The sequence below is a fragment of the Gymnoscopelus microlampas genome, assembly GCF_963454915.1.
Source record: "Gymnoscopelus microlampas genome assembly, chromosome: 9".
NCBI classification, from domain to species: Eukaryota; Metazoa; Chordata; class Actinopteri; order Myctophiformes; family Myctophidae; genus Gymnoscopelus; species Gymnoscopelus microlampas.
In genome coordinates, this window is record NC_139946.1 from 49784569 (window position 1) to 49856657 (window position 72089).

A 72089-nucleotide genomic window follows, 5' to 3' on the forward strand; every position below is an offset into this window, starting at 1 on the left:
GCAGAAACATGAATTCATTTCCTGCGTAGCAGTGACACAACCCAAACCAATAGAGCACCGAAGTATGACGTAATTCACACATCTTACCTAGGTCACGTTTTTCACCCCCCATTCTGAATTCCCATGTGTCTAATATCGCGTCAAATAAGAACTGTGTTCCAAAAATAAACATGACTCATATGGCTTGACTCATATGGATATGAAGCATCAACTGAATGTGAGAAAACGCTAATGTTACTTCCGCCGAATTAGTTACATTTTCGCCAGAAACAGACTGTATCAAATATGAGTGACTGATAAACGATACAGAGCCACCTCCCTGACAATATCGGTGAGACAGTTTGTTTATTTTTTGGAACCACAATTCTTATATGAGACGATTCTAAGATGACCCAATGTTATTCTCCATAGAGAAATTACTTCTAGGACCCAGGGGATGAACGAGTGACGTCAAGACTTCTGTGCTCTATGTCCATTAAATACAGTGGTGTAAAGTAACTAAGTATATTTACTGTACTTATACACTTTTGAGGAATCTTTACTTTGCTGGAGTCTTTCCAATTTTCAGTACTTTTACTTCTACTCCACTACATCTCAGAGGCACATAGTATGTTTTTTCTCCACTACAATTATTTGAAAACTTGAGTTACTAGTTACAGTACTTTGCAGATATACATTATTATGTAATAAAACATACATTAACCACTTCAGCCCTATGTTACACATGGGCAATTTGAAGATAGCCGATCTACAAGCTCACAACGCAAGCAATGCGACGCGTTATGAGCTTGTGCAGATCGGCTATTTTCAAACATTTTACTTTTGGTACTTGATGCCAATACTTTTGTAGGCTACTTTTACTCAAATAACATTTTGAACACAGGCCTTTTAATTTTTATATTGTGGTATTGCTACTTTTACTAATGTAAAATATCTGAGTCCTTCTTCCACCACTGATTAAATAAACCATATAAACAATAAATAATGACATTACAACTGAAGTGTGCTAGTTCAGATTGTGTTAAAATGTATGACCCTTGATTCCCATTCCATCCCATTTTCGTCAAAAATGTAGGCAAGTACAAAATAATGTATAATACATAGGCCTAAATGATGTTGACACTAGACAAGAGAAAGGTTTCACTGCATTGCTGACAACACGTTATACATGAAGTAAGATTAGATACGATACAATAAGATAATTTAAATGTTTGACCGTACGCGCGTGCGTGTGTTACACACTTGGATAGGAATGATCATTTTCCAATGTGCAGGGATTTAAAGGTGGTTTATTTCTCTCTGTAAGGTAAACATACAGACAAAGACACATTATAGCAACACTTCCACTCGCTGCCAACTCTGGTCCTAATCTGAACACACTATACTATCACAATATCAATAAGGCGCATCTTCTTATTAGCATAAGATAGCAATAATACTCTCACTTGTAAACAGTATAAGTATACAGAAATCACAATTACTAAATACATCAAATCTCACATTAACAGTATAAAGTCTTTCCCCTTGTAAACAAAAATCTTTAGCATTACTCTCACATTACAAAAATAATACTTGTGTTCCCCAAAACGAAATATATTAGCTGCATTACATTACTCTGGTTGCTAGAACCATAATGAAAACGTTTTACACAACACACCATTCACATCCCATTCATTCCAGGCTACAGATGAGCTTCTTAGCCCAACTGCAGGTCACAGTAGGTATATTAACAGGTAAGCATTTCTAATGACATCTAATGTGCATTCCACACATACATTTGCTTCAGATACTCTTCTCTGTTTATACCTTCATCTAACATGTTCACTATCACTTTTATACACTTTATCTCATCGTTTCTCACCTGTAAACATACAGACAAATGCACATTAGAGCAACACTTCCACTTGTTGCCAACTCTGGTCCTAATCTGAACACAGGACCCCTGCTGTCCAACATGTGCCTTGCACAGTGAGTGTTTAGCTGCCCAAAGATTGCCTGTCCCAAATGCAATACCCAGAATGATAAGACTGTTTCACAGCTTTAGTAAATGTATATTATGTGCCAGGCTTCAACCACAGTTCACAGAATAATATAAATAACATCCTAATGAAATGATATGAAATACAATAATGTATCAAATGGAATAAATGCATATGGGGGTATGCCTGTTTTAGTAGTAAATAATGTAATCATGCATATCAATTCCCAATATAATCATGTATCTCACACGTACACACACACACACACACACACACACACACACACACACACACACACACACACACACACACACACACACACACACACACAGAGACCAGCAACATGCACCACATACATTTGTACATTAATACACAAACAAAAATAGAAGATGAAAACAAAACAATTGTTGTCTTTGTTGTTGTTGTTATGTTTTTGTGTCCACTACTGCCCTGATCAGAAGAACTGATGCTGACTCCATAGATAGATAATAAACACACACCAAAAAAGTTTACTCCTAATATTGCTTTCGGGCAGAAACCTCTAATCTCCATTCTAACTTTTTGTGTGTGTGTTTTTTTTTAAATGAATGCTCTGCTTGATCATACCACACTTGATCACACAAAACGCATCAAAAGTAGCAGATCTACAAGCTACAAACGCAGCGCGAAGCGAGACGTTTTCAGCTTGTAGATCTGCTACTTTTGCTATTACATTGAGGTGCCCACTCTTCTTGTATCCAACAGTAACAGTAAACTTTACTATTCACCATTAAAAGGAACTCAACCACAGCTGTCACTGTAAGTTCTACACCCGCATGCGTTGATGTGGATGATAAGTGGGACTTTGTATGCTGACTTCTTTAAAACATTGGCAACATTCATGCTCACAGGTTTTGTATTGTCCCTGGGATTTGCAGGTGCTGTGGCCTGTTGTGGTGCTCCTGCCCTGGGCTGGTTCACCTGTCCCTTCCCCTCAGGTAAGCCTCAGCACAGCACGGGTCCTCCTGGGTATACAATGTAATGTTGTTGAGCAGCAGTATTTTAAACTCTTAGATACATCCTTTAATCTTTCATTTTGATGGGTGAAACATGTTTATATAATTATATTTGACACACGTTTCTGCTTTACTCATTTAAACATACATCGAACGGCATGTGAGGATCACATTGTGTAATTATAGGGGCCCATCGTGGTTTAACCAAATTAATTGTACATTAACTATTCCCTATATGCAGTCCCTAGGAGTATTATGCAGTTGCCCATTGTCTCTGTTACTCATGCCTCAATGTAAGACCCTGGAGATAACATATCATAATGCACCTCACTTTGTTGCAGGGGATGGTTTTCAAAGTCATCATTGTACATCATTGTACAGTGCACTTATCCTTTATAATTCAGTATTCACTTGCTCTTTAGAATAATAATAATAATACATCAGACGTATATAGCGCTTTTCTTAGTACCCAATGTCGCTTTACAAAACAGCTTAAAAACAATTGTATTGGAGCAAAAGAAAAGAAAAACGTTAAAAGGCTAAAAACAATAAGCTAAGACTAAGAGGAAGAAAGGGAGATTTGGTTTGGGTTAGGCAGGGAAAGCAAGTCTAAAAAGTTGGGTTTTGAGGTAGGCTTTGAACACGGCAAGAGTAGGATATCACACTGCTGTTTGTTTATAAAGCACTACTTTCTAAACTACCCTTGTAACAGCTTCTCTATGTCAGGAGCTCAATCATGTTACCAGATCACAGGATTAGGTTTATGTTGGAGGTTCCTCCAACCAGAACAAAGCCTTCAGCACGTGAGCACCTTATATGGAACACATTTGAAGTTTTAAGTTGGATTTCTTTGTCCCCTTTCATACTTTTAAGAGATTAGTATTAGATTTGATGCTGGAAGAAGCCATATGCACCTGCCTGGCATTAAACATGTTTCTAAATGAATGTATTTTAACTATTTATTGGTAGGCCTATCTCTGTACCTCAATGTATGTAAAATCTTGTAGATCTCATATTTTGGGGAAATATTCCTCCCATGCTGTGATTGCAAAAGATGGGTCTCAAAGGATTTCCCTGAAATAAAGGTTCAGATGAGGTGTTCCTTGGCCTACTGGCAATCTGAGAATCCTGAACATAATGGTGGTAATAGCAAGAGAGCTGCAGCAGGGGGCGCGTTTTGCACAGGATAAGCTGTTTCAACATTAAATGCTGATGAGTTCACTCAGGTTCACTCAGCAAGCTGACCGGAGAATATGCAACAGATGTATAGATAATATACTGAGGTATACAACAATGTACTGATAAATACTGGGTCAAACGAGAATGATTTTACACTTCCTTTATGATTTCAATGTTTTGTTCATTTTATTTTATTTGGTGATTCAGTCTGCACATTCAGAAATTGACATTGAGAAATTCCATTAATCATTTTGGATTAAAGATTGTGGTAGTATATTAATACAGAATATCTGTACTGACACAAGAATAATGTTAAAGAAAGAAGAAACATGAAATACAGTTACGTGTGTATGTCATAACGATGCTGATAAACAGCTCTTTATTAAGGAAATATTTACACATCGTCACCTTGCTAAACTATTGGCCTAAGTCATTTTTTTTTTTCAGAAAATATAAAAAACTGATCCAAAACAAAACTATATGCTACTTCTTAATCATTTCACCCAAAATGTTTATAACAAATTATGACTATTAAATTAAAAATAACACTGTCTGTCAGTTATGTAACATAAGACATTTAAATAGGATTAAATCTGATTTAGGCCAAAAGAAATGCCCCAAAAAATGCCTAAATCAGTAAATAATTTGGCCTAGGTCACAAAACCATGTGACTTAGGACAGAAAAATTGCATATTTTGGCCTAAAAGGGGAGGGCACAGCATGATCCTTTTCAATTAAGATAGGCCAGAGGTGGCCAGTGTCATGAGGAGCTGACTTAGGCAAAAATATTATTTTCCTCAAATAATCAGTTAGGCCATTAGTTTAGCAAGGTGACGAAATGGAATGTACAGTTAATTGTATTCAATGTCATATGTACAATGATATAACTATTATTAACGTACTTCATGCAGTAAGGACATGCATGTATGCATGAAGCCGAACACTAAACACAAGTTGTGACCCCTGAACTCTGACTTGGCTGCAGACACCTGGCTGTTGCTTGTTTGTAATGGTGTAAACATAGTTAACCCTTATCATCTGTGACCCCAGTAACAGCATCAATAACACTTTTGTGGACTCAAGTCATGGTTATGATGACAGTCTGAAGAACACACCTTCAAATAAAAATGTTAATATTTGAATAGACAATAATAACGTTGGGTCACAGCTATGAGGAAAGGATCGATCCACATTTAGCCTGAGGTGAGGTTTACACACAATATCTGACTTTGGACAAAGACCCAGCTCACAATCAATAACAGAACTCTAGAAGTCCCACTGAAAATCCGAAAGGAATAGGCTCTATGCATAGCAGCCATATTAGAAAGAAATCGGCCTTTTCCTTACTAATTAAGACTCTGTTCCATTTAGTAAAGCACAGTGGTTGTCAAACTTTTTTAATTTCAAGGTCCCCCTTGAGAGTGTGCAAATGGAACCAAATGGACCCTTACGGGTCCATTTGGTTCCATTTGCACACTCTCTGCCTCAGGGACCAGGCGGCTTTCCATATGCATGGCCTCACCCTACCCCACACCACACCGCCCACTTGTGCCTTGGTTTCCACTACAATGAATGAAGTGGGTAGAGTGGTGTGTAAGTGGTACTAAACTGGTGCCTAAAAAGTACCCAGTCCTGGGTAGGTCTGAGCTAGGCCAAGCTGGGCCACGTGCACAGGTGATTTGCATTTGTATACAGGACAGTTGGCCACTCACCTACATTCCATTGTTAGGCAAAACATTACATTACAAATGAGTGTGAATGACCGGAGTCTGCTACTCATACCTGTGGATTTGAGCAGGGGTACTTTTGTGTAATGGAAACGGTAGATATTTTGATGCGGTGTGGTGTGGTGTAGTGTAGTGTGGTGTGGTGCTTAAGCTGCAATGGAAAGGGGGGCTTCAGAGTAACACCCCCTTAAGGGGCCATTTGGAACCCCCTCAAGGAACCATGAGGGTCCCTGGACCACACTTTGAGACCCACTGGTGTTTCCAGTGAGCATAATATCAGCACCCTGACTCTGTTTGACCAGAATGGAACTAAGTAGGAAGAGACACAATGTATTTCCATTATGGCTGCTGTGCATAGAGCCTATTGCCTAAACATTCACTTTGAAGGCATAAAGATCACTTTTTTTTTTCTTTTTTTTCTTTTTTTACTTTTTAAGACTTTAGAGGGGCCGAGTGCGCCATGCAATACATGCCCTTTAACTCTATGGGGAGAAATCTGAAAAGCAAGTTCCCTGTTCATGGAAGACCCTATCATCCCTATTAATGACAGATGACAGATGTAATTAATGACAGATGTCAAGTCATGGTTATGACAGTATTAAGAGCACACCTTAGCATTTATTTAATATTAATAGACAATAGAAAAGTTTGGTTTCCATAGGGTATTTCAATACATTGTTTCCTGTATACTATGCACTCATTGACATCTAACAGTGGTTCACTGAGGACTGGAGCAGGGGGCACACGTTTGTGGTTTTTCACACTTTAAAAACCACAGCACATATTTTCCATTGATGCAGGATGCAACAGCTACATCTATAGCAGTGAGCTCCTATGGGTTAACTGACTTTGTTGCCATATAAAGTGCTGTTAACAGAGATGTTTTGATACCTTCCACTGAGCCTGTTTGTTTGTTACAAAATGACAAAGATGCATGATACTAATGTCTCTAAATATCATGTACTATATATATATATATACACGCTTTCACATACTCTATCTGTATCTGGGGTGCACACAAAAACCAGAGTAGACGTTAAAATAACCCCAGAAGTGTTTTAAATTGAAATACCCCTTTAATGACAATAGATGTCGAATCACGGATATGACAGAGTTATGTCAGTCTTATGAACACACCTTCAAATAAAGTGTAAATGTTCATTTAAATAATTATAATTACATGTATAATTATGCACTTAAAAAGCATCACTGTACTCACTATCATCAAAACGTTCACACTTAGTACTGAAGCAGAGCGATTCTAGGGAAGTATTTGTGGATTTTTGGGGCGGTGTAGCCGCCCCCTATAAGTGAGTTTTGGACACCGACCAAAAAATTTGTGTACCCCCTAACCCTTCCATTGTTAATGCAAATCGATACTTTTTTCATATCAGCCAATCACATTACAGCTAGTGTCATCACCACTAACTGTAATGTGATTGGCTGACTTTGCAAATTCAGGACTGTGATTGGCTAGCGAAACACTTGACACATGTGCAGCCCTATGAATAGCAGTATGGACTTTAAAAAAAGTCATTTATCCTTTTTTTAAAGTGAGTCATGTTGTGATGACCACACACCGCCCACTTCACACTGGGTGTGATTTTTTCTAGGCTACTGATGCAGAATGCATCAGTAGATGAGCTCATAGGATAACATCCTTGTTGTCATATAAATGTTTAAGTTCTGTGGTTAACAGAGATGTTTGGATACCACTAACAAAAATACACTTTGTTTGTTCCAAACTGGCAAAGGGTGAGAAGATGGGCGGTGGTGGTTGAGGGGGTGGTATGTGTGTGTACTGTCATGTGAGCTATGTGTGTGTGTGTGTGTGTGTGTGTGTGTGTGTGTGTGTGTGTGTGTGTGTGTGTGTGTGTGTGTGTGTGTGTGTGTGTGTGTGTACATGTGTGTACATGTGATCAGTGACATACGCAGGGTGTACACCCTGCGTATGTCACTGAGGTGTGACGGTGTAAGGTGTATTAATGACATAGTTCAATGTTGAAAATGAGTGGTCTTCCCCTTTAAAGGGTTGTTTCACTTTAAAACACTTCTCTCCGGGGTCATTTTAACTTCAGGCTTTTGTGTGCACGCCAGACGGTTTTAAGTTGCTTGATTCAATATTTTTTTATCTTGTATTGTATCTTCATTTTGATCAGATAACTTTAGGCATTTTTAAAAATTAAGTTATCGAAACTTTAAGGCCTCCTTGTGCATTAGAAGGACAATATCAGTCACCGGAACCAGGGGACGTGTGTTTTAAATGAGTCTGAAGTTGAATGGGCTTATCAACAAGTCAGGTATAGAGGCGTGTCTGATCAAATCTAAACATTGAATCAAGCAACTTAAAAACTGTCTGGGGGTACGTTTCTGCTATTTTTGGCAAAGAGGTTTGGTGTAGAGGGGAAAAAAAGAGCAGACTAAGTATTGACGGTTCAAATGGTTAAATGTCTGAACACACATTAATCCAACATACACTGGTGATAGTGCTGTCAAAGTCTATGAAGCTGTCCAAGTAATCTATGAAATGTTTTAATCTGCAACACAATTTTATACAATATGTAGTGGGGGTCCCTGCTTCTCAGCTAAGGGGTCCTTGGCCTGAAAACGTTGAAGACCCCAGGAACGGGTGCTAAAATATCCCCAGAAGTGTTTTAAAGTGAAATACCAAACAGTTCATTTTAATCTACAATATTTAAGATATTTAATGTATACTATGCACTTACAAAGCATCACTGTCCTCACTATCGTCAAACAGTTTAAACACAAGGTGGGAGTTAATTTTTTTTTTCCCCTCATGGAAGCTCATACAAAGGGGTTAAGTGTTGTGGTTACAGAGATGTTTCGATGTACACTTCCAGAGAACCACTTTGTTTTTTGTTTGTTCCAAAACTCACAAAGGTGAGAAGATGGGGGCGGTGAAGGGGGGGATATGCGTATGTCCTGTGGTTGTGTGAGCTAGTGTGTGTGTGTGTGTGTGTGTGTGTGTGTGTGTGTGTGTGTGTGTGTGTGTGTGTGTGTGTGTGTGTGTGTGTGTGTGTGTGTGTGTGTGTGTGTGTGTGTGTGTGTGTGTGTGTGTGTTAAAGAAGCAGTAACCGTGCACGTTGAACTCTTCCTCTCTCCCTCACTCAAGCATGTCCATCTGTAACACAATAAAACAATACATAACCCTATTTACCATTTATACAATATCATTCATCAACACCAGGGACGTGTTTTCCGAAGTGCTTTAAAGTGAAATACGCCTTTAATGACAATAGTTCATGACAGATGTCGACACATCTTCAAATAAAATGCTAACATTGATCTTAAAAAGCATCAGTGTCCTCAGTAACATCAAACCGTTAACATGGTGGGTGTTCTCGCTGAGGACAGTTTGTGGTTTTTCACACTCATGCAGGATGCAACATCTGTAGCAGTGATCTCATAGGTTAACAGATTTTGTTCTCATACTGTTTTAGTGCTGTGGTTAACAGAGATGTTTTTCAATACCATTACAGATAAACACTTCCACTGAGCATGTTTGTTTGTTCCAACTTGACAAAGGTGAGAATGGAATGAGTGAATGGAATGTACATTAAGTGTAATAGTATATAACTGTGTACATTGGGACTGACCTGTATTTATATATTCACCGTGGAGTAGATGTCCTGCTACAGTCTGGCCTGGAAGGAACAAAAAAAGCAAAAACAAAAGAAGGATCAAGGGTTAAAAGAACTGACATAGAATAATGAACATTATTTTGTGTAGTTGAATACATGACTCTTTTTTCTTCATCTTGTATTTTTTGACCCATTAAGACCTGGAACGCATCTGTGTCACTTTAGATCTATTTGGCTATTCAAAAATAGCAGATATACAAGCTCATAGCACGGCACCGAGTGCCGCGCTATGAGCTTGTAGATCTGCTATTTTTGAAAAACCGTGAAAAAAACATTTTTGTAATTTTTTTCAAAAAACTGTTTGGATTTAGAAAACATTTGTAGAATCGGCTTCAGGTCTTAATAGGTAAAAACCAAATGACTGTCACCCTCTCAGCTTGACTACTGTCTCTCCTAGTCCTACTACACTGTCTCTATGATGTAGCTCATATTCTCGAGTGCTTTGACCATGTCTACCCTGCTTGTATGAAATGTCAACAGGAAATTGCCTGGTGGTGTACCGTTCTCTAGGGGCCGGGTAGGAACGTGTCTTTCACACTAGTGCCAACTGGTTAAGCAAAATACCGATAGCAGCACTGTTTGTCCAGAAGCTTTTCTGTATTTTGGTCCTCAACAATCAGTACCGATACTAAATAGCATCGGTTCCTGGTTGTTTTCCCTTCATAATACCTAAAGCCTGAACACAGCATAATGTACTGTGTACATTGTGACTGACCTGTATTTATCTTCACGGTGGAATAGATGTCTTGGCCTGCAGAGGTCTGGTCTGGGAAAAAAAAAAAAAAAAAGCAATTATTAAAACATTTGTGTTCATAGTATTATTGTTTATTTTAGATCCCCATAAGTCACTGCCTCAGCGTGACTATTCATCCTGGCCCTGGGGTCAAACAGTACAAAATTGCAATGAAAAATATTTTTTTACAGTATGTGAGTGATGTCATTGTGTAGTAGAGTGACTCTACCTGTCATCTTGTCTTGAGCTGGCTGCTTCACTCTCACATCAGCATACGTCACATCTTCACTCTGTCTGTCTGTCCTACAGCCTGCAGCACACACACACAAACGCACGCACGCACGCACGCACGCACGCACGCACGCACGCACGCACGCACGCACGCACGCACGCACGCACGCACGCACGCACGCACGCGCACGCACACACACACACACACACACACACACACACACACACACACACACTCTACATCAACTCATAATAATTGACATGACAATACATGTTTAGATCAATCACAGTTATGCAAAGTTCCTGCCCAGTGTGGGCGGGATTGTACAATATTGCAGTATACCGATTACCCTGGTCATTTACTCTTATGCTTTTGTTATGTGCTATTATGACTGACCTGTGTCTATATTCACAGTGGAGTAGATGACTTGCCCTGCAGAGGTCTGGTCTGGAAAGGGAGCAAAAGAAAGAAAAAGTGGTAAAACATTTTACACTTGTGTGAAACAATGTAAACAGAGGGAAAGAAAAAAAACACAGAAAAGAGAAACAACTAAACAACATAATAAAGTGTGTGGTCAGCATAGTATTGTTTATGTGTGTAGTAGAGTGACCTCTCTTCTTGTGGTTAGTTGGCTGCATCACTCTCACATCAGCATACGTCACGTCTTCACTCTGTCTGTCTGTCCTACAGCCTGCAGCTATAGAGAACACTCATCATCAGCTCTTATTGTCTCCGCCAGGCCGAAAGGCATGGCGAGAGAGTATGTTTTACCCCCTGTCCGTCCGTCCGTGTGTCCGTGTGTCCGTCCGTGTGTCCGTCCGTCATTCGATCTGTCTGTGTACAGCTAATCTCCGCCACCGTTGGCTTGCTCGCCGTGAAACTGTGCACACACACTCCCTGGATGCCACAGCAGAACCTCTGCCCCAAATTTTTCACATGGGCCTTTTATAGCGCCACCAGGAGGCCGATTTGTGCAAAACATATCTTTTGACACTACTCCTACAGATTTTGTCCAAAAATCCTGCAAATCGGTACACAATATCTCTATAGTCATTACACGAAACGGGTATTTCAGATTTTTCATATTCCATTCTGATTGGCTAAAAATGGCTTCCAAAGTTTGCAGGAGTACTCCGTTTTGAACAAAATGCCTCAAATCATCAACACAGCATGCAATTTCCTTGAAATTTTGCACGCATATTTCCACTATGCCGAGGACGAATTGCAACTTGACATTTTTCAAATCAGCCTCATGGTGGCGCTATAACAGGCCGATTTGTGTTTTTACCTATAACTGCACCGATCTGTGTAAAACTTTGTAAGCGCACTCCTTAGAGGTCAAGGAAAAACCTTTGCCCTGCATTTTTCACATCTGCCCTTTATAGCGCCACCAAGAGGCCGACATATGTAAATATGTTTTTTTTATATTACTCCTTCCGATTTTATCAAAATTTCACGCACATCGGTACAGATGATCTCTATAGTCATGTGATCAAGACGGATGTGTTTGATTTTTCATATTCCATCCTGATTGGCTAAGATTGACATCTAAAGTTTGCAGTAGTGGCTTGTTTTGAACAAAATGCCGCAAATCATGAACGCAGTGTCCGATTGCGGTCAAACTTTGCACACACATTCACACCATGTTGAGGAGCAAATACCACTCTTTTAACATTGGCCCGTTATAGCGCCACCAGCAGGTCTAATTTAGCAAAACACATCTTTTGAACAAAATGCCTCAAATCATGAATGCAGTGTCCGATTGCCGTGCAAGGCCAAAGAAGAAATGCCACCCTTTTCACATTGGCCTATTATAGCGCCACCAGGAGGCCACAATAACCTACCTGACCTGGCGGAGACCTGTGCTCCGAGGAGCACTTTTTCTAGTTAATTATAAATTACAATAAATGTATAGTGTGTTTGATTGACTTTATCAATCCCCCAAAAGATCAAAGACATGTGGATGGAAGGATGGACGGACAGACTTCAGAGTTCAAATTTATAGATTATAAAAAGGACTTCCCCAAGGATAAAGTCAGAGTCAGAGGCACAAGGAACGACAGTTACATCACATCCTGTAGAATTGTACAGCTTCTCTAAATGTCGGAACATTACGGACATACCTTTGTACTTCTTCCAGAGACACAGACCCAGAATCAGCAGAAAGATGGAGACTCCAGACAACATCAGAGAGTAGAAATATGGAGGGAGAGAGGAAGAGGGAGTGAGAGGGGGAGGGGGGGAGGACGAGGGAGGGTCTGGTTGGTTGTTGTCTTTTAGGAGGCCGGAGAATATGAAGCGGAATGAAACAAAGATTCATAATGAAAATCTGATTTGTATGTATATGAGAGAGAGAGAGAGAGAGAGAGAGAGAGAGAGAGAGAGAGAGAGAGAGAGAGAGAGAGAGAGAGAGAGAGAGAAATAATTGTGAAGAAGATTTCAAACGTCTTCTTTTTTTTTAATGTATTGATGAAAAAACAATGGCTTCTATTTCAGTGTGCTAACTTTCCAGAAAGGCTGTAGTTTATATTAGCTTGGAATCCCCACCCGTGATGTCATTGGTAGTCAGGTTCCGGTACCATAGCCCACCTCTGAGATGCAGAGTGTCATGGAAAAATTATGCTAACAACGCACAGTGAATGCATAAACCAACGTTTATTGTAACATTCAACAGTGCGACAAGCACGAATACTCTTCTCTCTGTGCTGTCTCAAGTCTCAAAGAGCCAAGAGCCCACTCCTTGTATGCAGGTCAAATAAAGTCTGGGTTTGTGACACAGCAATCTCACCTCTCACATCCATCCTGCTCTCTGGTGACTCTCCAAGGTCAGAGATGTGACACTTGTAGAATCCTTCATCAGACTTGTTAACACTGTGGATGGTCATCTGTCCTGTAGACTCAGTGCTGATGAGGGATCCATCTTTATAGAAATAAGCTGGGAGGTCAGAGGATGGGTTAGGCCTACCAGTTGTCTTGTCTTTGGACCAGCAGTGCAGAGTGACATCACTTCCTTCCATCACAGGAACAGGCATCCCCAGGATCACAGCTCCATCTGAACAATGATAAATAACATCAGAATAGAAGAACATTAGACTGAGGTTACATCACTCTGCACAACACTATCCCAACATGATGAGGTATTAACACCAAAGACTCTTTAACAGACAGAAAACTGAACAAAGTAGTTGATTTGTGGAACGTACCAGTCACAGTGACATTAACAAAGCTACTGTTTCCCTTTGAAGACTCACACCAGTAAACTCCAGTGTCTAAGTCTTGCATGGATCTGACAATACATCCTGTGTTGTTCACCTTCCCCCAGACATCACACGCTTTGGGGATTCTAGGATGGGTCATAGTCAGTCTCCAGACAGTAAAGTTGGACTGTCTGTCCTCACAGCTCAGAAAGACAGGCTCATATCGAAAGAACTGTGATCTGCCAGGACTGAGTGTGAGAGAGGCTGTGGGCAGAGATGGAGACTTTTGGTGTACTGTATGTTAAAATCAAATTCCTTAGAGTTCCCTGATTCCATTGATAGTTGTGGATCATCACATACCTCTCATAACATCACCACTGTTTGGAACTTCTGCTGAGACACTCACCATGGATATAACCACTACAGAGAGAGAGAGAGAGAGAGAGAGAGAGAGAGAGAGAGAGAGAGAGAGAGAGAGAGAGAGAGAGAGAGAGAGAGAGAGAGAGAGAGAGAGAGAGAGAGAGAGAGAGAGACACACACACACACACACACACACACACACACACACACACACACACACACACACACACACACACACACACACACACACACACACACACACACACACACACACACACACACACACACACACACACACACACACACAGAGACAGACAGACAGACAGACAGACAGACAGAGGGAGATATGAGAAACACAGAGAAAAAACCTTTTAAATCTGTATTTTGAAAGCCTGTGCTGAATTTAACACTACCCTACTAGTTTAAACTAGTAGGGACTACATTAGAGGATCAGCCCAGGTTATAAGGTTTGGGGATAAAGCAAGACAGGCGAGGTTGAGATGGTTTGGACCATGGATGCAGGTGACAGGAGTCACAGAGGAAGACGCAGACAAAAGAAGCAGACGGAAACAGATGATCCACTGTGGCGAGGAACTAGCTCATAGATGGGCAACTGGCGGCCCGGGGGCCACATGTGGCCCCCACCTTCACTTAATGTGGCCCGCAGGTTAATATTGGAATACTGATATTTTATTGATTTCAGCTGTTACAATTCCAAACATGCAAACATGACCCGCTTTAATTACGTCAGGCTATATTAGTAGCTTATTGACTTTAATGACCAATGTATTTGTATTTAAGTTCATGAAGTTAACATAAGTATAACTAAATGCATTTTAAATTAAATAAAAATGTAACTTTTCAGTTTTCTAATTAAAAAAGAACAAAACATAAATCTGGATTCCAATTAAAAAATAGCAGATCTACAAGCTAAAAACACGTCGCACTGCGACACGTTTTGAGCTTGTAGATCGGCTAGTTTTGCTACTTTTGTGTGACATAGAATGGCCCGACAGTATATGCAATGTGGCCCTCTGGAGTGAGTGTGGAAATATAGTGGCCTCTCCATCATCAAAGTTGCCCACCGCTGAACTAGCTGAAACGAAAATAAGAGGTAAGCTACCCAAAACAGTACTAGTGAGAGGTAGAAGTGTGGGATTACACCTGTTCTAGATATATACTGTAATGGTCATGAAGCATCCGTGGACCCCAGAATGAGGAGATTGTGGACCCCTGCCCTGCTTCAGACCAGGGGTCAAACCATTTGCAGCTCAAGACCAAAAGAGAAATGTGGTGTCTTGCCGGGACCCAAACGAACAAATATACATTATGAATTAACAATAGAAAGGGGAATTTCCCCCAGACAGTTTTTAAGTTGCTTGATTCAATATTTTGATATATTAATCAGACACTCACATTCAACTTCAAACTGCATGTTAGACTCATTGAAAACACACGCTCCATCCTCTGATGAGTGATGTAATATATATCATTTAAAATTATTCAAATGATATTGTCCTTCTAATGAACGGGCAGACTTTCCTTTTCCAATGGTCATTTCATCATGTTATTGTTTAATGTAACTCTTAATGTTGCAACAAGGAGTTATGTAAGTCCATGTGTGAAATCCATGAAGTCCATGAAATAAATACTGTAACTGAAAAATGAAGGTCTCACCAGTCATGATTTTGTTCTATCAAAAATGTTTCAAAACAAATTCAGAAAATCTTATGATTTTTTTTTAAATACAAAAAAGAATAATTGGAAAACAAAACAAAGATTGTCTAAACAGGGCCCTTAGTGCTGTTCCAACAGTGAAGTTAAAGTTACAGTAGCCGTTAAGCTCGTTTTAATGTTTTCTAGCTGTTTTGATTTTTTTTATTTATTTATTTTTTTTTTATTTTTTTTGTCAAAGCACATTTTGCATAAGAACTGCCATATCAAATTGTATTTAGACCAATTTTAAAAAAAAATCTAACTCATTCCCCATTAATCAATGGTCAACTGCCACACTGTATTAGCCCTAGTTCTAACCACAACATACCATATAATCAACACCCTGACCCTAAAAGAGCCTATGTGAGGCAAATTCCTCATCTTGTCCTCATAAGCATAATTCATCCTCATCAAGGTAGAATGAAATGGACACACATAACATGAAATAAGTGAATATAATATTAGTACAGTGTGTTTGTACTCACAGACTAGAAGGTAGAGTGATGTTAACTCCATGCTGTCTTACTGCTCACTGACTGACACACTGTTATGACAGAGTTACTGACTGATGACTCCTCCTACTGCTGTTGTGGTAGGAGGAGGATACACTGATAGTGATGGAAGAGGTGGGCTGATGAGGGGCTTTTAAATAGAAGAGTTTGCTCATTTCTTTCTGGGTAATAATAAATAATGATAAATATTGTAATAAACAGGTTTCATAAAGCGAATAGGTGGGATTCAGCTCTGGTGAAATAGTTATATAATAGAGGTATAATAACAACCAAGGAAAGTTATAAGTCAAGTGAATTTTATTTAAGAGGCAGATTTGCTTTGACATTAAAACAATCAATACAATAGAAAAGCATACAGACCACAAATCCCCGCCAGGACCGGTTTCCTACCCAGGGCTGCATGGGCCCAAGGGCGCCGATACCGTGGGTGCCCCGGGGCTAAAGCACCCACTGTGGGTGAGGAGTACTCACTGGGTGCTGGTCAAAAAAAAAAAAAAAAACGTTTTTTTTTTGTTTGTTTTTTTCCAGATCGCCTGGTTCATATCAAGGGGCAAGGCTGAGATATTTACGATGAGGCCGACAAAATGGCCAGAGTGGCGCTGTTTTACCCTGCGCCGACCTGTGAGTTCAGAAAGAATTTATTTTAGCGCAAGTGAATGGGTTTTTTGACAAACTTTAGACTAGATTTTCTTACTGTAATAAAAATTGTCATAAATTCTATATGCTTCCAGTCGCTAGTTTAAAGTCTCCTTTCAATCATCAGGATATGCGTTTTGCTAAATTATGGTTCTATTTATTATAAAATTGACGATAAAGTAGGCTATTCTCTAGGAGGGGCGGGATGATTTGATTGACACGCTACACAACCAATAGCATTCATTCCCCGCCCCCCGCTCTTGATTGACAAGTTACCCAACCAATAATGGTCTGAACTCATTCTGACGCGTATTGAAAGATGGCGGACCTACAGTCTTGGCAGCAAAGGCTTCATTTTCGGTCTGTAGAAAGCAGCGGAGGGGGTTTGTCCATCTCATTTATACAGTCTATTGTTCATATTGCCACTGAACAACCGAATTAACCGAAATAAAGTTACAAAACCCCCCCAAAAAAGTAAATTATCCGACTAAAACCCGCAAATTATGTGGGTGCCTTGTTGGGCACCCGCTAGAGCTTATAAATATCGACGCCCCTGCATGGGCCCGTCATCAGGGTTGGGAAGTAACGGATTACATTTACTTGTAACGCCGTTACGTAATCAGAGTAAATAAAACGATAACGGTAACGTCTTACAGTACATTTTAAAATGTGTAATCTGGATTACAGTAACAGGGGTGTTGTAACAGGGGTTACAGGCGGATTACATTCTCCCCATCAATTTTACAAACAAGTTATAAATTATTATAACACCAAACAACCACCCGCAAGAGAAGGGCGCACAGACAGAAAACTTGTTTTATCTAATTAAATAGAGTTTTGCTTAAAAGTAATCCAAAAGTAACTGAAAGTAACCAGTAGCTATTTTTTAAATTGGGGTAATCAGATTACGTTACTAACTACACTTTTTAGCAAGTAATTTGTAACTGTAGGGGATTCCTTTTTAAAAGTAACCCTCCCAACCCTGCCAGTTGTCAGGAGTAGCCTTCAGGTCAGGACATGAGGAAGCTGTTGGGGGAATAGAGTTTGTATGACAGATGGTGCACCTGTGTGTGTTTGTGGCGCCCCCCATTGGCAGAACTGAAAGTCATTTTGGAGGAGAGAGACTATTCAAATTTTGGTTTGATTGAATGTTGCGTTCATGATATGGCGTTTTTGTAAAAAATAGGCTCCGCGCCACAGATTTATGAGGGTAATTGCAGGCAAAGGGTATGGATTCGGGAATCCCGGGAATCCCGAGGTTATTTACCGTCCAGGGAACTGACTTCGGTTCCCGGGATCCCAGTGTTTTTTTTTTCTTGTTAGAAATGAATACTAATTAGTAGAAAGGCCTATCTGCAGCGCAGAGGAATTACTATTATAATTAGCCATGTTACTTGCCGCGTTGCCGACCAGGGCAGGGTCCCATCGTCCCGTTGTGAACCAATATGGGACGCACTGAATGTAACAGTAATGAACAAAATAAAACGTGGCCGCGATGCCCCATGCCTGCCCTGCGCATGCTGATTTCACCGGAAGTTTTAGTACAACACAAATCAATAATATTTAATACTATTGCAACAGTTAAGGGTGGGAAAAGCCTTTAGGGGAAAATGTTTTCAAAGTAACACAAATCCAATAGTATAGTTGTATCTTTCTGAAGATAAATGCGAAAAAATACATGAAAATATGTACAAATTGAGCACAAATGGTTGGAGAGAGGGGTAGAGGGGAACATGTCCAGGCTGGGAAAACCAATAGTGGACGTTTAAGCTCTACTCGATCTCAAAGGAAAGGTCTCAAATAAAAATGTACAACATACAACATTAATGCCATTTGGAGTTAGGGTATTCAAGTAATGTATCCACAAAGCTTCTCTCTTAAGCAATGTGTTGTCCAGATCACCTCCTCTTCTGGGGACAGGCACCTTTTCAATGCCTATGTAGCGGAGAGCAGGGAATGATCAGCATCTGATGGAACTACGGTGTTCCGCTATACGCGTCTTGAGGGCGAGTGTAGTTTTACCAACATAATATTTACCACATGGGCAATAAATTATAACTCCCTTTGTATTGCAGGAGATGATCCCCTTGATGGGGATTCTTTTGCCTGAATGGGGATGTTGGAAAACTGTACATTTGAAAGTGCTGTTGCATTGTGCGCAAGCGCCACACTTATAATTCCCATCTGGGATTGGGCTAAGGATGCGTTGCAAGCTCTTAACTGGAGGAGGGAGGTCAGAATGCACTAGCGAATCTCTTAAATTTCTGCCCCTTGAGAAAACAACTCTCGGGGGATCTGAGAAAACAGTGAAGTGCTGGGTCTGATTGTAGTAGGTGCCAATGTTTTTGCAAAATTGGTTTGACACATTCAGCAGCTCGGGAGTATTTGGTGATGAACAGGGGTTTGGAATCGTTGCTCTTAGGGGCCACTTTTAGGAGGTCGGCCCTAGACTTATGATTAATTCTGTCAACAGCAGTGTGTAATTGCTTTTCATTATAGCCCCGTTGTCTGAACTTGTTGACCATTGTGTGCATATGCTTGGTAAAAAGCTGAAATGTACAAGCTCAAAATGACTGGCATCATAAGTAGTAGTAGGGAGAGAGAGAGACACACACACACACACACACACACACACACACACACACACACACACACACACACACACACACACACACACACACACACACACACACACACACACACACACACACACACACACACACACACACACACACACACACAGGCTTAACTCTCTCTCTGTCACATTAGTAGGGACAAGTTCAGTAATTGCAGACGAGACCAATGCAGCAGGATGGCGAGGCTACATGACTGGAGCAGATGTTTCATCACATTCAGACCGCAGAGACAGCATTCATAGGCCTGGATAGAAGATAGACAGGTGGGTGGAGGAGGGGGCAGAGAAGGAGAAAGAAGAGGTAACTGTGGAATAATTCATTTACTCTATTGTGGTTAAAGACTGCTTGATTTCAAGGGGCACGGTGGCGCAGTCGGTAGCAATGTCGCCTCACAGCTAGAAGGTCCTGGGTTCGATTCTGTGGGCGCTGGGGGAGTGTCATCTCCTCCGCGTCATCAGTGCCCATACCCAAGGTGGAATTGGCGAAAGGGCCTTTCTGTGTGAAGTTTGCATAGTGTCCCCTAACCTAGGGTAGGCCTACATATTCTCACAAAAACCTGCAGTATTCCTGGTCTCTATACAGCCTCCTCCTGGTCAGCCGGGGCGCTATGTCCCACCGGGGAAACTCCCCCCCCCTGTCAGGTGATAAGGAGCGGCCTGCTCACTCCTCATGCGTTGAAGGAAGCATGAGCTCAGTTTGGGGCTCTCCCCAGGCTGGCAGAGGGAGAGTAGCGACCAGGATTACAAGCTCAGGCAAATGGCACTGTGTGAAAAAATGTGTTACAAAATTCATTTGTGGGATAAAAAAAAAAGATTGCTTGATTTCTGTACCTGTCCTCATCACTAGTTGGAACTGCTGGTGTGCGGAATCTGCCAAAAAAGTCCAGAATGCTTTGTCTCTTATAAACCAGGACACTGAGGAAAACCATGATGATGCCGAGGATGATGATAATAATACCCCACCAGGGAAACTCTCCAACTGTAGAAACCTCTAGAGAGAAGTGAAAGATGAAGAACAGATGTTCAGTCATCCATCCACCTTACAGCTCCATGACTCAAAAGTCAACCACTTAACATGTACAGTAACAACCACATTCTTTCACCTATCCATAACTTATTTTATTTAGATTTGTATGCCCTTTTTGGAAGTCTAAAAACGTGTATGCAAATGTATGCAAAGCTCAGTATATATGAAATGGAAACTTGAGGTGAGAAGTTGCGTACCTCTCTGCCCTCACTGCAGGTTGTTATACGCAGATGTTCAATAAAATTCTGCCACCAGAATCAGCAAAGTAATAAATCATGACTTCTAATAGTGTGGTCGTTACGTTTAATAGTCATCTCTGTGCTGTGGAAAGCACGGAAGCTCACAAAGTTAAAATGAATAAAGAAGATCAATTGAGTGGACACAGTCTTTTCAAAACTATTGGATACAAAATTAAGCTTAGAAAAGGGACCTAAATGCTGTATTTATATAGCACCTTTATCCAAACCGTTTTACAATGTGCATTGCATTCACACAAAGACGGCAGGAAACAATGCAAGGCACCAACCTGCTCATAGGGAGCAGTTGGGTGTCTTGCTCAAGGGCACTAACACTGGGGGAGCTGGGGATCGGACTGGGAACATTCCGACTTTCCGAGTACCAAGCGGCCACTCTACCTCCTAAGCCAGTGGTTCTCAACCTGTGGGTCGGGACCCCAATTCCAAAGGAATTCCATAAAATGTTTTAATGTAATTTAATAATTTAGGGGGGAAAAAATACTTTATTAAGTAGTGAAAAAAGGCGATCTAAAAGTTCACAACACATCGAACGGCGACATGTTGTGAGCTTGTAGATCGGCTATTTTTTAGAAATTAAATTTCTCTCGAGCTAAAACGTTTGGGAACCACTGTACTACATCACCTAACCACAATGATCAGAATAATATATAGAGATTTAACCTTTTAACAAAACAAACCAAAACAACTTTTGTTTTAACCAGACAGTATGACTTATAGCACCTTGATGTGGTTCAGCTATGGTATTTGCGATGTAGGTAGAAATAAATAAAAAGAACAGCATGGTTACCTACCATCTCCACCGTCTGTAGAATCACTGTCTGAGCCATGTGCACCTGAATTAAGAAATGGCAGAATCAAACCAACACTAAACTACAACAAACAAACAAAAAAAGCATTCTTGAGACATCTTTGTCTTAACTTTAAAACACTTCTGTGGTCATTTTAAGATCTGCTCAGGCTTTTGTGTGCACCACCCCAGACAGTTTTTAGGTTGCTTGATTCAACAATTAGATATTTGATATTAATTTCACATTAATTATACACGGAAAACAAGGCAACAATTGAACTAAAATGATTTTCAAACAAATGATCTGTGTCTGCTTATGGCAGCTGTATCACCACTCACACTGTCTAACTTAAGTATGGCCTACTTAATTACCCCTAAATGCTAGGAACACAATCAGTCCTATGTGTGTCTGTAACAGCCATAGATTGCAGTTGTAAGGCAAAGCAAGTTTATTTGTAAAGTAGGTGAATTCAATAAATAAATACATAAACAAGCAAGTCAACGACAACTATTTAATTTGTATGCATTTCTACCAGTGTCTAATGAAGTCCATTGTAATTTGTGGCAAGTTAGACCTTACACCTTTTTTAACGCATGGGGGCGATATTAGACAAGTAATGTTACCCACAGGAGAGCTTTACCTACTTCGTTGCAATCGTAGTAATCTCTCTGAGTGCCATTCTATTTATGTTTGTGTGATTGTGCTATTTAGATATAGTCGCTATTATGCAAGGATTCAAGATTATTTTCTTATGTCAGAGACAGTTTGGTTGTACTGTAACTAGCAAAATTGTCTTTAAAACCCTATATGTTTGCCATCACCAACCCCTAGACGTAATATATCTCCTTCTAATGCTGCAGGATGTCAGAGAGAGATACTGGCAGCTTACATTGATATGATGTGCAAGAATATGGTTCTAGATTATTTGTGTATAAACATAAGTTTAACAAAACCAGGCAATCTAATCATATTTCAGAAGTGAGGACACAGACTGATCCATGAAAACTATTTCAACAATGTAAAACATGAACACTTGTGTTCTTTCTCAATTATTAGTTGTCAGTACATTTTCCTTACCAACAATGAGTTGAACGGTGAGTTTCTGCTGGATTTCAGGAAGAAAGCAGGTGTAGTTTCCTTCATCAGATGAATTCACTCTGGAGAGTTTGAGGGACACGTTGCCTTTCTTCACTTCATCCATGAAGAGGGACGTTCTTCCCTCGTAGGAAGCATTCTTATTTTCTAGAAATTCTCTCCCGTTCCTCTGGAAATGCACATATTGGCGAGGTGGTAGGTCCAGTCTGGACCACTCTATAGCCATTTCAGCAGGGTCAATGGTAGGATTCAGGGTGGGGTCAAACTCACATGGTAGAACAGCATCATCTCCAACACTTGTTTTCACTACTACACAATTTCCTGTGAAGACAAGACAAGACAAGACAAGACAAGATAAACCTTTAATGAGGTAAGGCAAGGTCAATTCAGGTGTCATTGCAAGCAACTACGGTAAGAATGAAACACAGAAAAGGTACAGAACCAAACCAAGATTTTAAAATAATAATAATATACTTGGACATTAATGTGTTGTGTCATAGTAGGCTCTGTGAACAGGTAATAAACATGGGTCTGGGTCTGGGTGGTATGAAAAATGTATTTTATTATTTACACTTTTGAAAATATAATCTGGGAATAATTGTTTGAATAATAATAATTCACATAATGTATTTGATTGATTTAGCTCAGTATTGTTTAATGTAGCCGTTTTTTATTTTTAAATACACATTTGTAATCCCACAAGGAAGTGAAGGTGCTTCTAGGATCAGCGGGAATGCAGGCTTAAAAAGAAGAGTATTTCAGAGCACTCAAAAAAGCGGAGGAGAGGATATAGAACAAACTTTAAAAAATGCAAATATGTTTCGACCAGTGAAGGTCTTCATCAGGGCGAGAACTATACTGACAAACATGCAAACCTATTAGTGTCTGTTCAGGTGAACTTACAAATGAACAGGCAATTGGTTACCATTGACACACGCAACACGTGTGTGTGTGTGTGTGTGTGTGTGTGTGTGTGTGTGTGTGTGTGTGTGTGTGTGTGTGTGTGTGTGTGTGTGTGTGTGTGTGTGTGTGTGTGTGTGTGTGACAACTACAGTATTTAATTTGTATTAGTTTAAGTCCATTGTGGCACAGTAGACGTTACACCGTTTGAACACATGGGGGCGATAGTAGACAAGTAGTGTTACCGATATGGGGGAGGGCAGTAGATTATGTCAAAGACTTTACCTACTTTGGTGCAGGAATCACTCTGAATGCCATTTATTTACATTTATGAGAGAGCACTTACTGCTTTTTGACTGTTTAGATAAATGCTTGCTATGTTATGTATACTTTTATGCAAGCAAGGATTCAGGATTTGAGGATTTCTATTTTTATTTTATTGTATTGTATTATACTCCACTGTTACCCAAATAGTGGGTCGGGACCCATGTTTCGGTCGCGGACCAATTTTTATGGGTCGCCAGTAAATATTCCCTTTTTTTCGTTTCCTAAAATCATTATTATTATTTCAAAAGATTAAAAAAGTGTAAACAAACAAAAAGTCACAACTTTTCATCAATTAAAAACTATTCTAACAAGTATTTAATAAATAAATAAAATTAAAAAATGAAATAGTTTCCATAACTAAATAAAAGAAAACGTTTGTTTAAGAAGTAGTGAAAATAGCAGATCCACAAGCTTGCAACGCATCACTTTGCACCACGTTGTGAGCTTGTAGATCTGCTATTTTCACTATTTGGGTATTTTTTTCAATAAACACATAATTATTCTTGTGATAATTAGTGACAACTACAGCACTCATTATAATCAGGTAGGAACACGAGAATAATACATAGACAAGTCAAAAACATACAATGACTTCTTCTATTCAACTAAAAGTAAATGTCATGGGGGACAAAATGTGAATCAAGTTAATATGTAGGTAATTGTTGTTGTTTTTTTTCTCTCAAATTAGCTTGACACAGTAATGAAGTGAGTTATTGACGAACTCAAATGAAATATATATATATATATATATATATATATATATATATATATATATATATATATATATATATATATATATATATATATATATATATATATATATATATATTAAATATATATATTATTAAATATATTAAATATTGGTTAAATCTTGGTTAAATATTCATGCACATATGTATATTGAATCAGTCTAATCATTTGTGATTATAGCCTACATGTGATGTTAATTTACATGACCGCATGTGACATGATGTTGGTAAAAGATCAACGTAAAACAAAGAATAAGTGAACACAAACGTTCTGTTGGAGACTACTATCAATCCATAATGATATTTCCTCATTGAGGTTCACTGGGATTGCTGGGATTCAAATCCCATTATGAGGACATAATGTAGGAGATATATTGAACACAATGGAGGTTTTCAGCTCCAGATCATGAATGATGTGTTGAAGAAATAGATTATAGGTAAAACAATATTTGATTTATTATTATGGTGTTGGTGTGATATATTTAGTCATTTTTGAAGAAAATGTTTTGTAAGAGGGTTAGGATTATAACATATTTGCATGCTATGGTCAAAGTATAAGTACTATTTGTTAGCCCATAAACAAACTTGGTGCAATTGTTATTTGTGACAATTGTTACAGTATGAGTGTAAATGAGTGTATTTAAGGCTGATTGAGTTACCAGTTAATTCCTAATGTTTGCTCTTTTGTAAGAACATATGCAGGATGGGTGTAGTTGTTTTAAACCCCTTTCTATAAATAGAAAAAAATACAACGTGATGTTAAGTTAGATTAATAAACAATACATTTAGAGACAATTTCCCAATGTTATTCCAAGTAATCCTGTAGGCAATAACATTCTATCAGGCTATACAATTATTGCTGCTTAAGTCCTTTAAAAAAAAGTTCAGTAACATATGGCTGTAAGAAAGATGTGCTTACCATTTATGACCCAGCAGTCATTAATTAGCAATAGAAAAAAACACAGTAAGTAGGCAGCATACATGATACAGGCATTTCCAGCTAAGCAGTGAGTAGTTTAAGAACATTTTCTCAAGTTAGTATTAGCCTGCTGGGGGCCGGCGCGCCCATTAGGCAGAGTAGGAAGTTGGCTAGGGCACCACAAGGGGGGGGGGCGCCAAACAAACAAAAAACAACAAAAAAAAAGTGCCGCTGTGGCAGAAAACGTGTGGGGGGGGGGGGCGCCAGGTGTTTCCTTGAGTATCGTTTTCCAGATTGTGCAAAAAGTGTTAAGAGTACAGTTATGCTATCTCTGTTATCCAGGTAACAAGAGAGGGAGGGAGACTGATGAGCTGGTGGGGGATGAGGTTCAGATCATGTTTTAACCCAGGCTCCAGTGTTACCTGACACACAGAGAGATAGGAAAACAAAAAGTACAATTGACCTTCTGGCCCTGGAATAATCACTCTGACCTCCAGGGTGTTGCTGTGCAGTGATGAAAGAAGTACTCACATGTTTTACTTAAGTAAAAGTATCAATACCCTAGTCTGTTACAAGTACAAGTTTGGTATTCAAAGTTTACTTGAGTAAAAGTACAAAAGTATTGGCATCAAAATGTACTTAAAGTACCAAAAGTGAAAGTATACATTATGCAGAAAGTCCCATTTCACACGTTTTCAAATGTATAAAAATCATTTAAAAGTAACATATTGCATGCCTCTATGTGTGAATGTGTAAGTAGCAGTGTGGAGGAGAAGAGAGGCGAAGAACAGAGAAGTTTAGAATGTGTGTGAATAAAATCTAAATCTAACTCTAATATTTGTGTATACATACTGTATAACTTGAATTGAATTAAATAAATTAACCACTGTTGCATCCAAAGCTGCTGAAAGGCTTCATTCAGATAGGCAGTTGGTTTTTGAGATGCAGCTGGCAGACAGAACGTTTGTGGTTTCCGCAAGACCAGCGTTCCTCATACGTAGAGGGGTGAAAAGCGAGGCCAAGAAGGGAGCCTGTTTCCTCAAGACAAAGTTGACTGAGAAAATGACAACTGAATTTCTAAGTTCAGTCATGGAAACAATAAAGGAAAAAAGTATGTCTGATAATTGGTGATATTGGTCGATTTAGGCCTTGGCTACACGTACATGGATCTTTTACTAAACGGATATTTTAGTCCTCCGTTTTTAAAAAGAATCCCTGGCCACATGACAAAGATAAACAAAAATCCCTGTCCACACGTAGACGCAGAAACGCATCGATCAGCTGCAAGTTTCAATTTCATATCAGATTTTATATTTACATTTATTTTATAATTATATATATGAGGGGCCAAATACAAATACATTTGTAATCACATGTTAAGGCCCAATACTGCAATAGCTGCATTATTTTAATAGCATACGTGAACATAAACGAAAACAACATTATTAGGGCGCAGCTGCAGCGCAAACAGTAGCCATGGTTCACATGACGCTGTCGAGTCTCTGGTTTATAGTGCTGTTCGTTGTTTTTTTTACATTGCCAACTCTCACATGTACATAAACGTTCAGATTTCAAATATAAAGTGCTTACCCCTGAGCCACGGATGGTACAAGGCAATCCGGACCGTGATAAGTACCCGTATCTCCCGTATTGTTCAATAAAAAGCATTTTAATCGCATCGCCGGCCATTTTCTTTTTCTTTTCTTTTTTTGGGTACTGTATCAGAGTGCAATACACCTCCCAACCATTGGTGTCGCATGGTTGAAAGCATCGGAGAAAATTTGGAGAAAATGGCCGGCGATCGGATTAAAATGCTTTTTATTGAACAATACGGGAGATACGGGTACTTACCGTGGTCCGGATCGCCTTGTAACGTCCGTGGCTCGGGGGTAAGCACTTTATATTTGAAATCTGAACGTTTATGTACATGTGAGAGTTGGCAATGTAAAAACATCGAACACCACTATAAAGCAGGGACTCTCGGCACCATGACTGTCATGGTATAACAGTCATGTTTCAGGGCTGAGTTTTACTTCATCGATTCATTCCATGGGCGGTTGTCCCAAAACTCCCCGCCCCCACGCACCTTTTGAGCGGGCCACCCGCGGCCGCTCCATGGTCGCTGGATTTTGACCGAGGGCGATTGTGTTTTAGGACGACAGACCCCACATTCAATCTGTGTGCGCGCCGTGTGTTCTACTTGGCGCAGAGAAAGACGGTTTTCGTCACACAGTGAATGAGCTACTTTTCCCACCACTGTCTTATTATTAATTATGACATTACTTTGCCATAAATGAGCGTGCCTTGTTTCATAGACTGTAAGTGTTGCTCTCTCTCTCTCTCTTCATTTATTATTATAATGACCATGAGCGGTCCGGTGTTTATGTATTATTATATTATTTATTATTATAATGACCATGTGCGAATGCGCGATGACGTCATCGTTTCTCAAAATCTCCGGATTACATGTCCACACTGATCCACTGAAACGCATGTTTTGGAAAACCTTCACTTATTTATCCGTTTACAAAAATATCAGTTTTAGCTCCATGTACGTGTAGCCTAGGCCTTAGTTTGCCTGAACATGTTTAGGTTTAAGTCTGAACACACTAATATGACGGTGGATGCCAACCTCGTTCGTTTATACTAGGCCTATTGCTTAGAGCCTGTATTAGCTTGAGTTTCAAATAAAACACATTTTCTATACGTAAGTTGTAAGAGTTTTTTTTTTAATTCTTCAATGGACCTGTGAGTTAAACGTTCTCTCCGTAGACCATGGGTGAGTGTGTGTGTGTATGCAGGGCTGAGTCTATTAATAGATGAGGTGCATGTAGTGTAGTGCATCTAGCACTACTTCGCAAGTCATGACACAATATAGCACAATACACTACAAATGATATGAATTATTGTTGTGAACACCTCTCAATGAAATCAGTGTTTCCAGGTGAGTGAGTGAGGTGCTTAATATGTGGTGTTTTTGGGGACGGAATTATGGATTTCCCTAGATTTTGACTATGCAGATCAATTTAATTTTCCAGTGTGTTTTCTGGATTATACCCCAGGTTTGTTGTCATTTTAATCACTTAAAACCCTCTATATTAAACTAAGACTTAGTTGACATTCATTTATGTACATGGTCCGCACTTTTTTCCAAATCTCTCTGCTGAAAATAGCTGCTCTACAAGCACAGGGTTCATCAAGTGTCAGATGACAGGTGTGTCATTTTCTAATAATCCTACTTAGTTTGTAGCCCATACTTGTTTTTTTTCTTAGCATTTTAATTGTTCATGGTTCTAACTCAAATCTATTATTTCATAAACTGTATGTTAGAGTTAATTGCAGTGCAATTTACCTCCAGTGCAGCAGAGCAGATACAGAACTAGAATTAGAAGAGGACATGAGGAATGTCTCTGATCGTAGATCATAAGCAGGTATGCCATCTATACATCTATAAACGACAAGAAAGAAAAGACACAATACAATATAATACAACTAGTGCTGTCAAACAATTAATTTAATCACATTTAATCACACGTTTTCATAGTTAATCGCGTGATTAATCGAAAATAAGTCATCAGTTTTTGATCTGTACACAATGTAACTTAGAGGGATATTTTTCAAGTCTTTTATACCCTTATTAATACGGAAGTGGAAACATATGCTAGCTTCATGCAAAAGTATGTTTATTTATTTTTGGAAATCAATTAACAACCCAAAACAATGACATCAAATAGTACTGGATTAGCTATGGGTAATAATGATCTGCTAAATTTACTTAGTAAGGAGTACTGTCTGTAGTGACTGTAGTGTCCTTTTTATGCTTATAAAGGTTCACTAATATATTTACATTAACAATGAACCTCATACAGTATTCTACAATATAAAACAAAAATAAATTGAGCAGATGATATTGTAGCCTCCCTGTTGAATGCCACTACTCCACTTCCATCTACTTCTAGCTTTTAGCTCCCTTTTGAAAGTAGCTGAAGAAATTATGTGGTAAATGTAGTTCCTAATGAGTTGGGTAACAACGGTAACGACAACAGTAAGTAAGTGACAGACGGTGCAACTGTTCACGTTTGTGGGCAGACAGAAAAGTGCTTTTGGAGGTGCTATGAGCTGTCACAGACATGCGCAAGCAAGTTCTGTCAGGGAACTCAGTGCAGTTGTTGGTGGCCTATCATTGGACTGCGTTAGCTCCACGCACACATCCACTCACACTCATGTCATCCTCAGACCGCTCTATTTAAGCTGGAAGCTTGCACTTCTCATTCTGCTTGCTTTTGCTGCACACACACTGTTTGCTGCTGCTGCTGCGCTGCTGTTCTTTGCTGTTGCTAAAATTGCTGTTCACACTCCACCAACCCAGCTACCACCTGTTGTTTTGGATCTGCTGTTTATGTACGGGGGATTGGGAGTACCTAAAAGCAGATCCAATTCATTGTGAAACCATAATAAATATATTGCTCATTTTATATTCAATAAATATATCTTATCCTTCATGAGTTGTCTTTATCCATTTATGAGTTGCCCTGACAGAACTCTACTCAACATGTGATTCCAGTTTGGGGATAATTGGATGTTGCTTTCAGGATGTATGCAATTTGTCAGAAATAGGCCCTGTCCACAAATTTGTGATGGCAGTTATACATGGGCAAACAGTCTGTCTGTCTGTCTGTCTGTCTGTCTGTCTGTCTTGTCTGTCTGTCTGTCTGTCTGTCTGTGTCTGTGTCTCACACACACACACACACACACACACACACACACACACACACACACACACACACACACACACACACACACACACACACACACACACACACACACACACACACACACACACACACACACAGACAATTGGTTAAAGCAGAGAGATGTCAGGTGTCTGGAAGGAGCAAGTGATTTAGATGACATTTCATGCTGGCTACACCATGTAAATTTGTTTAATTAATCATATATGTGTATGTATATGTATATGTGCACTGAGTGCCGCACTATGAGCTTGTAGATCTGCTATTTTTGAAAAATCATGGAAATGTGTGCAATTCTTTACAAATGTCTTCTAAATCCTAATATATATATATATATATATATAATCTATAAAGACACAGTATGCGTTCCCGGATTGAATGCTCCTTACAAATTGCATTTTGTTTTTAATGTCAATAATTAAAGTAGCTATTCTTCTTCATAATAACATGTTTTTAAAGATGATATACTGTAGTTAGTAGCAGTGACTGAGACAACAGACTGAAAAACAATGCTGTATAACTGAATGCGTGTGAGCGCACATGCACGTCCGCAACTGGTTTCGGCCCACATCAAGTCACCATTTGACCAATGTGGCCCGGACCCCAAAATGAGTTTGACACCCCTGATATAGAGCATGAAATATCCTATAGCGCAACTGTAACAGGTCAATTCATGTTATTATAAGGAACATCTATATACAATTTGGACATAACAAATTGCGTGTCAAAATCTCACTCCCCAGGTTAAAACACTATTAAATAGACGCTATAGTGCTTTCAGTGACCTAAAGATGTAAACACAATGGATATCAAGTGTATTAAACTTTAGAATGATCAATTGGGGTGTGTGGAATTTTGACAGAACAAAATAGCCTGTCAAAATCCTACTCTCCAGGTTACATAGAAGCTAGTGCTTTCTTGGGTATGATTCAATGGCGTAACATTGCAAATACAATGAATATCAAGTTTATTAGACTTTCCAATAATCCAATGATGGAATTTTCACAGGATGACTGTCTGCCATAATCTCATTCCCCACTGTAAAATGATGTGCCATGGTACAAGTCCAGGTATGAGATTTTGACCCACAACCACACATTAATATTGCAATACTCTGAATACCACTTTCCCAATAAAGAGGGAAATTCTACCATTCAAATATGTTTGAACATATGATGATTGTCTGTCAGAATTCCTACTCCCCATTGCAAAATAATTCATACATACATACATACATACATACATACATACATACATACATACATACATACATACATACATACATACATACATACATACATACATACATACATACATATATTATTACCACTGAACTATTATGTATTCTAAGTGCTCTTCTTAATTTCAAATAACTTTATTTTTTGTAAACATATCAAATAGGGTTAAACTGATGTTTATGCTATATTAACTAATTTAGCTGGGGACCCCTTGGAACATCCTCTATGACTCTGGGGGTCCCTTGACCTTACTTTGAGAACCAGTGCTATACATGTCTATGTAGCCTATACTGTAGGTATAGAGATAACAGTGAAACTGATCAAAATAACCTTTCTTATACATTCTCTAGTTAGTTAGTTAGTTAGTTAGTTAGTTAGTTAGTTAGTTAGTTATAATGGTGAAGATTGACTACCAGTCATTTAAGCGGGGGATCCCCTGGAACGCCCTCAAGGACCCCTGGGGACCTCACTCAAAAACAAAGGTTAACTGATGCCATCTGCTGGCAGAACTTACAATAACTAGACCAGGAGACCTGGTTCTGCCAGACCCAGAATTCACATGACGTGTCAGCCTGTGTCTATGCCCATGTATGGACGGAAGGGGGACAGACTTTTATGGCTGGGGCCTAAGGACAAAGTGACCAAAACCTGATTTTTTCCCATGTATGGAGAAAACAGGTACAAGACATGTCCATGAATGGACGGAAGGGGGACAGACTTTTATGGCTGGGGCCTAAGGACAAAGTGATCATGCCCATGTATGGAGAAAACAGGTACAAAGCCTCATGTAAGCCAGACCCCCTGGGTCCGGCAAAAAGGGAAAGTGCTTTCACGTGAACGTCAATATAAAAGCAGTAGGCCTACAGTACACCAAGCTACCCCTGCCTGCCTGTTTATTGGTGGCAGCGGTGGCCTAGTGGTTAGAGGGGCGGCCTTGATACCGGAAGGTCCCTAGTTCGATTCCCCAATTCATCACATCAATCATGAATCACCGCTGAATAGCCCTTGAGCAAGGCTTCCATGCAGGGTCCGGCTGGAAACAAGCTTCGTGCTTAGTCCGACACCCTGGGTAAACAACAAACTTTGCTTTGCTATAAACTATAATACACAAGTGTTTCTGTTGTCAATGATAGTATGCATGACAACTTGGCATGCATACTATCTTACAATCCTTTTCAGCTTCTATAAATTAAGGCATTATTTGAGAAAACGTAAAAAGACAAACAAAATAAAAACTAACCTGCTGCTCCGCGAGGGCCAAGGGCCATTGGGTGCCTGCAGCCCACTGTTTGAAGAATCAACTTCTGGAGGCCACACACACACACACACACACACACACACACACACACACACACACACACACACACACACACACACACACACACACACACACACACACACACACACACACACACACACACACTGAAATGAAAGGTGTTCATTAATAGCTACACAGTGTGAAAGGAGGCGTGTCTCATTTATTTTGAATAATTATTTTGGAAAATGAAAAAAAATAAAATAATACAATATACAAATTAAATCAAATAAATGAAAAGATTCATCGAAAAAACTCGGACCCCTCACGTATTAGGAGGGCAGTATGAGTCACCAGAACCAAGGACGGGTGTTTTCGATGAATCTATGGTTAAAATGGAGTTTGAAGTTACAATGGGTTTGTATAGGAAGGGGTCGTGTCGGATAAAATTAATATCAAGTATCTAAATACTGAATCAAGCAACTTAAAAACTGTCAGGTGGACTGACAAAAGCCTGAGTAGATGACAGAATGACCCAAAAAAAACACTGAAAGTGATGCTCTGTCGTATGACAGTCGGTTTAGGCACCTATAAGTTATAACAGTCATTTACAAGCTCAAAGAATTCCAACAAGCATGCACTGCATGGTTATGTTGTGCCAATCGTTCTTTTGTTGTTAAACATGGCTTTAATCAGGAAAACCCAGAATTAGACATATAGGGTCAAGTTCACTCTCCATATCAAAGATCACATTCATATGCTGCACAACTAATGGTTCAATCTTATGAGCTGACCATACAGTGAATATAGTCTCCCTCCTCAATCTTACACTTAATGGCAGAGAAGAGACAGACTATAGGGTTCATTTTATAATACCAGGTGAAATCTGTAATCGATGTATGGTTCTTAGCTGAATTGACCAGGCTCTATTGCACACAGAGAGTTTTTTTTGTTGCTGCATTTTCTATTATTTCACACCAAACCTCATCTGCAATTTCAAAATCAATATCTATTTCCCATTTCCTCTTAGTATCCTGGCCTGGGTGTTAACAGGTCATAGCGAATGCTAATTAAAAAAATAATTAAAAAAAATAAAATAAAAACCAAACTGTCTGTCTGTCTGTCTGTCTGTCTGTTTGTCTTTCTGTACTACTTAAAACAGGTTATCTGGGGCCAACTGCTGGCGGAACTGAAAACAAGAAAACAACTCTTATCCCAGCCAAAGAAGGCTGGGCTAAACTATAGGCCTACATAGTCTTTGCGTGAGAGAAGCCAGTAGCCACAGCACACAACGTAGTGTCATTATGTATTGTTAATACTAAGTCCAGTCTCTTAAATCTCAATCGATTATATTCAGCTAATAATGCTAATTTAGTTATGGTGACACTAATTAGAAGGAGGGAGATATCCAACAAGAAATGTTTATGTCGAGGCTTTTTAGAATATCAGTGCTAGGGTAGTAGCCCTGTGTTATGACAACAACACTGTCATACCATGACAGTCATGGCGCTAAGTTGTTCCTGTTTTTTGAAGATGTTACATTTACAACCAGTACATCTACATAAACGTTCATACTTCAAATATAAAGTGCTCACCCCCCGGCCACGGATGTTGCAAGTTAAAGCGCGTCGGTCTAAGTACCCGAATCTTACGTATTGTCCAATAACAAGCTTTTTAATCCGATCTCCGGCCATTTTCTTCGAATACTCTCCATGAACTTTCAGTTAGATGCCCCTATCGGTTGGGAGGTGTATTGCACTCTTATACATTATGGGGGGAAAAAAACAGAAAATGGCCGCTGATCGGATTAAAAAGCTTTTTATTGTCAATACGGAAGATTCGGGTACTTACCACTCGTGCGTTTTAATTTGTAACATCCGTGGCCGGGGGGTCAGCACTTTATATTTGAAATCTGAACGTTTATGTAGATGTACTGGTTGAAAATGTAACATTCTCAAAAAACAGCAACAAGTAGCGCCATGACGCTTGTTTGTGACAGACGAGCGTCATGTGAACCAGGGCTGGTGCGAGGGTAACTTCCATTTTATTTTCTGTCCGCCTTAAACCAGAAAAGTGTTGTTCTCTGCCTGGTCTCATGAACTTGTGAGAACGTTCTTAAGAACGCTGAACGCAGAAACACTGCTCTTCGTATAGACCAATTATTTGTTTACCAACATTGAGACTGGATGCACAGGTGATTGTTTCATGCAATCAATTCTCAACCTGTTGTTTTGGGGTGCGCTGGTTTCAGCACACCCCAACCCCCTCTTGTGTGTTGGCTAGTGAGGCGCGTCCTAGCGAGACCTGATAGAATGGGTTTCATTGCGCGCATACTGATTGCACGCATACTGGTTCTTATCAGCGTGACGTCGTCTGTTAAGGGGTCTATTGAGCCAAATGGTATTGAGAAACGCTGGAGCTAAAAGTGAAGCGTCACAAAAGTGTACGGAATTAAATAAATAAGAGGAAGAATAAGGGGTTATGTGAAGAGAACACCAGTGTGCTGCAGTCTTAATAACAAATACCAGAGGATAACTACGACATTGAACACGTGGTCCGCGGCCACGTGTTTACGAATAACAACAATAATAATAACAGTTGCTGGTTCACTTTTACTTACCCTCTGTGTTTCCTGCTGCTAGAACAACATAACCTGCATGAGTCATTTGACTGGTGTTGGCAGACCGCCATATAGGAGGAGCTTAGAGATAACATAATAAAATACACCAACAAGGGAATAGTAGACCCCAAGAGACGACGTCACACTGATAAGAACCAGTATGCGCGCGCAGGCCGCCACCAAATGAAACCCACTAGCCAACACACAAGAGGAGGTTGAATGAACTGAAACCAGAGCACCCCGAAACAATGTTGGGAATTGTTTGCATGAAACAACCACTGTGTGTCCAGTGACAGTCTCAATGTTGGTAAACAAATAATTGGTATATAAGAAGCAATAAAACATAAAGGTAATAGTGATAGAAATGATGGTTAGGGTGTCCTGTCTTAAAGGTAAAACAATGCAATTAATGTTTGGTTTAAACAAACGATTTTTTTGTAAAATGTTAAAGCTCATATTCAGATATTAAATATTGTTATAGATCAGGGGTCTTCCGCATTTTTCAGGCCAATCATAATGTCCCCTTAGCTGAGAGAGAGATATTCCATGGGTGCCTATATAAAAGTGATGCAGCTTTCTTTCTTATCTTTCGCCCCCCCCCCCCCCCCCCCGCCATTTTTACCACTGACTTATAAGAGTAGCCTACATTCTTAATAAGGGGAGAAATGGAATGTTAACTTTCAGGCAGTATCACTTGTCCACCACTAGATGTCCTACCACACCACGGGATCTGTTTAACTCTAACTAAATGTATCAATAGAATTAGCAGGGAGGCTTCATACAATAATGGGCCTGGCAGTAGTGTTATAGTTATATTGTATTAACATACTCTATACCTTACAGATTGGTCATTTTATTACACAAAAAGATATTTACTGTGTAGGACATAGCCTACAATGGAAACAAACAAACAAAACAAAAACAATGTTCCTATCACAAAATAATTTCGCAGTCCCCTTGTGGGTAACTCTAGAGTCTAGACAGTCTAGAGGACCCCCTGTTGAAACCCCTTGTGTGTTTGTTCACTAACAGGGGTCTCACCGTCTCTCCATCCCATTAATAAACAGAAAATATATTTTCAGTGGGGTTGCCAATTTCATCCAATCAGAGTATCCATTCATCATTTTTATTTTTTATAGTGTTCCAGTTTCAATGTTGTCTGCTGGATGAGGATGACGGATGAGGCTTGAGTACTAATTATGCTTCTACTTGCCCATCTCAGGGCACTGTGTCAGGCACTCTGAACTGGTATAGCAAGCAAACTGACACTGTGGGAGCCAACCCAAGGCACAGAAAGAGGTGCACCACCTACATAGAGACACACTGTGGTGTGACAGTGGAGCTAACAACACTGTCTAACAACACTGTCAGACTCTGAACTTTATTGTTATTCCTCATATTTTATAATGATCTTTTAAAAATAATAATGAAAATAATAAATCAAAATGACTTTATATCAGTTCCCTAAATGCATGTTGGTCTCTACATTGCAATTATGTTTTCTCAGGACATTTTGTTAAGTCATTTCTTTTGCGCTGTCATTTTTTAATTTTCTGTTTTATTCTAAAGGTATGTTTTCCTAATTTTTACTGAATTAACATGTCCTTTTCATAATGTGTCTCTTTTGCTTAATGTGTTATGTTATATTCATGACATGTACCCTGGTACCCCGGTAACCACAATGGAAATAGGCTCTTGAACTTTTTTATTGTATCGTTTTGACATGCACAAATATCTTATTCTACTGTATAAAAATGTGATGTCTCTCCATCATGCTGTATCTCTCTACTGTACTTTTACAGTAGAGAGATACTGCAATAAAAATAGTAATGCGAATACTTTTGTACTTTTACTCAAGTCCATTTTTAATATCTGACTTTTAATAGTAATTTCTACATTGTGGTATTGGTACTTTTACTTAAGTAGGCCTACAAAATGTGAGTACTTCTTCCACCACAGTTAGTTAGTTAGTTAGTTAGTTAGTTAGTTAGTTTGTTAGGTACTTAGTAATAACGCAGTAGCAGCAGCCAGGGGGCGGTCTTCAGTTCATTCATAAATCCGGGTGCAGTCTGTTCTGTGGTTCTGTGGCGCGTGGGTGTTTGTGGGCGTGTCAGTGGTGTGTTGTCCAATGAAACAAAGTGCATGCCGCGCAGAACCGTAAGTGTTCTTCTGCCGGTGGTTGTCTGGTCTGGAGTCTGGACCATTCATTGTATTGAGCTTTAACATGGTGTGACTGAGGGCACCGGCACGTAGAGGAGACGCTGAGCTGCGTCTTCACACAGGATAAGAGAGACAGCGTCCACAAGACACGGAGCAATAAGGAGAAAGTAAACTACATAATCAAGGTGCGTTTAGCCGTGTTTTAGTGTGTTTTGTGTTTAAGCTGCTCTGCGTTAATTAATGGACATGTGATGTGACGGCCAGTGAGTTGTGGAAATACATCATTAGCCTACTATAATGTGCGTTATATGGCATGTTCCGATGCTCGCCGTAGGAGCAGGTCTGTTTGTGTGCATTATGGATGGCTATTACAAGATTAAAACATGTTATAAGTGTAATGTACAATCTATTAGCCTACAAGTGAATATGCATGAACTATTAAGTTGGAAGAGATTCACAGATTCACTTGTAATTAATGATTAACAATCATAAATAACAATGAATTAATAATTAGCCTGTGTAGACTACAATCTATCAACACATATAATGAAAGGGTTACAGCAGAACCCTTAACAGGCATCATTGTGCATTCCATTATTGGCCATGCATGTGCAAATGATATTCCCCTACCATAAACTTGACAATGAGTCATCACTTGTGCAACCTTGCTACCGGTGGTGATGATCACACACACACACACACACACACACACACACACACACACACACACACACACACACACACACACACACACACACACACACACACACACACACACACACACACACACACACACACACACACACACACACACACACACACACACACACACACTGGAGTTGTTTGCTCTTGTAAAAGTGATCTGTTGTGGCCAGTAGCTCTGCCTTAAATCTATGAGATTTTCAAGTATACAGTATGCGCCTGTTTTAAATGGCATGTTAATACAAACTAGTACATGTGTAGTGGTTGGAGGTGATCTCCCTCTTCAATTGAGACATTCAGACACTGGTGTCTGGTAGGACACTTACTGGTTGACAATAAATCTGAAACAGAAGGCACACCTGATTAGACAAATGTGTTGCCATATTTTAGTTGGCACATTGTTATGGTGACCTCTCTCTTTAAGGAGAGTGGGACAACGGACATACAACTTATGGATTGTAGCTTTAAGTAAACCTGACAAGTGTGCAAACAAACATCAGCATCAACAGCATTGCTATTGATTTACTGCACCAATCACATTGGTGTAGTGCAGTGGTTCTCAAACTTTTTCATGTCAAGGACCCCCAAATTGACACCTATTAGCCCGCGGACCCCATTTGAAAAGATATGCCAGGGACCCCCATAAGAGAAGATTTTTTTACGGCTCTAGTAGTGATTCTCAACCATTTTAATTTCAAGGACCCCCAGTTTGACATGCATTAGGCTACAGACCCCCATGTAATGGCATTTCTATCACTTGGACCGCAATTTATATTGTAAAATCTATGTCAATTTAACTCTGAGAGTGTACAAATGGAACCAAATGGACCCGTTAGGGTCCATTTGGTTCCATTTGTACACTGTAGTGTACACTGTAGTGAAGTAGTGTAGTGAATGACAGACTAACATATTTATGACAGACTAACATATTTGTAGTGAATGACAGACTAACATATTTAGAACTATGCCTTCCCTGGGTTACTGAGTTAGGATGTTGCAGTTGAAACGCCTGGGATTCGGCGGCGCGGGAAGGACACTATAGAGCCAAACATCATCTAGCCTAAAGGGGACTTCCCCCTTGGCCAGGGGAGATATTAGGCGTTTGGTGTTCAGGCTCTGAACCACTCTACAGTCACAAAGAACATAGAATAATATACAGAATATGGAAGATATTCATTCATGCTGCAGAGGGATGAATGAGTTAGCAACCAAAGTATATACATAGTACAAATAGCAGTCAGTCAGTATTACAGTATGTGAGTCAGCATTATTAACTATGATACAATCCAAAAAGTACCATTGTGCAAGAGATGGTCGGAAAGCCTACTGTTTGCTGTGTTGGTGAGCAGGTATTTGTAAGTTATAGGGGTTTTCCACCTAGAGAAGCTTGGTTATTAACATGGTTGTGGCGTGATGGACAACGGTTATAAATGGGTTTCTTTCCACCTTGGCCCGGTACGGTCCGACATACTGTAAACCAGGCTGACCAGCACGGCATTTCTTACAGTGATGGTCCTGGTTATGATCTCTCAACAGTGTGCGGGGTGGAACAGTTAACTTGGCAGTTGAGTCATTGTTCAAAGCTCTGATAGCCTAAGGGAAGAGGCTCTATGTGTCTCTGTAGTGGCATTGTGACAGCACAGGTGTTTGCATGACCGCAGCGACATAAACAGTCCATTACTGAGGTCATGGTCGTCCTTCATAATCCCAATGCATTTGCATACAATAATAGTGTGTGTGTGTGTGTGTGTGTGTGTGTGTGTGTGTGTGTGTGTGTGTGTGTGTGTGTGTGTGTGTGTGTGTGTGTGTGTGTGTGTGTGTGTGTGTGTGTGTGTGTGTGTGTGTGTGTAAACAGGCTGGGGTCTCCTGCGCAAGGGCCGTCATTTTTACCACTATAGCCTAATAGAGCGCTGCCTGCTTGCTCAGTAGACTGTTTACCTCCAAGTCAAAATTTGTGTCAAACCAGAAACAGGATTGTGTCAAAGGTCAAGTCCAACCTAGACGCAGGATCTAAATGCCCCAATAGAAGAGAACTTATATTGCATTAACATACTCTACCATACAGACTGGACAATATAAAAATGTGTTCACTAAAAAAGGTGCATCTCTCTCTCTCTAGGTCGTCCTCAGACATAATAATAAAGCTTTAATAATAAAGCTATTAATCTGTTGCTTGTTTTGTGTTTTTTACCTTTTTGCTCTCTCTTTGTCTCTCTTTTTCTCTCTTCTCCCGAACAGTAGACTTCTTCTTTCTGAGGAGGCGGTGTGTAACGGGATGCTGATAGATCTGTCTATGATGGCTAGAGCCCTCTTCTTTGTGATTGCCTGCTGTGTCTCCATCAATGCTGGGGACACAAGCATCCTGAACAGGCTGGTCAGGAGAGCTGGCTCCATTGTTGGGTCTACCCTGGACAGGGTGGAGGAGGTGGAGAAGGTGTGTATAGCAAGGAAGCTGGATGCTATCACCACTGATAGCTGAAATGATAGCTGATAGCTTGATTTGGAAATGATAGCTTGATTTGTTTGTTATTCATGTTTTGTGTCAGAAAATTACAGACCTCTTTGTAATATTTTTTCATATATATTCATAGATAATTCTTGGTTTTTGTTTGCTTCACTTTTGTCATGCGTTAAACGATGGAAAATAGAACAATAAACATATTGTAAAGTAAAGGGTGGTGCTTGAACACTTTAGACACTATAGTACTGTACAGTACTGTTTCAGCTCAGTGCTATTAGGGCATTTCAAAAGCATTACAAAATGTAAATAATCTTCACCTCTCTCCTCACAGATGAACCTCACTTGCTTCAGTACGACTGACCCACACTCTGTGACTGTGAACCACATCTTTATAGGCGGCTGCAGTTATGAAAAAAAAGCACCTAACCCAAAAAAAATTGCAACAAAACGTTTTTCAACTGTTTTTTGTAGTATTAGGTGTCCTTAATAACATACTAAAAGTTTACCAAAGTTTGACCACTGGAAAGGTGTTATTTTCAAGATGGCGTCCATGACATAATTAAAATAGCCTAACTCCATTATTTATCCTAAACAAATATTATTTGTGTCTAACCCTATGTTTTTGGGGACTAGACATCCATTGGATTTGTCCAAATGGCAGAGAAACAATTAGATCATCGTGAAATCCAATATTTTGTGTGTGACTATTAAAAACCTCTGAAATTGTCACCCGTTTCAAGTTTAACTAAACTAATTATGTAGTAAATTTTACTGGAACAAGGCTTAATATCCTCAAGACAGCTAAACCCAACAAAACTAACTAACGTAACGTACCACAACAGTTCCAGAAAGACCCAGAGCCAAAGCGCAGAAAGTCTGGCCGGTCCAACAATGAAGATCAGGCGCAGGCATTCATGAAGGTTTGCGCTTACCTTGAGAATAATGATGAGGAACAGTTGACACTTATACATTTACAGGATAAAATGAAGGAATTTCTGACAAATACAGATTCCGAGCCATTTGTAAAGACCTACCTCAAGACAAAACTAAGAGAAAAATATGGGGACAGTGTACATTTCCAGTGTACCATCCAGTGTACGTCATATGCAGACTTTACCATATACCGTTATGGTAAAGCAACTGTAGTTTTTGATGGTTATAGTGAAGGTCCTTCCATCAAAGACAATACACATCAGCGACGCGGGCAACATGCCCACCCCATCATTAGCTTAGATGCAAAAACTGAGTTTGTGGGAAGAAAGGATGACTTCCTATCCAGATCTTCAAACAAACAAGGACTTATTAATCTTGTGACTGAGGAACTGCAGAAGAAGGGCTGCACGGTTATCAATGCATCAGGGGATGCAGACGTGGACATTGTCAAGGCTGCAATCAAGGCGTCACACCATCAGCCCACGACCTTGATAGGGGAAGATACAGACTTACTCGTTCTACTCCTCTACTATGCTAAGATGGACAATAGAGGCCTCTATTTTCGTTCGGACAAGGCCAAAGTTCCTAAAGTGTATGACATCAGCAAGATGAAAAAAGTCCTGGGTAGTGACTTGTGTTCTCAGTTGCTGTTTATTCATGCCTTCACAGGATGTGATACAACGTCACGCATTTTTAGTGTTGGCAAAAAATCTGCTTTCCAGAAACTTGCGAATGGTGAATCGACCATCCAGACGTGTGCGAATGGGTTTGCACTCCCAAATCAAGCAAAAACTGTCATAGAGGACCTTGGGAGCAAGGCGATGGCAGTCATGTTTGGTGGCAAGCGCTACAATCTTCTTATCAAGAAAATTGCGTCTGCGAAGGCATTTGTTACCCCAGAACATCTCCCTCCTACAGAGTCCTCAACCAAATATCATTGCCAAAGAGTTTATTACCAGCTTATGGTATGGACTGAAATGGAGAGTGACATGAATCCCGTGGATTGGGGATGGAAATTGGAGGACGATCGGTTTGTGCCAGTTATGACAAATAAAGCTGCTGCCCCGGAAAGCCTCCTACAGATGGTCCACTGTAATTGCAAAACTGCTTGCCGAACACAACGGTGTAGTTGTAGAAGATACGGACTGCCTTGCATGCCTGCTTGTGGATCATGTCAAGTAGAAAATTGTGAGAATCCGCATAATCAACCTTTATGGGAGGAAGAGTGTGAAGTCTAATTGTTAATCTGGTGCAAAAAAAAGTAAAACAAAAAAAAAAGAAAAAAAACAAAAAAAAAGAAAAGCAAAAAAAAAAGAAAAAGGGGTTAGCGGTACTGAGCCTTCACGTGGCAGCCCTGTTTAGACTAATTTCACAGTACCACACAGTAATAATGCATTTATTCCTCATTGGTATCAAAATAAATCGCCAGAAAGCTTCAACAGAATGTGAATTATAAGTTAAATAAATCACCAATTCTGGGCATTATGTGGAAAAAGGAGAAATGTCCAATTACATTATAAACGTTTCTTCACTTCTATGTATGTACTCCATAAATATGCGTATAATCAGTTGTTTTAATACAAAATTATACTTTAATCACTTCACTATAATTTATATGTGCTCATTTTAATTCTAGATCATCAAAACACGGGGTTAGATACCAACATTACTTGTCTAGGATGAATAATGAAGGAATAATGGTATCTTAAGGATCTGGTGGCGGCCATTTTGAAAATCGGACCTTTCTAGTGGTCCGATTTTGGTAAACTTTTGATATGTTACTAAGTACACCTGATACTACAATAAACCATTGAAAAACCTTTTGTTGCAATTTTTTTTGGGTCAAACCATAACTGCGGCCGCCTATTAATGGCCTGGTGGATACAGGCTTCCTGTGGAGAGGAGAACCATCTGACATCTTGTTTTGTTACAACACCAGTACTCCTGCCTCGTCCCGCTGCGTACCATGTATTCTGGATCTGAACAAGACTGTCCTCGCGGTTTGTAAGGGCATCTCAGAGACAGTCCAGCTGATGATGGAGGCAGACGGACAACACATCATTGACAACATCAAGACTGGTGAGTCTAAGGTTGAGTAGCCTCGGAAACCCATGCCTTTTTTTTTTGTTTCAAAAGAAAAAAAAAGCCTGGGAGAACCTTGCAGGAACGCTGGTCTTAGGACCTTGTTATCTCCTAACCAATCAGAGTGCTCCAAACCCAGGCGCCTGGGTTTGGCTCCGCCCTTCAAGACCATCGATTGGGCTCGTTCTTTCAGTCTAAAGGTTGAGTGACATCAAAGGAAATGGACAGAAATAACATTCCACTGTGACACTGTGATACAGTTAGCAGGGAATAAATGTTTTATTATGGAGGCTATAGAACAGGTGAACCTGAGCAATATGTAGATAACATACAGTAGGTCACAAGTATTTACTGTAGAACTTGAAAAGGTTTCTCAAAGTGTGAGATTGTTTAATGTCTAGCACTGTGTTTATTATTTTCAGTCATTGATTACTCCTTAATTTATTCATTAGTAATTGTATTAGATGAATGTGATTCATGAAATATATTTAATGAGAAAATGAGTGTCAAACATCTTCATCTGGACTGAAACCCAAATGGATCTATAACAAGTAATAGTAGTAGAAGTAGAAGTCTAGTAGTAAAGCTACACAGTAAAATCCTTAATTTAACTCTGAATAGTGTACAAATGGAACCAAATAGTTCCACCTCAACCATTTGGTTCCATTTGTACACTCTTCAGCGCTAAATTGACACAAAGGATTTTACTGTGTACCGATCAAGTAAGTAGTAATAGTAATAGTAGTAGTAGCAGCAGTGTAATCATTAGCACCACTAGCAGTATCTGTAACATTAGTAGTGGTAGTAATAGTAACTGTAGTCGTAGTATAATTATTAGCAGTACTGTCTAGCAGTTGTAGTGGTGTTAGTAATATACACTAACAGTACACCAGATAGATACTTTGTGCTCATTGTAACTTTACTGAAATGCTGACCTTTTGACCTTGGTGTCATTACAGACTGTCCATCCTTCGCTGAACCCTCTGGTGAGTACCAGTAGAATCAGTTGTATAAGTGTGTCAGCCTTTAGGGCATGGGTCTTCAGCAGTGGGTCCGAGACCCCTACGGGGTCCTCAGAGTTACTACAGGGGCCCTCAGAGTTACTACAGGGGCCTCCAGATATTTCTGTGATAGGAAGTTATTTTAGTTTTTTACCACTTGAATCCTAGAATCCATATTCTGGTCGGAACATTAGTTGAAAATAGAAGATCTACAAGCTTTGCAGACCAACAGAGACAAAGGTCAAGTTTATGTCTGAAAATACACATTAACATGAATGTTAATTGTGTAAACAAACACACACACACACACACACACACACACACACACACACACACACACACACACACACACACACACACACACACACACACACACACACACACACACACACACACACACACACACACACACACACACACACACACACACACACACACACATGATGAAGGTATCTATGAAATCTATGAAAATCTATCTCTCAGCTAGGGGCTCCTTGGTCTGAAAAACACACACACACAAAAAAAAACTGATTTAGGGGACCCTCACCTCTGTGCCCAGTATCTCCACCCAGTCCAACCTTGGATGATGCTCCTATATAGAATTTTAAAGTTATAAATCAACAGAATCTTTGTCAGTAACAGAACAATACATGTTCTATTATATTTTCTAGATCTGAAATCACAGCAAGCTAGCAAGCTACCAGGTATAGAAAATGGTGAGTGCAACGTTTTTTTGTTATCTTTTATAATTATTGTGCAATGTCTGTATTGTACTGTATTCGTTTATATAGTAACCTTGTATTCTTCTTCTTCTTTTTACTACTACTGTATTACTACAGCTGCTGCTGTGTGTGTGTGTGTGTGTGTGTGTGTGTGTGTGTGTGTGTGTGTGTGTGTGTGTGTGTGTGTGTGTGTGTGTGTGTGCGTGTGTGTGTGTGTGTGTGTGTGTGTGTGTGTGTGTGTGTGTGTGTGTGTGTGTGTGTGTGTGTCATATTTTCTTCATTTGCTCATCTCTGTGGAGTAATTTGACCTCTGACCTTTTTTCCCATGCTGCTGAGAACAGTTTGATTAAAGTAAGAGATCAGTAATGTAATGTTTCTCTCATGTTCACCTGTTGTTTCTGCCTGATCCTCAGCCCAATATATACTATATGTATACTATATGTATTACGATCTTATTACAGTATCAGTTTGCACAGCATTGTTGAATATTGTTGAAATGTAGATTTTGTTTAGTCACCCAGACACCATCAACACATTCTGACACCACGTGTGCATCCACAGTATTCACTATTATAATGCACTGATCTCTTTACTGACACTAAGGCAGTGTGTCCACCAAAGGGTTTTATCCCTGTTGAAAACGCAAGGCGCTCTGCTAAAAAACACCTCCAAATGCCCAGATTTGAAAATATAAAAATTCTGGGAGCCTGGATAAAAACACCAGCCATGAACAAAAACGCCAAGCCAAAAAATACGTTCAGAGCCTCGGCACGTTGCTTGCGTTTCCCATAACGTGGTGCTCCCAAAGCTAACAATTAAAAACATACACTAAAATGTCTCGGTGGACACAGCCCCTAATGCACACACCTGTGCCTTGCACTAGTTATTATGATAGACTAGTTATTATAGACAGACAGACAGACAGATGCTATGTATTATTGAGTTGTGAAAATGGTTGATCATGGAGCTGTAAGGACTGAACCTCTTTTCTTCATCTTTCCATTCTATCTCTCTAGAGGTTTCTACAGCTGGACCGTTTCCCTGGTGGGGTTATGTTATCATCACCCTCGGCATCACCATGGTCTTCCTCATTGTCCTGGTTTATAGGAAGCGACAAAGTATTCAGAAGTTTGTTCACTGCAAATTCTTCACACCTGAAACTCCAGCTGGTGATCAGGACAGGTACAGAATGTTTCATGTTTGGAATTCATGTCAACTTACTTCATTGTCATTTTCAATCAATCAATCAATCAATCAACCAAGCAACCAACAAGTCAGTCAGTGAGTCAGTGAGTCAGTGAGTCAGTCAGTCAGTCAGTCTTGAAGGTTGATTTCTTCGACAGTTCAATATCTAATTTTCCTCTTTCTCTGTCTGTCTGCTTCTATGTCTCTTCTGTCCAGGCCTATGGATGCTGTCTCTGAGGCCAGTCCTATGAACAGAGTCTCTGTGGACAAACATCAAAGTCTGAACGAGGTTGATGGAACATCTACTGCACTCATGTAGCCTCGCCTTCCAGCTGCACTTCTTTCTCTGTCTCTCTCTGCTCCAATACTTTTAGATTGCTGCTCCCTACCAGTTCTTCTGTGCGTGCGTGTGTGCACCGTGCGTGCGTGTGTGAGATGAAGCTGCCATTCTCTGAGTACTCAATGACATCAACTCTGTTACAATCTATCAAAAAACAATGTCCCACTTCACACAATGATGCACTGACAACTACCTGCAGCTGAACTTGGACAAAACTAAAGTGCACACATCAAACACCCCCACATTGGACTGAACCCCCCCCCTTCCCTCCATCCATGGAAAGACAGTAGAAGGGGTCAGCAACTTCAAATATCTTGGACTCACTCTGGACAATATTTTTTTTTTTTTTAAATCAACACATCACTTCTATCATAAACGATTCCAGTAAAGACTCCATGTTATCTGTAAGCTTAGAGCACTGTGTTCTCTCTTTACGTTTGTGCTCGTTTCACGCACACGTCATGACAAGAGCTGGATTGTGATCAACATTTTTCTATGCGTTCACTATGCGTACCTGGCGTTCACTCGCCGAGCGGTTGTCTGTCTGTGTGTTCAAAAGAGGAGTGCAGTGCGACCCAAGTGAGAATGCAGGCGTATTGGTCACTCCCCCATCTGAAAAGCCCTTTAGAGAGGGCCAATTATATGAAGATAAGGTTGACCTGAGCAAGACACTGAACCCATAACTGCTGTGTATTCACCCTGATCAGCCAACTGCTGGGTCACTGCAGAGAAGTAATGTAGTCTCTGGATCACTTGAAATGTCATTTACTGTCATGTGGGTTCATATATGCAGTTAATGGTGAAGAGCTGAGGCCAGTGGGAATGTTGTCTTACTTGTTATGAAATGTAAAGAGACATGTTACTGTGTGTAAGCTATAGAAAAACATAGGGGAGAGCAGATATGCTGCCTAGTCACTGTCTGTTGTAGTTTGTCTAAATGTGCTTAATGTTTGCCTTGTTGTTGAAATGTCTCTGTGCTCTACAAATAAACTTTCCTTTTCTTTCCGTTGCCTTACTGATAAAGATGTGTTTTTGATGTGGGTTTACGGCCCACAGTAGCATAGGAACTTTATGAAGGTTGTGTTCGGAGCCGATCACATAGATAATTGATTGATTCATTGAATACTTTATTAGACCGAAATGTAAACAGTACGGCTACAGTCATACACTTGGGCCAAAAGGATAACACAAAAGTCCTGAGGACTTTTTTCCATTGCGGTCCTATGTACAATTCATCAACATAGCACAAAATAACACTATATGTACAGTGTAGAAAAGGGGGGGGGTGGTGAATGAAGGCAGTGAATTCCATGACCTTTCGATTATACCACCCTGTAAGGATTTATGAATGAATGTGTTGTATTTACGACCCTTTGATGAGCTTGTTTGTCTTTCCGAACTACGCTGATGCGGTAAGATAGAACTCCTCTATCAAGGAGTGACAAAAGGCCACCAGTAGTTTTCCATTGAGTGCGTTTTTTCTTGAGCACTCTCAGGAAGTACAAAAGCAACTGTGTCTTTTTGACCACAGCCGTGGTGTTATCAGATCAGCAGAGGTTGTCAGAGATGAGGGTTTCCCAGGAATGTAAACCCTTGTTTTTCAATAACAACTTGACATGCCGATAATAACTTTACAGATCTATAGCCAGTTTCACAGCAAAGCTTGAAACAACTTGTGGTATTAGAGTTTACAGTTCAGTGTTCAACTCCATAATCCTCTTTCAGACCTCAGCCTGTGCAGCTGGATCCTGGACTTTCTGTCAGAACGACAGCAGGTGGTGAGGATGGGATCAAAAACCCCTGACCCCCAGCACATGAGCCCTGCCAGGGCTGTGTTCCAAGCCTCCTTGTCTACGACCCGTACACCTACAGTATATGACTGCGTACCACACACAGCTCTAACTTAGTGGTGAAGTTTGCAAAAAAAACAAAAAAACATAGGCCTGATCACGGACAACAATGAGACGAAGGAACACCCTGTCTGGCACAATGTGCCGGGACTTACAGAATTCAGATTTAAAGGATAATTGCCCCCCCTCCACTCCAGCTCCCCTGTTATGGCACATGTCCAGGGATTGTGACTCATCATATTGTGTAACACAGAGCTAAACTCAAGTCATGTGTTGGTCTGAAAGGAATATCACACACTGTCCCACTACCATCACCATCAGCCCAACCCCCTATTACGGCCTTTCCCAGAAATAAGGCTGTCTTCTGATATCTTCTCTGTCTTGGCTTTTTTTCTCCCTCTCTTCCCAGAAGAGGTGGATCTACACACTAACTGGAACATCTTTTACACTCAGAGTTAAATGGGATCTCCCCCCAAATCAAGTATAAATAATACATCAACTACTAAGGAAGTTTCCGGATCCATGAATTGAACTCAGTGGAACCACCTCTAAATGAGGAAAATTGCCTTTTTATATTATTTTCTGTAAGCCAGGTGTATGTCATATGTCATATGTGGCTGTATATGTATTTGTATATTGATTTATATGTGTGTCAATGTGGTAGGTCTACAATATTTGCACTGGTGAATTGAACTCCTTGGATTTTATGGTGTAGGGTTGGGTTGTAGGATATTAATGAGGTCACACATACCAATAACAGTTATTCCTCGTGAAAGAGGTGTTTGCTTTGGTTTGGTTCGCTGGCTCACTAGTGGGATGTGACTCACATTTGAACTCATTATGTGGCACAATAATTGTTATTATCGTTTTATTGTGTGTTATACTTTCCAGTAAACGATGGAGATATGCAATATGAATTTTAAACCTGTGATGTGACATAGTTGAAGTAACTCTTTACAAACTGTATTTATTTAAGCCATAGTTAGACCTTCATTTGAGAGGATTTATTTTCCACTATCAAACCATTTATAGAGTGAGGAAGTGTCCACATGTCTTCACACTGTTTAACCATGTGGGAACAACATCCAAATACACAGACAGGCTCTGTGTGTTTTCAATTACCGCACCGCGCTCAACACCGTGGAGGAAAAGGCGAGTGACGAGGCGATAAGGAGAGTGGCGGGGAATCCCCCCACAGGCTCTGTGTACCAGCAGGGAGCTGCCTCAGCAGTTTGCCCGGGGGGGGGCTGTGTGCCTTGTGGAACACAGCTGGCTTTAGCATGACATCATTCCACCTCGTTTGACATGTTTCTCCTGGATCTCAGGATTCAGCCGGGGACTCTCCTCAGACTCAGTTAGGCATTAAAGGTATGTAGGATGGGTGGTGACCCTGAGCTGGGTTGTACATGACACCGGATAAATCAGACATCCCCCCACCACACACACACACACACACACACACACACACACACACACACACACACACACACACACACACACACACACACACACACACACACACACACACACACACACACACACACACACACACACCTGTTCTTGTTTAATAATAATAATAATAACAATAATAATAATAATAATAATAATAATACAAGTTTGAATTTATATAGCCTTCCATGAACTCATCAAAAACAATGAACAACCAACAAGCAAACAACACAACAAACAACTATTTGCCAGACGCCTGAGAGAATAGGTGTCTTTTCAAGGCAGCCTTCAAGTTCAAGTTTATAGCTCTTGTCATGGCAAGCAGTGTAATGTGTGTGTGTGTGTGTGTGTGTGTGTGTGTGTGTGTGTGTGTGTGTGTGTGTGTGTGTGTGTGTGTGTGTGTGTGTGTGTGTGTGTGTGTGTGTGTGTGTGTGTGTGCAACAGTCTAGCTGTCAGGCCCGGATTGGACGGTCTGGCCCTTCTGGCAGATGCCAGAAGGGCCGGTCAGTCTGGGGCCGCGGCCAAGCCTAAAACCGAAATAAAGTCACCAAAAAACACATTTTCCAAGCAATTTTCGCCAATTAACAGCGATTTTTTGGCGCGGCCGACCCCCGCTGTGGGCCGGTGAAGATCACAAATGCCAGGGCCAATTTTCTGTGACAGTCCGTGCCTGCTAGCTGTAGTTTCTCTCCATCTAGTACCACAGCAAGCAGTGGGTATGATAGTTTGTAGGAAATAAGGAGCAATTTGACCCCAAACACTGTGGTCCTTTGACCACAGAAGATCCTTCTCTCTCTCTCTCTCTCTCTCTCTCTCTCTCTCTCTCTCTCTCTCTCTCTCTCTCTCTCTCTCTCTCTCTCTCTCTCTCTCTCTCTCTCTCTCTCTCTCTTCCCCGTTTCCAACTCTGTCACTCGCCGTATGACTCACTTACATCAGCTCTTACACACTCACCTTTCTCTCTTGACTTCCTGCTGATTTGAAGTGCCCAATGACATTATAGATAGACCCCCCCCCCTTATCTAGCACTGACCGGAAGTGCTATATGGAATGGCACATAATATCAGCAAGTGTTTCAAAGCGCTGTGTTTATGAATGAATCACAGCTGTCATGTGACACAACTCACCCACACACAGGAAGGAAACAAACTATTTTTTTCTTTTCTTTTCTTCTTTTTTTTTAGTCCACTGAGTTCACCTTAGGGAAAGTTCAAGGTCTCTGAGAAGGTCCTGGAATCCTTTTACCCTGTGAACCAGCCAGAGTATTCATACAGGGGCCATCACCATCTGGTGGTATGGGAATAGCTCCTGCCAGGACCTGACAGCCTTGTGAAATGTGGTGTGTAGAGAGACATCTGAGAAGGAGAGATCCTTCTCCCTGCACAGCACACAGCACATACTGTATGACAGCTAGATGATTCTCTCACAAGTTCTCTCACACAACTATCCTTCTCCGTTCTCTGCACTGGCTCGCGGTAGCGGCTCGCATTCAGTTTAAAACCCTGGTGCTAGCCTATAGGGCAGTGAATGGAACAGCTCCTTCTTACCTCCGGGTTTTGGTCAATGCCCACACCCCTGCCCGACCACTCCGGTCTGCCACCTCGGGGCGACTGACTCCCTCGCCACTCAACGGTCCTTCTGGTCGATCGACACGGTCACAACTTTTTTCTGTTCTGACCCCACAGTGATGGAATGAACTTCCCACTGATGTCAGGACAGCAGAGTCACTGCCCATCTTTCGCCGCAGGCTGAAAACCCACCTCTTCAGGAAACACTACCCTTCCTCTTTGCCTGGCCTACTTGTTGTTAACTAGTTGTAGGAACTATTGTTGTATTGTTGTATTGGATCTATTAGCTCGTGCTCATTTGATTTGGCTATTTTATCTCATGTGTTTATGAAAGTAGATAGCTGATATATTGCACTTTTACCTTAGCGCTAGGTATACTCTTGGTTGCTTGTTTTTACAGGAAATGCACTTAAGACCTCTGGTGATTAGTAGTTTCGTTCCCTACCTATGTTGAATGCACTTATTGTAAGTCGCTTTGGATAAAAGCGTCTGCTAAATGACTGTAATGTAATGTAATGTAATGTAATGATTGATCAGAGCAAAAAGAACAAAAGTGACTAGGGATGGCACTTCACAAATGCAGAAGTGCCGTTCTCAAACCCATGACGTAAAAGGGTCCGCTAAAAAACAGTTGAAACGACGGAGGTGTGCCGTCTTCGCAGCGCTCGGCACGCTTTTTTTTTTCCGTGCCAAGGACCCCCAAATGTATATATATTTGACCGTGGGCCCCCATCTGAAAAGGCTTTGTGCCATGGGCCCCCATCTGAAGAGTTGTGTTAAAAAAATCTAAATGATTCAAAATCTTTCAAAAACGTTCTAGATTTTTCTGAAATGTTCAAATATAGCAAGCTCGCAGCATGGCACGCGCGTTGTGAGCTTGTACATCTGCTATTTTTAAATACCCACGGTATGTTATTTTGCTGGGGACCCCCTGGAACTCCTCCATGGACCCCTGGGGGTCCCCGTACCTGACTTTGAGAACCACATATCTACATGGTCTGTTTATGTTCTGTCCTGAGGGGTTCATATGTCTATGTAATAACTGAGATATCTTTATGATCCACTTCAGGGGCTTCTTTATCTCTATCTGGAGCTATTTCAGGAGCAGAACCACACCTGCAAATACAATGCAATCTCACTGCAATACAGCTTTAATCTTGACAAGAGCGTACCGTCCAGTGAACTGTCTCTCTCACACACACACACACACACACACACACACACACACACACACACACACACACACACACACACACACACACACACACACACACACACACACACACACACACACACAACCTCACAGTGAGTTATTCAACCTTTTCTCCCACTCAACCGAGTGGGAAATACAATACAATGCAATAGCATTGCAATTTTTTTTTTCATAAAGCACACGTTTCACACATTTCCTTTTTCAAGTGCAGTGAAGCGTTACACACAAACACAACGTCACATACCTCTGTATCATTCAGCCGTTCCTCCCACTCACCCCATCGTAACTTTTTATTAACAGTAACAATATGGGATTCCCACAGGCCTCTAAGAACACACAGTAGGGATATTCCCTTTTAACTACTAGGGGCTGTTCTGAGGTCATGTAGGCTAATGAATACTCACATAGCCTACTCAATACCAGTGGGCAGCACGTGGAGGATGTCAGAAGAGGCGAGGACATGCCTCCAGGCCCCGCTAACTGCTCTCAGCTGCTGCTGCTCTGCTTACAGTCGCGGCATTTGCGTCATTCATCTTGACCTTGCAACTATATACTGTACAGCAGGGATGTACAGAGGGATTTGGAGACTTAGGGGCTGGAATTTCAAAAGGGCACATATTGCCGGCCCGAACAATTACCATACTTTTAGGCCTGAAAACCCGAAAAAAAAAACGAAAAGATGTCACTGCGTATACGTCCTGAAAGTCACAGGTTTTTGAGCGCCGATTTTCGATTGAGTTTTGGCCATTGTCGCCTATTTTTCTTTAATAACACGGGCTAGGAAGGTCGGACGGCGACAAACTAGATACCTGGGTAAAGTTCACTCTGAGCTGCATCCAACACATCCACAGCCATTTCCGTTGGCCTTACCGTTTGGCCGCTAGGGGCAGTTGAAATGCCTTTCTTTTTTTTGTGTGTTGTGGGGGGGGGGCACTTTTTTACCGACTGGTATAAGGGCAGGGGCTCGAGCCCCCTTTCGTGTCTATATGTGCACATGCCTGCTGTACAGTATGCCGCTATGTCCTCTTGGTTTACCAAGATGCACAGTTAGTAGTGAGTCACTAAGATCTGATTTGGACCACAGAGATGACATACTCAACATAAACATCCTCGACCTTTTGAAGACTTTTGAAAATAATGTTTAACCTTTTGTTAAGGAGGAATCCAGCATATTTCTTAAAATGTAGAAAACTATGGCTATTGTTGTGCTGTGTGTGTGTGTGTGTGTGTGTGTGTGTGTGTGTGTGTGTGTGTGTGTGTGTGTGTGTGTGTGTGTGTGTGTGTGTGTGTGTGTGTGTGTGTGCGTGCGTGCGTGCGTGCGTGCGTACGTGCGTGCGTGCGTGCGTGCGTGCGTGCTAGCATGAGTCATGAGTCTTCTCTGGGGTTCATGAAAACGTGTAGGAGTTAGAACGTCGCCAGAGCCAACGTTCCTCTCCTTGTTGGCGTGGTTTTGTAACGTGACACCCTGGGAATGAAACAGTGGGTCGACTGGCAGTGTGTCTGAAAGACCCACTGAACACTTCAATGTGAACCGCTGACATCATTCTTCTGCATGTGTGGTGGTGCCTGGGGGTGAATGAAACATCCCTCATCTTTAATATCCTGGTTCTGTTCACTGACTATCTGTCTCATTATGGGAACAAAAAACTGTATGAGAGCAGCTGATGTGCTTGTACTTGGTTATATTATGCACTTTTGGTACAAATTTAGTATTTTGATACTACATTTAAATACTAATATCAGGACAGAAGGCCTGACATCATAATCTATTTGATAAAGAACATCAATGTATTTGTTTCTACTCAAACTATACTATACTATCATAGTATATAATAGTATTATACAAAAAAGCGTGCTTTGAAACTGAAGGTATGACTTCACCAACTGTTCAGAATGCCACTTCTTTTTAAATTATTATAATATTGTTTAGTATAGTACACTTTATTGTTAATTGTGTATTTTGACTCCTGAATCGCTGCCCGCCACACCTTCCTGTCTAACATCAGGGTCTTGAGCTCTACAGTGTTGCTAGCTCCGCTGTCGCGCCGCTGTGCATCTACGTATAGGTGGTGCGCTTCTTGCCTTTGCTGCTGTGCCCTGGGTTGGCTCCCACAGTGTCAGTTTGCTCACCATCAGTTCCGGGTGCCTGGCGCCAAGGGCGTCAGGCAATATTTTATGCCGAATTAACCGAATTAAAGTAACAAACAAACAAAACAAAAAAGTAACAAACCCGGGAAAAAAACGAAAAAAGCACACGCTGGGTACGCGTGCGCACATGCATGCGTCCCTGGTTGCGCACCCAGTAGTGCGCACATAAATCGCCGTCTATGCCTGACGCAGTGCCCTGCCAGCCTCATCCATCTCTCTCTGACCTTGTCTGTGACCCGTAGTAGGTTCACATTTCCGTCCATCCATGTGACACCTAGTGCCATTCGCAGCATTCTTGTGTAGACTCCATTCAGGTCTTGCACCATTGTGTACACATGTGTAGGTCAGTTATTGTGTACGCATGGTGTCTAGGTGGTCAGATGAGGTGATCTGAGGGCGAGGAAGAAGGAATGATTTCCTCCTCCTGACCTCCTATTGACAGGAAGTCTCCATGCTTCTAAGATCAAGTATTTTCTCAACACACACACTTGTGGAGACAACAAATTAAATGTTTTATTAAAATGCCATTTTCACCCTAAACGCAACCTTAACCACAACCACATCTAACCCCAATACTTACCCGGCCTAAACAGTATTAGAAAGAAACATACCTTCTTTCCTGTATAAGTTACATAATAAGAAATTGGGGTCTCTTAACCCTAACCTAACCAGTTAGTGACAGTATTCTTTTGTTAACAGATTAGAATAAAATAATGTAGCTACTTTAATTGCAAGTGTAAAATGAATTTAGGAATACATCATTACAGTAGCAAACTAAATCAGTATACCAGTATGAAGTATAAGCAGTAAAAATAGCCATTCAAACAACTCTACTCTCACTAGTATCTGACTCATTGCATTCCGCTCCTCTGCTCTCCTCTGCCTGGCTGGCAGCACGCCCAGAAGTTACAGTGGCGTGTGTGTGTGTGTGTGTGTGTGTGTGTGTGTGTGTGTGTGTGTGTGTGTGTGTGTCTGTGTGTGTGTGTGTGTGTGTGTGTGTGTGTGTGTGTGTGTGTGTGTGTGTGTGTGTGTGTGTGCGTGCGTGCGTGTGTGTGTGTGATAAGAGAGCAATTATTGTTATTGCCTTAATGTTTGTATGGGCCTCTGTAAAGACTGACACAATTCAAACAGTCATATTTATTTTATCTGTCATTAAGGGTTCACCGTTCTTATGGGGTCTGGCAATCATATTTAGCCGTGTGTGTGTCTCTCTCTCTCTCTCTCTCTCTCTCTCTCTCTCTCTCTCTCTCTCCCTCTCCCTCTCCCTCTCTCTCTCTCTCTCTCTCTCTCTCTCTCTCTCTCTCTCCCTCTCTCTCTCTCTCACACAGAAGAGTGAATAGATGTTATCAGTAGCTGTTAACCTTTTCCATTATCTGTATCAGTAGTTATAAGTACGGTAGCTGTTAACTCTCTCTCTCTCTCTCTCTCTCTCTCTCTCTCTCTCTCTCTCTCTCTCTCTCTCTCTCTCTCTCTCTCTCTCTCTCTCTCTCTCTCTCTCTCTCTCTCTCTCTCTCTCTCTCACCACACCTGCTTGTCTCAGGTCCCACATCAAAGAGGCCGGCCTCTGATGGTGTACAGGGTGATCATGTGGTTGGCAGTATGCTGAAGCTCCCCAAACTGTCAGGACCCTCTTCTTCATGGATGTTTTGATGGAGCCGACCCCGGTACACAGGCGGTTCAGCAGGCTCCATTGTCGGCATGGCAGATCTAATCTTTTGACGCCATCTCCCGGGTCAAGACACTCTCACTCCCCAAAATGCATATCGTGACTTCTTGGGACAAATGTGACCAAACGTCCAACGTTTGACTGAAAGGAAGGGGGTCCCCTGGGGGTCATCTGGTGCCGTCTCGGGCACTTCCGTACTCCAGGAATTCGGAAGTGCCGTTATCAAACCCAAGACGTAAAAGGGTCCGTTAAAAAACACTTAAAACGACGGAGGGGCGCCGTCTTCACAGCGCTCGGCACGTTTAATCGCTGATTGGTCGCTCGGCGGTGCCTCTCGTGGCTCCAGTCCACTTCAGCCGACTCAGCGCCATTCGAGTTATGTCCCGATAGGGACAGAATCGTAACTCATATCCCTCCTATAGTCAACATGTGCTGTCGAGGGTACCCCCTTCCAGTCAAACCTTTGACGTTTGGTCAAATCCGTCCCAAGAAGTCACCTGTTTGTTGTCTTGGGAGTGAGAATGCATTGCCCGGGTCCCAGATGTAGCCATGGATACGTGTGGGCCCGATGCCACCAGTCATGCCATAGCTATCAACCATAGCCGTTACCAGTAGCTGTTTTAGAGGATATTATCAATCAGTAATTGTTGAGGCAAACAGGGTCAGAGACAATTCACGTTAGATAGAGGTTTTTAGTGACTCTTCCCTCTAAGGAGACAAGTGAACCCAAACCATGTAAAATGCCCCCCACAGCATAACAGAGCCACCAGACCCCCTCACTGTAGGGGTCAAACATTCAGGCCTGTACCGTTCTCTTGGTGCACACAGCATTTAAGGCAGGCACAGCCACGATCCTAATGGTTCATCTACAGTATAGATAGATGAACCATGTAGATTCTACATGGTCTGTCCTGAGCGGTTCATATGTCTATGTAATAACTGAGTATCTTTATGATCCACTTCAGGGGCTTCTTTATCTCTATCTGGAGCTATTTCAGGAGCAGAACCACACCTGCAAATCACTCACTGCAATAAAGCTTTAATCTTGACAAGACCGTACCGTCCAGTGAACTGACACACACACACACACACACACACACACACACACACACACACACACACACACACACGAGCGGGATCAACAAAGGTCTTACCATATCTTAATGAGATAGTATAAAAAGGTGCACACACACGTTCTCTCTCTCTCTCTCTGAAGATAAGAGTAGCTGTTATCTTAGTAGCTGTTGTAAGGGATTTGATAGAGTAAATATCACAATCAGTGGCCGACTGCTGCCATCCTGAATGGATGTTGAGTCAACATACTTGTCACAAACTATTACTTACTCATTGTTGCTTGAAATAACTGTTTTTTCTATCCCTTCCTGTCTTTAATCTGTTTATCTTTTCGTTGAAAAGGTGTTAAAGGCATTTATCAAGCATACTAGTTTATAAAACTATTACCTTGAGCCCTGACACGTGTACACGTGGGTGTGGCTGGTATTTACACACATGCACGCCCAGAACTCTCCTCCCCCTTACAGAGGCCTGTGTGTGTGTGTGTGTGTGTGTGTGTGTGTGTGTGTGTGTGTGTGTGTGCGTGCGCGTGTGTGTGTGTGTGCGTGCGCGCGCGCATACGAGCGTGCGTGCAACTATTGCTTTTTTTTTCCTCCCGGCATCTCTTTGAATGTAGGCCTACTGTCTCCATGGCAAAGACTGTAACAACACATAAACAAACAGGATGTCTAACAGTCTACTGCCATGAGGAAGTCACCCAGTTCAAACCACTTTGGTCCGGTTCACCCTGAGGAGGAGTTCAATACCTGATACTACTGGGCACTTGAGTTAACTGTCCATTCTACATGATTATCGGAATGGCCATAGCTGAATGTGTAGAGAGAATGCCTGGGAAACAGAAGCTCACAGGTTCAATACCTGGCCCCGGCTATGTGCCGAGGAGGTGTCCATGAGCAAGACACTTATCCTGTAACTGAAAATACCAGCCAATTCACTTGAGAGGAAGACGCTATAAAGAATGTATTGGTATAATCTTCATTAAACAACAAAGGTGACACAGACAAATTAATTCATACAAACTTTAGGCAACTTGTGGGGCTCAGTGTTCAACACTTGAGGTGCCAGAGGTTTATTAAAAAAATGTTCGTTGAGTGCCTGGATTTTTAACCATTTTTGAACCTTTTTCAAGTAGTCACAAAATATTTTCAGTGATCACCGTCCTCACGGTGATCCCCTCATTACACACATAGAGGTCTCGAACAATCGGGGGGAAAAAATTAAAAACATTCGGTAATCCGTTCCATAGTTGCAGCCAGTTGAAAATAGTCAAAATAACATTGTAAAAACAAAAAGTACACAGGAGCAGAGATACAGGCTTTTGAAGTCATAAGTTAACCAGGAAGTGGATTCAAGTCTAAATCTTCGAAAAATGATATCTCCTGTTGCTATGGAGAAAGAAAAAAGAAAAAGAAAAAAATAATAATTTATATATACGGTTTTGGCACTCCATGGTTGTATTTCCAAAACCGTATATATACGGTTTTGGCACCCAATGTGTACATTTATAAACCAACGAGGGGTGGGGGGTTGTTGTGGGAAGGATGGTGGGGTGGCGGTATGGAGGTGCTTTCAGGACGGGGCCTGATCTAGTTAACCTAAACCAGACCAACTCATTCTCGCTCCCATTTCGGCAAATATAGCTGCTTGCTCTCGTCCCCAGATGTCACATTCCAACACCACTGAGGTCCTCTATGTGCAGTGGTTTCCAACTTTTTTGGCTGAAGACCCAAAAGTGAAATTAGATGTATGCCCGGGAGCCAAACTAATGAAAGTAGCAGATCTACAAGCTCACAACGTGTCACCTCGTGCTGAGTTGTGAGCTTGTAGATCTGGTATTCTCACAAACTTCTATATTTACATTTGTTTTCTTTTATTTTAAAAGAAAATATATATATATATATTTTCTAAATATAGGAAACAAAACAAAAAAGTGGATATTAACTCGCGGGTTAGGGTTAGGGTTAGGGTTACACACACACACACACACACACACACACACACACACACACACACACACACACACACACACACACACACACACACACACACACACAGAAAGATATGACCACATGAAGACAGGGAATAGAGATAGTGGGAATTGTACTTGTTCTCTTACTGTTAGTCACATGGTTTATAAGAAGGGGCTACATGCACACACCCAGTCTGGCACACACACACCGCCCTGAAATCACCTCAATTTACCATGTCCTTTTTAACAAACATCTGTAGGTTTGACCTAGAAATGTTTTTTTCTTTCATTAGTTCTCTTAGTAGGAGAAAACAAATGCTCTCTTGGACTTCCCCTTCCACCATTCCCCTTGCTCTCAGGACATGACACTCTGCTCTACAAGGGTTATACATCAAACACGAGTTGGGCAAAAAAACTGTATGGGCATTCCAAATTTATTATGAGGTTTTCAAATTGAACTGAAATCAAAAGCTTCCTCTTCTGATATGTCACATTCTACTGTATGTCCAGGCTACTTTGTTACAGTTCGATAAAAAGCACCTACTCCCCATTCTCTCTAGTTCCATAGCTGGTCATCCTCTGTGTCAGGGACCGAGTTGGTCGGAAGGAGAGACACAGGGAAAACTTGTTGGTTTTAAAATATTGTTTTCTTTTTTTTTTTTTTTTTTTCTTTGTTGTTGCAAATAAATAGTTTAATAGATAACAAAAAGAAATGTGCTCAACACAAAGGAAATTAAACTAAATAACTAAACAGAAACTGGACTAAAACAACACAACTGAACTGAAAACTGAATTTACCCGATTGACACAAGAGGTGGACATATATAGGGACGGGTCAGACCACTGTTAACACAAAAGGGGGAAAAGACAAAGACTACCATTGAAACACACACTCTCAAAACCCCTGCCCCACCCCATGGTACAGAGGGACTGTGGTGCAGTCCAATTTCTCCAGATTAGCTGTAGATCTGGAGCAGCTGATACCTATTGCTTTGGCCAGCCCATCATGTCCATGTATGTCAGTCAGCAACCTCCCACAGAACTGGTAACTCAAAGAAAACTCATAAATGAACTATGCGTGTGTGAGTGCGTGCGTGCGTGCGTCACGGTGCGTGCGTGCGTGCGTGGCAAAGGGAGGGAAAAAAGTCAGCCGAACAGAGCAAATCAGTCTGGATTCCAGGATAACCATGGTCTACTGCATGTGTCCTTGTGCCATATTGTAGGGAATAATGAGAATACTATGAATATGATCAAAGTAGCCTACACTGTGAGTCCCATACACCTCCCACCATCATGTAAAAGAAAACGATGAACGAATGGACTGACAATTCTATTGTACAAGAAACAAAGACAAACCATGAATATGCTAGGCCTACTGGCTAAATAACAGTAACACTCAGGACTGTATTTCATCTGCTAACTGAACAGTATGTCAGACAAGCAACCAGGACAGTCAGCCTAACAAACAACACATAATACATAAACAGAAATAGGCTACTTGCACAAAACACAAACCTGCATTTCAGTTTCACATGTAACATGCATTAGACTAAGATTAGCATCCATCTAAATTGAAAGAACATCCAACATCCAACATCATGGCTGTGACGTTAAATAGCCTACATATTTGAACTGGGGACCGCCTAAAATAACCATATTTGAACTGGAGACCCCCCACCCTGACATGCACTTGGAATGTAGGAGTTGAGGCATTCAATTTATTTTGACTTGGTTCCACAGATAAACATTGTGAAAATAGCTGATCTACAAACTCACAACGCCTCACAAAGCGAGGCGTTGTGAGCTTGTAGATCGGCTGTTTTTAGCGGTGCCAACCGCTCTACACTTGACTTTGTCCGTATGTCCGTCCGTCCGTCCGTATCAGCACGGGATGATGAGCACGGGATTTTACACAGCTATAACTCCAGTTTGCAGCATGCCACCAAGTCCAAATATGGTATGTGGACTTAGACCACCAATAGGGACGAGCATGAATTGCTGAAGTTATCACAGCGGGGTCCAGGGACCCCCCGCGTATGTTCTGTCCGTCCACCCGTTTAGGGCACGGGATTTAAAACAGCTATAACTCTAGGTTGAAGCCAGCCACCAAGTCCTAATTTGGTATGTGGACTTACACCACCAATAGGGACGAGCATGAATTTCTGAAGTTATCACAGCGGGGTACAGGGACCCCCCGCGTATGTTCTGTCCGTCTGCCCGTTTAGGGCACGGGATTTAAAACAGCTATAACTCCAGTTTGCAGCATGCCACCAAGTCCACATTTGGTATGTGGACTTACACCACCAATAGGGACGAGCATGAATTGCTGAAGTTATCAAAGCGGGGTCCAGGGACCCCCCGCGTATGTTATGTCCATCCGCCCGTTTAGGGCACGGGATTTAAAACAGCTATAACTCCAGTTTGCAGCATGCCACCAAGTCCAAATTTGGTATGTGGACTTAGACCACCAATAGGGACCAGCATGAATTGCTGAAGCCCCGCCCCCTCTGTCTTCCCATTGGCTGGCCTTTAAACAGCCATAACTCACGTTCGCAGCATGCTACGGAGTACAAATTTTGTGCATGGACTAAAACCACCAATAGGGACAAACTGTAATTACTTAAGCCCCGCCCCCTCTGCCTGCCCATTGGCTGGGCTTTAAACAGCCATTATTCCAGTTTGCAGCATGCTACCAAGTACACATTTGGTAAGTGGACTCAGACCACCAATAGGGACGAACTGAAATGAGTTACGCCCCGCCCCAAAGGCACCGCTTCCTTCACACAGGGTGTGATTTTTTTGTATTATTTGACACTTTGGCCAATGTTTGACCAGTTTTATAGTATAGTTTGTTGATAACTTTTGATGCAGTAATTGTGTTTTTCTTTTCTTTCTTACTTTTTTTGTAGGTATTAAAAATGTCTTAAAAGTCCTTAAATTGTCACTTCACTGTCATCTGCCCCCCCCCCCCCCCCCAAAAAAAAAATCATGTGGGGGTCGACCCACAGGTTGATACATACATGACCACATCGTTGCTGTTGGGCCTCTTAGCTCCACATTCTAACTGTCTGTGTTTTTTTTGTAAATTAACAACCTACTTGATCATACTACAGCGTTACACAAAAGTAGCAGATCTACAAGCTCGAAACGCGTTTTGAACTCGTAGATCTGCTACTTTTGCTATTTTTGAATTTGAATCCTGAAAAGTAACAGTTTTGGACACCCGACAGAGACAATGTATTTGGTCATGTATATTTGTATATCTGTCATAAGGATCAAACACAAAAACCCTTGAGAGCTTATTTCCATTGTGGTCCTTTGAGTAATGTGTGTATAAACTGAGCACCATGTGTTGGGGGATTAAGACACTGATACAACTCCTGATAATAATCTAAAATAACTGTTTAAATCACTGTGAAATGACACTCTCTCTTCCTTGATTTGATCTAACTGGTGCTGGCGCTCCAGGAGAGGGACAGTCATGATGGTGACCTCTAGTTCAAAGTAATCAGGATACAGACAACACTTAATAGCAGCCTAGAAGAAAGAGCTAAAAACAGGCAACATTATGATGGATGTGAAAGCGCTGTGTGCTCATGATGCTGTCACTGTTTTCCTCTGGAAAACCCCCAACCTAGCGTTGATGATACTACTGAACGTTGCCTACTTGATCATGTGCATTGGCCTGTTTGTGTCTGTCACCCACACTTTTAAAACTGTAAACTTGTTGGGGCCATGAGGTGTAAGGGACAGGGACAGCATATATGTGTGGTGAATTGGGAATTGGCATGATGACTAAATTGGGAGAAAAACTAGAATAAATAAATGCATAAATTCATTGAAAAATTATTATATTATTAAATAAATAAATAATTAAAGCTGAGTGAGATCACCTGCCTGCTATGACTATGAGGTATGCCGGGTTCAGTGCTAAGTTCAAGTTGATTGTCACAGCTTTCACATATTTTGGTCTGTAATTTGACAGATGGAAAGTGAAGACATATCCAAACCCTCAGCGAGTTGCAGACAACCCTCTGGAACGTCAATGAAAAATAGCCATCTTACTACTAGCTTACAACGCGTCATGGATATGATTGTGTGAAGAAGTACGACAAGCGTTTCACTTTTAGCATCATTTGCTGCCTGCTATACAGTAACAATATAAAAAGTAGTCTCTATCTCTCTCTCTCTCTCACACGCACGCGCGCGCAGCAGTTGTCTACAAGCATTGACACAACGAGAGACAAAAGGAAGTGCAGCTGGAAGGTGAGGCTACACGAGTGGGGTAGATGTTTCATCAACGACCGTGTCCACTCCATTCATAGACCTGGACAGAAGATAGAGAGATATGTGGGTTGAGGGGAGAGATAAAAAAGGAGAGAGAGATTGTATTGAAATGTATAATAATTAATTTACCCCAAAAACACTTAAGTTGACAAGGATTCAAACGGGAATCATTCTGTACCTGTCATTGGTGTCAGCTGGATTTGCACGTCTGCAGAATCTGCTGCCAAACTCCAGAATGCTTTGTCTCTTATGAACCAGGACAATGATGATGCTGATGATGATGATGCCGAGGGCGATGATAAGACCACCCCACCAGGGAAACTCCCCCCCTGAGAGATAGAATGACAGATGAAGAGGAGGGAAGAGAGAAGTGAAAGATGAAGAACAGAGGTTCAGTCATCCATCCTCCTTACAGCTCCATGATCAGCTTTTATAGATCAGTGATTTTTACCACTCAATGATACGGCACGCACGCACGCACGCACACACACACACTTTAATAAACACACATTACAAATCTCTTACTTCAAACTTCTCCATTTTTCTCAGCAGCATAAGAAGAAAAGGTCAGAAGTCAGATTTCGGCAAACAGAAATGTCTTTAGCTTTGATTTAAAAGAACTATAGTAGTGTTAGTACTGGTGGTAATATTAGCATTACTGGTAATAGTAGTAGTAGAAGTCCTAGGCAGTATATCAACTATTACTCTAGAATAAAGACATTGTACAATAATTCATCTTTTCACCCACCTGTTTCTTCAACATGTCGGCCTGGCTGTGCCTCTGGGCCTGGAAAATAGAATAAATCATTTGTGTACAAGATGCTGGACACACCGGATTTATGTTGTATTACAACACAATTCATAAATGTTGTGGTCTTTTGTCCAAACATTTGTGGAACATCTGATATGATCCACGAATGGACAGAGATGTCACCGTGTGGATTGGACATTCTACGTCTTATTACTGTGTCTCAGTCTCAATTCAGTGGTTCTCAAAGTGGGCAACTCTGAGAGTGTACAAATGGAACCAAATGGACCCTGTATGGGTCCATTTGGTTCCATTTTGTACACTCTCAGAGTTATGGGAAATTGAAATGACAAATACATTCGAGAACCACTGTCATAATCCATAATAACACTGTTAACAGATACAGTGCAGCTCAATACTTATACTCCATATAAAACAACATTTCTGTCAGGACAGAAATAAGTAGCACAACCATTACTGTTGTGACGAAAAGAGAGCTGAGCCAGAAGGCAAAGCTCTCGATATACCGAGCAGAAGTTCCTTTCCTACTCTAACCTATGGTCATGAAGTGTGGGTCATGACCGAAAGAATAAGATTGCGGATACAAGCGGCTGAAATGAGTTTTGCTATAAAAGTACTGCTGGTGATACTGCTGATACAATGCTTATATTACTGGTACTCACCAGAGGAACTGGTTTCAAGGAAGGTTCGACATCTGAAGTCTGTATCTGTAATGACACCAGGAATAAAGGTCAGTACTTCATTAACCAGCATAATCTATATATACTGTGTCTGTCTGTACTAAATAGTTCAACTATATTGTTACTATTACTACCACTACTACTGCTAAAGATGGTACTGCTATTGTTGCTAATAATGATACTATCTGTACCACTACTATTACTACTAGACCAGTGATTCTCAACTGTTTTAATTTCAAAGACACCAGACCAGATAACATTTTTATCTCCGGGCCCCAATCTAAACTGTAAAATCCTCTGTTAATTTAACGGTGACAGACCCGTAAGGGTCCATTTGGTTCTTAACTATCAATCATTTAGCTGGGGACAGATTTTAAACACAACATATTCGTTAAAATGTTCAAAAGCAAATACTTATGATCTATGTGAGCCACATATCACTCAGATATCACCTAGATAGATAATAAAACATTTAATCTCTGCTAACTATCACATTGTCACAGTGGAATGTTATTTCTGTCCATTTCCTTTGCTGTCACCCAACCTTAAGACTCACCAGCTTTAATGTTGTCAATGATGTGTTCACCCACTGCCTCCATCACCAGCTTCACCTTCTCTGGGATGTCCTTACAGATCACATGCACAGTCTGGTTCAGAATACATGGTAGGCAGCCAGATGAGGAAGGATGACTGTTGTTGGAACACACCATGATGCCAGATGGTTCTCCTGTCCACAGGGAGCCTGTATCCACCAGGCCATTATAGATGTGGGTCACATTCACAGAGACTGGGTCGGTGGTATTGAAGCAACGGAAGTTCATCTGTGTAAGAGAAAGGTGAAGATTATTATTTTTTGAATGCTTTTGAAATATACCACAGAACTTATAGCACTAGGCTGACAACAATCTCAGTATGAGATTGCTCTATATTAGTGTCTGTATTGTCCAAGTGCCACGCTTTCTTGTACCATGCTCAGTGGTCTTGTGGTTAGACGTTAGAGCAGGGGTCTTCAACAGGGGGTCCGGGACCCCTAGGGGGTCCTCAGAGTTACTACAGGGGGTCCGCCAAATTTTTGTGTGATATGATTTTTTTTTACCTTTACCATTTGAACCCTAGCATCGCTTTTCTGAGGAGAACTTTTGCCAAAAATAGCCGATCTACAAGCTCACAACGCCTCGCGCTGCGAGGCATTGTGAGCTTGTAGATCGGCTATTTTTGGCAAAGAGGTATAGGTGTAGAGGGGGGAAAAGAGCAGACCAAGTAAACAAAAAAAGTTGAATCTGAAACACAATTTTATACAATATAGAGGGGGTCCCTGCTTCATCTCTCTCTCAGCTAGGGGGTCCTTGGCCTGAAAACGTTGAAGACCCCTGCGTTAGAGAGTGGTTCGATAATTGTACAACAAGCAACGAACCATGATTTAACTGAGTGTAAAATGTTCCATTTGCACACTGTCAGGATAACACTCAGGGTTGTACAGTGTGCAGTTCTTTCATCTGCTCCTGTACTGCCAGTAAACATAATAGATGGCATTGCACAACTTCCTGTAACCACGCTAGTACAACAAAGAGACAGCACCGATCTGCAGCCATGTCTTGTGACTGATGAGTCACCATTCAAGCAGGTCTCTCTGGGTGTTTTCTGGGTACTTGCCCCCCCCAAACAAAAAAGGGCCATACAACTTTGTATTTATATTTAACTTGATGATAATAATGGTTTTGGAATTGCTTGTGATTATGACACGGCATGAGGCTGTGGGGGTGTTTAAAAGATTAAACAGTTTGATTAGCAATACTTTGATTCTGTGAAAAGGTGACAGTTTGCCTTACTACTACTAATTACTGCTGGGAGGTTTAGGGATTAAATGCAGCTAGTAAAAGCTTTGTAAAAAAATCTATGGATGGAGATTGGAGAATAGCTCTTTATCTCTCTCTCTCTCTCTCTCTTTCTCTCTCTCTCTCTCTCTCTCTCTCTCTCTCTCTCTCTCTCTCTTTCTCTCTCTCTCTCTCTCTCTGTCCTCCCTCCTCCCTCTTTGTCTGTCTGTCTGTCTTGTCTGTCTGCCTGTCAACAGCTATTTATGAATGAATAACAGATATACAGTACTTCCTCTTAACTTGCAACAAATATGTCATCATGCACTTGTTGACATCCATTCTGACTCTCATTCTGACTGTACATAGGCCTACAGACTGTAATGCATTATTGCTCAAAGGGTGTATGTACACATAAGCCCCGCGCGCGCGCGCACACACACACACACACACACACACACACACACACACACACACACACACACACACACACACACACACACACACACACACACACACACACACACAACGTGCATGATATGATGCAACCGCCATACAATATATGTCCACCCGTATTCTGTATTCATAACGGTTGAGAGGAGTCTGGCTGCTACATTATTTTGTGTGGTGTGCCCAGCCCACGCCCACGGTGTCGTCGGTGTGGGTAATTGTCGTTCCCACGTGTTACAGTAGTAGTACATACACAGCTCCGAGATGATGTTCCACAGCGTAGGGTGCCGGCAGAGTGCAACGCCGGCCAATATTGTTGATGTTTTACCTTTTTCCGCAAATCGTATCCAAAAAGTAAAGGTCGTCCCCCCTGCTCTCAGATGTTTGACATTTTAGCGGTCAAGAAAATGTAAGCGACGGGTTGAAACAAGCGTTTAAATCACTTATTTAGTCAGTCTGTGGCCAGTCAACCCCCGTCCGCCTGTGCAGAACAGCTCCCGTTAAGGTTGCATTGGGAAAACACGGCACAGGGCCACAGGGCACAGGCTGAGTAAAAAAAACGTTTCAACCCGTCACTTAAATTTTCTTTACCGCTAAAATGTCAAACATTTGAGAGCAGAGGGGACGACCGTTACTTTTTGGATACGATGTGCGGAAAAGGGGTATAACAATCCAAAATATTGGCCACCGTTCGCCGCAATCGCCGGTGTCGCACTCGGCTCCCTACGAAACGGGACCTCACATCTACTCTATCGTGGAGGCTGAGGTTCCAGACGGCGATAATAATATTACGCGCGACCGGTGCGAGAAATGAGAATAGCGGCATACTGCAGCGCACACGGCGCACGCACACACTTCTGCGGTCAGTGGTGTAAAGTCACTAAGTACAGTTTTTTTCTTTTTCTTTACCGGAGTATTTCCAAATGTCAGTAGCCTTCTTTCTACTCCAGTGACTCCACTACATCTCAGAGGCAAATATTATACATTTACTCCACCACAATTATTTGTAGGCACTGTAGCACAGTGTAGGCTCCTACAGGCTGCAGCACAACATGATGGCCACATTATTAGTAATCTAGCTTTATATCATTCATAATATACTCACTGAACTCTCTGCGTCCATTACCGGAGCACAATAAACAAAACACACTAATGTATGAAAGTGAATAGTTAGAACGCACCGTGACTTCCTCCTCCTTCATCCTCATGGAACCGAAAGACCGAATGAACGGCAGAGGGCTGTCTGTATTGTTTTGAGACAGCCCCCCCCCCCCTCTCTCTCTCTCTCTCTCTCTACCCCTCGCCCCCCCCTCTCTCTCTCCCCGCCCCCCTCTCTCTCTCTCTCTCTCTCTCTCCCTCTCTCCCTCTCCCCCCCGCCCCCCCCCCTCTCTGTCTGTCTGTCTGTCTGTCTGTCTGTCTGTCTGTCTGTCTCTCTCTCTCTCCCCCCCGCCCCCCCCTCTCTCTCTCTCTCTCTCTCTCTCTCTCTCTCTCTCTCTCTCTCTCTCTCTCTCTCTCTCTCTCTGTTATTTATGAATGAATCAAAGATGTGCTGTACTTCCTCTTCACTTGCAGCATTTCACAACATGTCATCATGCACTTGACAAGGTGCTGACATCCATTCTGACTTCCATTCTTCTTCCCCACTTCACCCCAACACCCATCATCCCTTCTCCTAAAAGTCGATAATGAATTCAATTTAATTCAACAAGCCGATATTAAGCCACAAACATGAAGAAATAGGATGCAAAGCACAGCAGCTGCTTGTTCGTGTAACAGACACACTCACCAAACTCCTGTACATCCTGTACAGATCTTATGGCCTCTAGACCCAGAAGCACGTGTTTTACCACTTAACCACATGAACCCCGAGCGTCCTTGTTCTGGGGCCAAAATAACAGTCACCAAAAATATGTTGAAGTGGTTCAATCCTTTGTACTTTATTGTCTGGGGTCCACCAGAGGTAGATCTGTTATGTTCACCTATTCTTTGCCGAATGCTCGTCTATTATGACATGAATGAACAGAATAGTGAAGCTAGGATGTGGTTGACAAAACAAACACAGACTCGTCTGTGGTGACACCAGACCTCATGCATTGTTGTTCTCTCTTGAAGGAAATAATGTTGATTGAAATGTATTTCGCCGCGGACCCTCAACTGAAAACGTTTTGTGCCAGGGACCCCCAGAAGAGAAGATTTATGTGAAAAAAATTCCAAACGTTTTTGAGAAAAAAAGTAAAACTCGCTGTAGATCTAAAGTGGTTAAAATGATTGTGATTCTACATTAACTACTTTTGCTGGGCCCCAGGGAATTCAGAAGAACCTGAGCTGTAATAATTATTCACAGCCAGAAACGGTTCAGAGAATGTTTCTCAAGCTGTGGCTTGTGACTGAAAAATAGGTCACAATGTCAGTGTGTACGGAACCACGTCCATGAGAGGAAACGCCCAGATTATTTCATAATATTGTGACACCAGTGAGAGGCTGAGCACGAGTTTTCCACAGACCTCTTATCTTATCTCATGTTACTACACAAACAATCACAGGATAATACACATAATATACTTCCTATGGTTGTTTCAATTTCAGGCATTGTAAATAGCTGCAGAGGAAACTATTTGGATGAGTGCATTTCAGATTTGAACCATAAAAAATCCCTACTCACTGTCTGTGAGTGTGGCTCCTTATGAATGAATACATATGTTTTATAATGATCAGTAGCTGTTTTTAGAAGGAATTTGATGAAGTAATATCAACAAACATGGCATGAACAATGTCTTATACTGCAACGTAATGTTTGAAATAACCTGTGTGTGTGTGTGTGTGTGTGTGTGTGTGTGTGTGTGTGTGTGTGTGTGTGTGTGTGTGTGTGTGTGTGTGTGTGTGTGTGTGTGTGTGTGTGTTTCGCACGCACGCACGCACGCCACGCACGCACGCACGCACGCACGCACGCACGCACGCACGCACGCACGCACGCACGCACGCACGCACGCACGCACACACACACACACACACACACACACACACACACACACACACACACACACACACACACACACACACACACACACACACACACACACACACACAGAGCATCAGTGGTGGTTCAGGAAGGAAGTCAAACAGGTCCCATGCTCAAACACCCTCCAATCACATACAGCCATTATCCTAATTCTTCATCTAACATGGTCTGTTTAGGGTTGTGTCTGTTATCATGTTGTATGTATCTATAACTGTGTATCTTCATGATCCACTTGGGGTAGTTCATTATCTCACAGTTTGTGACATGCAGAGCCACACCAGCAAATACAACGCAATCTCACTGCAATAAAGGATTGTCATCTTGACAAGAGTGTCTGACTGAAATAATAGGTCAATGGTGCATTTATATAGAACCTTTAACCCCTTTAGACCCATAAAAAAAAAAAAAACTTTTCTGAAAAACTTCAATTCTTTATTCAAAACATGTAAAAAGAATTCATGTTGCTACATGCATTTAAAATGACACATATACTCTCCCGGATTGAAAGATATGGCAACGTATAGGCTTTCCAGGTCTAGTATTGTTATATTCACACATTCATCCATTCACACACAGAGGGCAGAGGAAACCATGCAAGCCATGGAGCAGGAGTAGTTACGGGATCAGTGTCTTGCTCAGTGTCTTACTTGCTTCAACACTACCCCAGGGGGAGCCGGGGTCGGGGATCAAACACGGAACCTTCAGTGTCCCGAGCGGCCGCTCTACCACTTGAGTCACTGCCGGCCCACGCACTGACACACACACGTTTCCTTTCGCAAGTCCTTTGAATTACACACACAAACATAACCTCACATAACCCCACAGTGATAACCTCAGTCATTCAGTCTTTCTTCAAAGCCACAGGAAACTCTCTCCACCAACCACTTTCTACCAGAGTACACGCTTCCCATCTTCCTTACTCCCTCCCTCCCTCCTTCCCCTCTTCCTGCTTGAGGTAAAGGTATCCCTCTCTACCTCTAAATTAATGTCCTGGAACACAACAACTTGCACTGGCTTCTAGAGGAAGCTGTCATTAACTGGAGTGTCATTTTGACATACTTTGT

The 72089-nt window shown here is 41.2% G+C and overlaps 4 protein-coding genes and 1 long non-coding RNA gene across 6 annotated transcripts; 2 read left to right on the forward strand and 3 right to left on the reverse strand.

Annotated features, from left to right (window-relative positions):
* Positions 1–6587: 6587 nt before the first annotated feature.
* On the reverse strand, positions 6588–16295 carry LOC311051624 (uncharacterized protein; the record flags this gene model as incomplete). The annotated part of the gene is made up of 10 exons (XM_084066204.1): positions 16266–16295; positions 14065–14124; positions 13711–13968; positions 13296–13559; positions 12631–12780; positions 11118–11204; positions 10904–10954; positions 10258–10308; positions 6876–6886; positions 6588–6608 (listed from the first exon to the last, which is right to left on the reverse strand). Exons 2-10 carry the CDS (start codon positions 14111–14113, stop codon positions 6588–6590), a joined length of 942 nt encoding a protein of 313 aa, XP_083922330.1. The 5' UTR covers positions 14114–14124; positions 16266–16295.
* A 381-nt stretch (positions 16296–16676) lies between these two features.
* Positions 16677–35533, reverse strand: LOC311051809 (myelin-oligodendrocyte glycoprotein-like). 2 transcript variants are annotated; one of them, XM_084066460.1, is made up of 7 exons: positions 35490–35533; positions 32855–32918; positions 28978–29073; positions 22713–23051; positions 21639–21680; positions 20395–20554; positions 16677–19808 (listed from the first exon to the last, which is right to left on the reverse strand). In XM_084066460.1, exons 3-7 carry the CDS (start codon positions 29063–29065, stop codon positions 19781–19783), a joined length of 657 nt encoding a protein of 218 aa, XP_083922586.1. In that variant the 5' UTR covers positions 29066–29073; positions 32855–32918; positions 35490–35533; the 3' UTR covers positions 16677–19780. The 2 variants fall into 2 exon arrangements, with proteins under 2 accessions (XP_083922586.1, XP_083922587.1); XM_084066461.1 differs by lacking the exon at positions 28978–29073 and having other exon boundaries at positions 35490–35514.
* Positions 35534–37706: 2173 nt separating this feature from the next.
* On the forward strand, positions 37707–41179 carry LOC311052271. The gene is made up of 3 exons (XR_014601492.1): positions 37707–37834; positions 40590–40785; positions 41144–41179. It is a non-coding gene; the product is annotated as an uncharacterized lncRNA (long non-coding RNA).
* A 2285-nt stretch (positions 41180–43464) lies between these two features.
* LOC311052563 (uncharacterized protein) lies at positions 43465–48003 on the forward strand. Its single transcript, XM_084067563.1, has 5 exons — positions 43465–43824; positions 44787–44813; positions 45500–45544; positions 46567–46732; positions 46952–48003. Exons 1-5 carry the CDS (start codon positions 43779–43781, stop codon positions 47052–47054), a joined length of 387 nt encoding a protein of 128 aa, XP_083923689.1. The 5' UTR covers positions 43465–43778; the 3' UTR covers positions 47055–48003.
* Positions 48004–63174: 15171 nt separating this feature from the next.
* Positions 63175–69242, reverse strand: LOC311052109 (uncharacterized protein). The gene is made up of 6 exons (XM_084066920.1): positions 69188–69242; positions 66302–66566; positions 65728–65772; positions 65045–65083; positions 64475–64625; positions 63175–64336 (listed from the first exon to the last, which is right to left on the reverse strand). Exons 1-6 carry the CDS (start codon positions 69212–69214, stop codon positions 64282–64284), a joined length of 582 nt encoding a protein of 193 aa, XP_083923046.1. The 5' UTR covers positions 69215–69242; the 3' UTR covers positions 63175–64281.
* Positions 69243–72089: the final 2847 nt, after the last annotated feature.

What these genes read in the sequence shown, in the direction of transcription:
- LOC311051809 (XM_084066460.1), bottom strand. Translation starts at nt 29,065, where the DNA reads ATGGCATACCTGCTTATGATCTACGATCAGAGACATTCCTCATGTCCT. An exon ending in TCTGCTCTGCTGCACTGGAG is followed by an intron (nt 23,052 to 28,977) that starts GTAAATTGCACT and finishes TTGTCTTCACAG; the next exon opens with GAAATTGTGTAGTAGTGAAA. An exon ending in TTCTACAGACGGTGGAGATG is followed by an intron (nt 20,555 to 21,638) that starts GTAGGTAACCAT and finishes ACTTCTCTCTAG; the next exon opens with AGGTTTCTACAGTTGGAGAG.
- LOC311052563 (XM_084067563.1), top strand. Translation starts at nt 43,779, where the DNA reads ATGATGGAGGCAGACGGACAACACATCATTGACAACATCAAGACTG. An exon ending in CATTGACAACATCAAGACTG is followed by an intron (nt 43,825 to 44,786) that starts GTGAGTCTAAGG and finishes GTGTCATTACAG; the next exon opens with ACTGTCCATCCTTCGCTGAA. An exon ending in CCAGCTGGTGATCAGGACAG is followed by an intron (nt 46,733 to 46,951) that starts GTACAGAATGTT and finishes TCTTCTGTCCAG; the next exon opens with GCCTATGGATGCTGTCTCTG.
- LOC311052109 (XM_084066920.1), bottom strand. Translation starts at nt 69,214, where the DNA reads ATGAGGATGAAGGAGGAGGAAGTCACG. An exon ending in CCTTGAAACCAGTTCCTCTG is followed by an intron (nt 65,084 to 65,727) that starts GTGAGTACCAGT and finishes TCTATTTTCCAG; the next exon opens with GCCCAGAGGCACAGCCAGGC. An exon ending in CCGACATGTTGAAGAAACAG is followed by an intron (nt 64,626 to 65,044) that starts GTGGGTGAAAAG and finishes TCTATCTCTCAG; the next exon opens with GGGGGGAGTTTCCCTGGTGG.